General features: G+C 44.3%; 1 protein-coding gene across 4 annotated transcripts; it reads left to right on the top strand.

Moving 5' to 3' along the window:
* The first annotated feature begins 43608 nt into the window (after positions 1-43608).
* Positions 43609-71431, top strand: NAB2 (NGFI-A binding protein 2). Of its 4 annotated transcripts, none has more exons than XM_066584452.1 (7): positions 43609-44101; positions 55547-56357; positions 59496-59629; positions 60633-60684; positions 63034-63148; positions 65919-66119; positions 68486-71431. In XM_066584452.1, exons 1-7 carry the CDS (start codon positions 44049-44051, stop codon positions 68578-68580), a joined length of 1461 nt encoding a protein of 486 aa, XP_066440549.1. In that variant the 5' UTR covers positions 43609-44048; the 3' UTR covers positions 68581-71431. The 4 variants fall into 4 exon arrangements, with proteins under 4 accessions (XP_066440549.1, XP_066440550.1, XP_066440548.1 ...); XM_066584453.1 differs by having other exon boundaries at positions 43609-44105; XM_066584451.1 differs by lacking the exon at positions 43609-44101 and adding an exon at positions 52204-52315 and having other exon boundaries at positions 65922-66119.
* Positions 71432-72089: the final 658 nt, after the last annotated feature.

Here is a 72089-nt window from a genome sequence, read left to right as displayed (position 1 = left end):
GCTCACCATCTGGGTAGACTCCTCAAAGTTTCCAAGGACCTGGCAGATGTCTGCCAACCAGGCCCACTCTTCTGTAAAGAATTGAGGAGGCTGACTCCCACTGCGCCGCCCATGTTGGAGTTGGTATTCCACTATAGCTCTACGCTGCTCATAGAGCCTGGCCAACATGTGGAGCGTAGAGTTCCACCGTGTGGGCACGTCGCACAGCAGTCGGTGCACTGGCAGATGAAACCGATGTTGCAGGGTGCGCAGGGTGGCAGCGTCCATGTGGGACTTGCGGAAATGTGCGCAGAGCTGGCTCACCTTTCCGAGCAGGTCTGACAAGCATGGGTAGCTTTTCAGAAAGCGCTGAACCACCAAATTAAAGACGTGGGCCAGGCATGGCACGTGCGTGAGGCTGCCGAGCTGCAGAGCCGCCACCAGGTTACGGCCGTTGTCACACACGACCATGCCCGGTTGAAGGCTCAGCGGCGCAAGCCAGCGGTCGGTCTGCTCTGTCAGACCCTGCAGCAGTTCGTGGGCCGTGTGCCTCTTCTCTCCTAAGCTGAGTAGTTACAGCACGGCCTGCTGACGCTTGCCCACCGCTGTGCTGCCACGCCGCGCGACACCGACTGCTGGCGACGTGCTGCTGCTGACACATCTTGATTGCGAGACAGAGGTTGCGTAGGAGGAGGAGGGTGGTTTAGTGGAGGAAGCATACACCGCCGCAGATACCACCACCGAGCTGGGGCCCGCAATTCTGGGGGTGGGTAGGACGTGAGCGGTCCCAGGCTCTGACTCTGTCCCAGCCTCCACTAAATTCACCCAATGTGCCGTCAGGGAGATATAGTGGCCCTGCTCGCCTGTGCTTTTCCACGTGTCCGTTGTTAAGTGGACCTTGGCAGTAACCGCGTTGGTGAGGGCGCGTACAATGTTGCGGGAGACGTGGTCGTGCAGGGCTGGGACGGCACATCGGGAAAAGTAGTGTCGACTGGGAACTAAGTAGCGCGGGGCCGCCGCCGCCATCAAACCTTTGAAAGCCTCCATTTCCACAACCCTATACGGCAGCATCTCCAGGCTGATAAATTTGGCTATGTGCACGTTTAACGCTTCAGCGTGCGGGTGCGTGGCGGCGTACTTGCGCTTGCGTTCCAACACTTGCGCTAGCGACGGCTGGACGGTGCACTGAGAGACATTGGTGGATGTGGCCGAGGACAGCGGAGGTGAAGGTGTGGGTGCAGGCCAGGAGACGGTACTGCCTGTGTCCTGAGAGGGGGGTTGGATCTCAGTGGCAGGTTGGGGCACAGGGGGAGAGGCAGCGGTGCAAACCGGAGGCGGTGAACGGTCTTCGTCCCACCTTGTGGGGTGCTTGGCCATCATATGTCTGCGCATGCTGGTGGTGGTGGCTCCCCGGCTGATCTTGGCGCGACAAAGGTTGCACACCACTGTTCGTCGGTCGTCTGCACTCTCAGTGAAAAACTGCCAGACCTTTGAGCACCTCGGCCTCTGCAGGGTGGCATGGCGCGAGGGGGCGCTTTGGGAAACAGTTGGTGGATTATTCAGTCTGGCCCTGCCTCTACCCCTGGCCACCGCACTGCCTCTTCCAAGCTGCCCTGCTGCTGCACTTGCCTCCCCCTCTGAAGACCTGTCCTCAGTAGGCGTAGCAAACCAGGTGGGGTCAGTCACCTCATCGTCCTGCTGCTCTTCCTCCGAATCCTCTGTGCGCTCCTCCCTCGGACTTACTCCAATTACTACTACCTGAGTGATAGACAACTGTGTCTCATCGTCATCGTCCTCCTCACCCACTGAAAGCTCTTGAGACAGTTGCTGGAAGTCCCCAGCCTCATCCCCCGGACCCCGGGAACTTTCCAAAGGTTGGGCATCGGTCACGACAAACTCCTCCAGTGGGAGAGGATTCGGAACCATTGCTGCCCATTCTGGGCAGGGGCCCGAGAACAGTTCCTGGGAGTCTGCCTGCTCCTCAGAATGTGTCATTGTAATGGAGTGAAGAGGCTGGGAGGAAGGAGGAGCAGCAGCCAGAGGATTCAGAGTTGCAGCAGTGGACGGCGCAGAATTCTGGGTGGTCGATAGATTGCTGGATGCACTTTCTGCCATCCACGACAGGACCTGCTCACACTGCTCATTTTCTAATAAAGGTCTACCGCGTGGACCCATTAATTGTGAGATGAATGTGGGGACGCCAGAAACGTGCCTCTCTCCTAATCCCGCAGCAGTCAGCTGCGATACACCTGGATCAGGAGCTCGGCCTGTGCCCACACCCTGACTTGGGCCTCCGCGTCCTCGCCCGCGTCCACGTCCTCTAGGCCTACCCCTACCCCTCAGCATGCTGTATTACCAGTAGTGCAGAAACAGAACGCTGTAATTAAATGTGCCGCTTATTGGCCTGTGGTTGGAGGCTGACTTCGCTTACGGAATGCACAGCAGAGGCAGGAAAGAATTTTGCACAAGCCTGCTGTAACATTTAGCTGGCTGCGTATGAATTAGGACAACTACCCCCAGCAGAGACGCAGTACAGTCAGGACGGTCACAGGCAGCCCAAATAGATTTTTTTTCCCAAATTTTTTTGGAAAAGCCCACTGCCTATATAGACTGGATATGTCTTTCACTGTCCCTGCCTCACCACCACTACTGGCCGTGGACTATGTAAAATTACTGCAGACTGTTTCACTCTGGACAGGATGACAGCGGTGATGTAAGAGGCAACGCAGAGCCAGGAAAGAATTTTGGGCAAGTCTGCTGTAACACTTAGCTGGCTGCGTATGAATTAGGACAACTACCCCCAGCAGAGACGCAGTACAGTCAGGACGGTCACAGGCAGCCCAAATAGATTTTTTTTCCCAAATTTTTTTGGAAAAGCCCACTGCCTATATATACTGGATATGTCTTTCACTGTCCCTGCCTCACCACCACTACTGGCCGTGGACTATGTAAAATTACTGCAGGACGCAATGCTCTGGACGCAATGCTCTGCACGGCCGATATACAAAAAAAAAAAAAAAGCGCAACACTGCAAAAAGCAGCCTCAACAGTACTGCACACGGTCAGATGTGGCCCTAAGAAGGACCGTTGGGGTTCTTGAAGCCTAAAATCACTCCTAACACTCTCCCTATAGCAGCTCCACCATCAGCAGCACTTTCCCTGAGCTATGCCAGAATGCATCTGTGGCGAGCCGCGGGAGGGGCCGATTTAAATACTCGGGTGACTCCTGATCTCGCCAGCCACTCACTGCAGGGGGGTGGTATAGGGCTTGAACGTCGCAGGGGGAAGTTGTAATGCCTTCCCTGTCTTTCTATTGGCCAGAAAAGCGCCCTAACGTCTCAGAGATGAAAGTGAAAGTAACCCGAACATCGCGTGGTACTCGTCACGAGTAACGAGCATCTCGAACACGCTAATACTCGAACGAGTATCAAGCTCGGACGAGTACTTTCGCTCATCTCTATTAAATACCATTCTGTTTGTCGCTGCCTACTGTTCAAGCTTTTCTAGATCTTTTTGAATCCCCACTCTCTCATCCATAGTGTTAGTTTTCCCTTATAGCTTTGTTGTTTTCTGCAAATTTGATCAGTTTCTCCTCAATTCCCTCATCTAGATCATTTATTAAAATGTTGAACCACGTTGGGCCCAGGGCAGAGCCTTGTGATTTCCCCACTCGCCACATTTTTCCAATTGGATGTGCAGCCATTTATGACCATTCTTTGAGTACGATCACATACAGTCAGTTGTGAAACCACCTAACAGTTGCCTTGTCAATCCCATATTTGGTCATCAACTGCCATGCATTATCTCTCTGGGCCCTCTGCACAGAGCTGCCTCATATCAATCTCACAGCGGCCACACCAGTCACAACAATCACTCTTCTGTGCCACACTTCAACTTTTATACCCCTTCAAAAACCCTCCCTGAAGGGTGGGTCAAGCATTCTCCTTTGCTCAACAGATTCTCAGCTCTACCCAGTATGGTGACCGGTTATTTCAACCTTCATCATTATCATGGCACTGGGTCCAAGACCACTCATACCAAGGCTAAAGGAGCCATGCCAGGACCTGTCACTATTAATAGTTTAAACAGTATTAACTACAATGCCTACCCAACCACACCAAATAGGATGCTGTGGTTGAAGAATCAGGCATGTTGAAAACCAATATGGAGTCCGGCTGTTCCTATACAGTGCAGGGCACATGCCTAGGGTGGCTTGTTGCGGGGGAAGATGGCTCAGCCAATGTTAGTAAAAATGTAAAATATATTTTTTAATAAGCCCCACCCCACGTGCTTTCATAGAACTAGTAGTAAAACCAGAATGCGTTGGAGAAAAGGGCCTGCACACATCGGACACATAGCTGAGAGAGAAAGTTACGCTCCTCCCTCTCCAGGGGGTTATCCAGGCACAATTGTTAGTTGTTTTTTTTTAAAACGCTTCAGAGTTGTGACAAGGCAAAAAAAATTGTTCTTCTGAATGAAACCATTGAAATCCAATGCTTCGCATGGCCACCATTTTTTTTACGCAAGTATGCACCTGTGTAAATAGATTTACATCAGCTCCATATTACGGTCCATAAAACACGGACCACATATGGTGCTAAAATACGCTCATCTGAAAGTAGCCTTATAGCAGCTTGGAATAGTGGTAATAGTGGCCGGAGGGAACAGTATATGACACGGGGATTTAAAGGATCCCAAATTTCCTGCACCATGCACACCCCCTCAGACCGAACACTATGCAAAACCCATCAATTTCACCAAAGTAGCTCTCCTGATAGGCTCTATTATGTTAAAAATACAATTAATTTCCCCATAAGCCTCCCCAGCTGTAACTAATCGCTGGTCAGGGTTTAGCGTGAGGCCAGCCAACTTCATTTTTCTAAATTCGTCTGTTTCCAAAACCCCTCCTTGTCCAACTTAGATAAAGAATAAAAATGCAGGTGGTGAAAATATGACTTCATGTCAAGTTCACAACTTGGAGAAGCCTGACAGTTGTCTATCTAAGGGCTCCTGCAGACATGTGTATTTCCGCATGCAAGATGTGCGTGCGCAATACGCAGAGAATAGAGCCCATCAATGTCAATGAGTTCATTTTCATTTCCTTTTTTTTGCTCTATTTTATGCACAAGTCCCTGTAGAAGTCTGTGGGAAGAGCGCAAAATGTGAGCAAAAAATGCGTAAAACACTGTGCAATTCTGTGAAAAAAGAACCCATCTGGACCTGATTAGGCTAAATAGCCATTTAAATCAGGGCAGGAGTGCATTACATGCGCAAAAAGTACAATGCATGCGCAAATCACCCTCGTTCATAGCACAAATGAGTTGCATTTGCGCATACACCAGGGGCATAACTATAGAGGATGCAGGGGATGCGGTTGCACCCGGGCCCAGGAGCCTTGGGGGGCCCATAAGACCTCTCTTCTTCATATAGGGACCCCAGTACTATGAATAAAGCATTATAGTTGGGGGCCCTGTTACAGGTTTTGCATTGGGGCCCAGAAGCTTCAAGTTACGCCTCTGGCATACACCATCTGAAAAAGCCCCAATCCATGTCCATTCTCAGTTCTATAGATTTGGGGTGGGTGCTGCTATTTTATGCTGATCATAAATATTGTAATAAAAGACAATATGACAAACATTTAGCCGCTGCAGCAGAATCATCAAATGAAAAGCTCAATTATCAAATACAAGAAAAATGAATCTTTATTACTATATTAGCTGGAATTTGTGCTCAAGTCAACAATATCTTGGCATCGGCTCATTTCACAATATTAAACACTTATCTCACGAATGCATTTGGAATCATTTTTGGAATGAAAAAGCTATTCCTCATCTATAAAAACCAACAAACAAACAGCCCACAAAAGCCAACAGAAAGAAGACTATAACATGTAATAACTGTTACTACTGGTGTTAGGGTCCTCTTACACGGGATGGCCTGTTGGGTGGAGATGTCCAGACGATCATCATTGCTCAGTAAATGGCGGCAGAGTTCCAGCGACCGCCTCCATTCACAGTCAACGGGCAATTGTTCGTAGATAGGTTCTTTACTGTAAGAGCAGTGAGACTATGGAACTCTCTGCCTGAGGAGGTGGTGATGGGGAACTCTCTGCAGGAGTGCAGGAAATGCCTAGACGCTTTTTTTTAAGTGTTATAATATTACCGGTTATATTACTGATGACTTCAGAAGGGTTGGTGATTCAGGGATTATTCTTATTACCAGATTTGGAGTTGGGAAGCAATGTTTTGCCTAAAATGAGGAAAAATTGACTTCTACTTCATTGGGGTTTTTTGAATCGACATTGGGGGTAATAGGCTTAACTAGATGGACATATGTCTTTTTTAGGCCTTACATACTATGTTACTTTATTCGTCTGATAAACACCAAATAAGATGACAAAAGCCAAGCGGACCCCATTATAGTCCATGGGGTCCATTCGGCCAGGGGATTCCCTATTCTTGCTTTTATAACTGATTATAAAACTGAAATCTCCAACACAGATGTGAACATAGAGTTACACAATGGGCTTCATGTCTAACCGCTTAACAACAAAGCACATACATTTGTGTCCTGTGCGTTCAGGGTTGTATGGAGGGGGATTGGGAGCTGACACCGCTTCATACAATGTGGGTACCAGCTGTTTCTCCCAGCTGACATCCGCTGACAACATCCGCAATCATCATCTAACTCGGATCACGGCTGTTAAGCTTGTAAGTGACACTCGATTGGTTTGACGGAATCACAAGTAGCCCCCCTACGATGAGATTGCGAGGTGTCAGTTGCATGCCAAGGCCCCCAGCACAGTCAAGAGCGGATTGCCTGTGAAACCATGTCTGTAGTGTGGTTTGATAGACTGCCCATCAGATTGTGGTATAATGTAATACTATGGTATTACATTATATTGCTGGAGCGATCAAACAATCACAAGTTCAAGTCCCCAATGGGGACTAAAAAAGTATAATACTGAGTTTTAAAAAGTTTTATTAATTATTAGATTTATAATTGTAATGTTAAAAACGCATCACACAAAAATCGCGAAGCACAAACTTGCGATGCGTTTTTAACATTAAAAAGTCCTTTCCAGCTACTAAGTGGACTTGAATGGGTTAATATATATATACACTCATACACACACACACACACACATAGACACTTTTTTTTTTTTAATCGCTAAATTAATTTAATGCCGAAATTGCTAAAACCGCACAAGAGCAAAAAGCATTCCACGTGTCTGAATCCTCAGTAAGGGTTAACCCCGATTGCAGGCCTTGCTGGCTATAAGTTTGTATAGTTTAAAGATGTGACAATGAAAGAAAATACACATTATTTATAAGCCCACACAGTGTGTTCTAATTGAAGCCTCTCGCTCACGGCTCTCCTCCTCCTATTCTTTTCTGACTTGTGGATGTTTGGGGGTCCCACGGGGAGGGAAGGCCGTGGGTGGGGAGAGAACTTGAGAATTGGCAGTAAGAGCATCTCCTAGGCTGTGGGTGGAAGGAAGTGCGTCAGGCGAGAGTGTGGGCACAGGGACACGTAGATGCAGTCAGATGAAATGCAGTGGTCTCAAAATAGCCTGTGTGTGGTGAAGAGAGGGGCGTGAGATAACAGCAAGACATTGACAAAAATAATGCGTAGGAGTTGTCACAACGTTTCAGGTGCCCTCAAGTGAGGCGGAACTACGAAAGAATCACTTCTGCCTGAGCAGAAGAATTGCTGAACCAGATGAACTAATGCATAGGCACTGCCATACAAGTACAGTATGACTCCGTGCCAACGCAAGGCTTTAATCTGGGCATACAGATTGGATGCATGGTGCTCATAGTAATGGTTGGTAAACTAACTCTTACAAAGCAAACATGTAGCAGACACACATTTGCTATTTTGATACAGCATATTAACCCCTTAGGGACGTCCAATACGCCTTTTTACTGACCTCACTCATGGGTTGTAAACCTGCACATACATCTTGGTGACTCGGCCGGCCGACTACTGACAGCCAGGCTGCTGCTGTAAACCTCAGAGCCTGGCAGTTTAACCCCTTGCATGCCACAATCAATAGCAAATGCAGCAGGTGACAGGAGGAGGGGGCACTTTCTGTTACCCGTCTGCGCGCCTCAATGTGATTGCAAGGTACCAATGGCTTCCTCATTGTTTTACCTTGCTCACCTGCTTCCATACTTCCATTTTCCTCCCTGCTTTTCTATCAGATTTCATTTTAGGATGCATTGTATTTCATGATGAATTTAACTCTGCAGCGGTATAAATGGTTTTTGTTGCTAAGGGGGTATGAAAAGGGAAACATCTGCCGAGCTGTTATTTTGTGAGGCGAGATGCACACCACACTTGGAAGTATATAGCCCCAACACTAAAAACACGTAAAAGGTATAATGCAAGATATAGGATGCAGGTTTATAGTAACTATATGCTCGCTTTGACAGAAAAAAAACGTATACAGTTGGCAAAAATATATTCACTTCCACTAAGAAAAGAATCTGTCAAACTGATGACTTTTTTTCTTCTGCGGGCAGCAATTATATGCAAACATAACCCCTTGTCTATCGTTATATAAGAAGCATTCCTTAAAGGGGTTTTCCGGCTCTAAATTATTGATGACCCATCCTTAGGATGAATTAAACATACATTGGCTGAATGGGCATATCTATCCCGGGTTCATGCTGCCCATAGATCAGGTTCCCTTTTACTTTTAGACTTTCGCATACCTAAGGGCGCCTTCAGACGACCGTATATCGGCCGGATATTCAGGCCGGCCGATATACGGCGTCCCTCTATGCAGGGGGAGGAGGCTGGAAGAGTCGGGAGCAGTGCACTGAGCTCCCGCCCCCTCTCCTCCCCTCGGCACTATTTGCAATGGGAGGTGCGGGACGGGGACTTAGCCCCGCCCTTCCACGCCTCCTCTCATTGCAAATAGTGCCGAGGGGCGGAGAGGAGGCGGAGAGGGGGCGGGAGCTCAGTGCACTGCTCACTGCTCTTCCAGCCTCCTTCCCCTGCAGAGAGGGACGCCGTATATCCACCGGCGTGAATACCCGGCCGATATACAGTTGTCTGAATAAGCCCTAATACTGCATCAGAATTTCAGTAATAGGGCATTTTGCAATGAGTGTATTTTAATTCTGTAATTGGTCGGTGTTTTGCAGACTGTATTATGGAGCTAATGTAAATCTATGTATCCATTCGCATTTCCGTACTTTTCATGGCTGTTTTTTAACCCCTTAAGGGCCAGAATGCTTTTAGAGGGTTTTATCCAAGTGGTAGATTTACTGCCCCTTTTTTTTGTCTTCAGCTGCCAAAATTATTATTGTTGTGTTTTGTTTTTTTCCGTGACATATAGGGCTATTTTATTTTTATATCTTTTTTTCAGTGACTTAATTTTTTTTCTCCTTAACGTTTTATCAGGAGTAGAAAAAAAACAATTTTTAAAAAATTCATAGTTGTGCATTTTTAAAATTAGTATATTTATGCTAAAATAAAGTACGGGAATGGGTTCTTCATTTTGTTTTGGGCGTTTTGATATATATGTATGGTTTCGGATTACAGGTTGCATACGGCGATGGTTTTGGTTGGCATCGGTGGTGGGTCATTTTCTTTTTTATGTATATATTTTTATTTTATTCTGTAAGTTTTTCAACATCTTTGGCTCCCATGACGTCATATAAGACCTCTGGGGGTCATTCACATTGTCTTTTATTTTTTTGATTTTAACATTTTTCCACTGAAGCGGGGGCATCCACAGGAGCCCCAGTTTCAGAGGAAAACATCACCCATTAGTGAGTGACAGTAGTCACTAACAAAGCTGATTTGGGTCTGCTAGGACCCTGCAGCTCTGCTGTAACGGGGGACACCGGGCGGTCGCGTGATCGCCAGGTCAAATAACTGAAACAACACTTCGCTTTTTCTCTTCACTGCATAGTCCTCATTGGCTGTTAAAAAACACTTCTGCCTTCTTCTCCCAGATCCTCAGCCGTGACTATCAGCAGCAGGAGCTATAATTCCACGCCATATTTTTACTATCAGCCAAGATTAAAGCCCAAGACCAAGTACTATAAATTCACTGTGTGGTCCTTAAGGGGTTAATAATGCAACTTGACCGATTTTTTAAAAAATTTTTGCCCCTGTATTGCTAATTTTTTTCTATTGGGCAAATAGGAATCAGTATTTGTTTTGTAAAAAATGAAAAGAATGACAGTAAATTCAGAAGCAAAACTGATGAAATGCTGAAACACATACAGTTGTAATGTCATCTGTAACACGTCCGTACTACGGATCCGTATTACAGACTGGTTACAATATGTTCATCTGAAACCAGGCATAGAGTTTTCCTAGTTTTGATGGATTACCATCATAGCCACCTGCAGGGTTGTCACCCTCGCCCACCCACTTTTCTTTATCAGTCTTCTTGGCGCTTTGCCTCCTTCACACTATATTCTGAACGTCCCTAGCGGCTTAGTAGATTTTGTTTTTCAGCATCTTTTGTGATCTGTGGAGACAAAAGTTAGAGATGAAGCCCACAAAATGAGTTCTATACAATAATCTCACATACACTCTTGACACTGCCTAAAAACACTTATATAAGCACTTGTAGTCAAGGAATAGATGATGTAGCAAATGGAACAATTGTGCCAATGTAGCAAACATTAACTTGACACTTAATACTTTATGATAACTTTTTCATTCATTATGTAGCTATCACTCCAGTATATATAAGTGAGTTAGTGTTACCTTGGTTAGTTATTACCTTCTATCAGAAACTCCTGGCCTTTGTTCTCATATGGTTATGTGATCTGACTTGTGACCAGCTAAAATATACTTGGGCTTATGTTGTCTGATACTAGTCAATTTCTCAGTCTGTGTTATGCATTTTCACCGGGGTGGCCCTTTAAGTACAGTGTACTGCAACAATGTAAACGATGCACCAGTCATGTTAACGATTGCTGAAGCCGTAAGATTATGTTTGCATTTGCATCATGGATTCTGTTTATGATGGAAACCATAAAACGGTATGAGGTGTGTTGCACAACAGATACCTGCAGGGCTGAAGTGACCCTAATGACTTATAATAGCGTCTGTTGATAAATTCAGCACTGTTCCTCCTGTTAAATCTGAAGGGGCTGTTGACAGAAGCTCTAAACTGATCTGATGGCGGTGTGAACAGAGCGTAAACTATTTCACAAGCCTAATCCTCCACTGACGCACTCTTCTGAGGTTGTGCAATAAACTGCAAACATACCATATTCTGCTACCCCCCTCATTGTAGCATTGCTGTTGCATATAGTTTAAGTAATCTGCCGTTAGCAAGTACATTGAGCATTGAGAGTAAACAGGAATAAACAATGATGATGTATTGCAAAAATGCTTGATTTTTTACATTTGCTGAATATATATCCAATATTAATCAAAGGTGGAACTTCAGATTAAAATATTCATATGATGGTATATACTTGCAAAAGTATTGAATTACATTTTATGCAGTAATGTCGGGTACATAACATTTGTGCTGTGTGCATAGCAAGAAGTACGTGTACAATACACATATTGTAGTTTTACTACCAGGGTCTTAGATGCTAAGCATGCAGCTTTGTCATAATTAACCTTTGTAATGTCTTACTAATGGTCAATTTACACGGGACGATTATCGCTCAAAATTCATTTAAACCAACGAATTTGAGCGATAATCGTGCAGTGTAAATGCACAAAAATTGCTCACGATTTGTTCACAGGTTCTTTTCGCTGACTTTCAGCCAACTCATAAACCATCGCAGAATCACAGGCTTGTCATTCCCTGTAAACACTCCCTGCTCAGCGCTTCATATGGAAGGTGAACTTCTGAGCAATAAGTCAGTGATTCAGCGGTGAAGTCTGTCAGTGTAAATGTTCTGCGTGAGTCCTAACGACTAGAGATGAGCGAGCACCAAAATGCTTGGGTGCTCGGTACTCGAGTCGAACTTTTTGTAATACTCGAGAGCTCGTTTCGAGTAACAAAACCCATTGAAGTCAATGGGCGACTCGAGTATTTTTCAGGCTGACCGATGCTCCACATAGGGAATGATTTGTGAAACACCGGAAAACCTCGGAAAGTCATTGAAACACCACAGAAACGGATAGGAAATGGCAGGGGCAGCATGCATGGAAGCATCTGAGGCTCCCAGGTTGCACTATTATGCCAAATAGGGGGCAAGAACCTGGTATTTACCCCCCTAACAATTTACTTGGGACAGACCACCATTAGCAAGGCACACGCGCTGGCACATCTTAGCGAAGCACCACACTAGCTGCAACCAAGGCCAATCATTGCCTGCGGGTGACACCGCTGCCTCTTCAGCTGGGTTACATGCTGCCATTGCTGTCCAACCCTCCGCACGAGCCTGCGTCCACAGGACAAAGCTCTACCATGTAATCCAATAGTTTTTCTTTAGTTAGTGCTAGTGTTGGGCCAGTGTCACATGGCTCCATTTAGGGAGCCCAGTACTATGAGTAAAGCATTATAGTTGGGGCCCTGTTACAGGTATTGCATTAGAGCCCAGAAGTTTCAAGTTACACCTCTGTGTTAAGGGGTTAAGAGAAGTTAGGAGCCCCAAGATAAACTTTTGCCCATGAGGTTTTAGCTACGCCTTTAGCGCCAACATCTATTGCAACATAAAACATAGCAATACACTGGTGGTCAGTGATACTCGTACTGAAAATAACCAATATGTGTTGCTCACCTTGCTGATTCCAGCGCTGCAGCTTCTTCTCCTTTTTCCCAGGCTTCCTCCTTCAGCCATGGTCTGTCCATTTCGTTGGCTTATTGCATCCGGTCTGCTTTCCTAGTGATGACCTTTGGCTCCATTCCTGACCACATCATCCAACAACACAGCCCATATTCCGTGACTATTCTGGGACTTCATCCTGGTAATCCTCCTACAACAAAGTCCACACCTCTTTGGCAGGGGTTAAGGATCAACACCGGAGGATTCCCTAAACTGTACATCCCATTGCAGCCTGCATCCAACCAATTGTGGCTTTAGAGATACCACCTTGGGTAGATGAACGTAGCATTAAGGATGTAGCAGTTGTTAGCATTCCTGGCGCATCCTGATAACTCGATTTACAGCAATATAGTACATTGTATTTGAGTTGTTGTAATGCATGAAATGTCAAGTTAATGTTTTCTACATCTGCATGTATGCTGGCTGGAAGCCTCGGAAGCGTAATTAATAATACTGCCCCGCAGCTTCACTATATGTCAAGTTTATTTGCAGGTGCTGACGCCTCCGTTTTAACTGGCTGTAGCCCACTCATTTTCCGCCAAAGACGCTGGGTCAAACAAAATTAGTGTTACTTTGTTCACTACTTGACGTGCTGAATTTACTAGGACAGATTTCACGATCACATAATAGTAGCTGAAAAGTCTCACGCCTAAAAGCCTGGAAATTGTTCTTTTCAAGGCGACAAGTTATGCATCGAGCCTTTTTCCGGGAAATCTCTTGCTTAGCCTTTTCGAGATTCTTTCATTGTGTCTTTCTCGTATTATCAAGTAACCACTTGAAGAACATTGTGATGTAAATCCTTACAGATATTTGGACAGTTAGGAATCTCACACATGACGGAGTCATTCAGATGCCATCTCTATACATACAGCATCCGATGGACATGTCACCATTTTTTTTTCTGTAATATTGTACAGAGACCAAATGAAAAAAAAAACCCTGCATATACCTCCATATGAAATCAGAGGCCTATAGAGGTACATTTGAGGGCTCTGTACAAAACAGTGCTGTAATATGGCCGTGTGAATATGGCCAAAGAAGCGGCTTACATCATGTTGATGCATCCTGTTGAGACATTCCTATATTACTCCTTTTCAAAGCAAAATATATTTAAAAATGGGGCACCATCTGCATCCCGTTGCCTATCCAGCTGCATCCCGTTGCCTATCCAGCTGCATCTTGATGTCTATCCAGCTGCATCCCGTTGCCTATCCAGCTGCATCCCGTTGCCTATCCAGCTGCCTCCCGTTGCCTATCCAGCTGCCTCCCATTGCCTATCCAGCTGCCTCCCATTGCCTATCCAGCTGCATCTTGATGTCTATCCAGCTGTATCCCATTGCCTACCGAGCTGCGTAGTACTGCCTATTTAGCTGCATTTTGTTGCCTATCCATTTGCATCCCGTTGCCTATCCATCTACATCCCGTTGCCTATCCATCTACATCCCGTTGCCAATCCATGTGCATTCTGTTGCCAATCCAACTCCATCTTATTGCCTATTCAACTGCATTTTGTTGCCTAATCAACTGCATCCTGTTGTTTATCCAGTTGCATCCCATTGCCTATTTATTTGCGTCTTATTGCCTATCCATTTATATCTTGTTTCTTCTTATCCATCTGTAACCCATTGCCTATTCAGCTGCATCCTGTTGCCTATTCAACTGTATCTTGTTGCCTATTCAGCTGTATCTTGTTGTCCATCAAGCTGCATCCCATTGCCTACTCAGCTGCGTCTTGCTGCCTATTCAGTTGCATCTTGTTGCCTGTCCATTTGCATCTGCCGTAGTTATAAATTCATTCTGAATCACCTATTATTACATCCATTGATTTTTTTAAAATTTCCTTTGTTTAAAATGTGTCGTAAAATAGTCGTAACATAGCTTCTAGCGGCAGCATGCAAGGAAACCATAGAAAACACATTATCAACCTTGAGATGATACTTACTGCCTTATTTTCTTTCGCACATGAACATTAAAGGGGTTGTGCCAAGATGTAAAGTTATCTTCTATGCAGAGCATAGTGGATACGTTTATGACTGGTTAAGGTCCAACCCCTGGAACTCAGACTGCTTCTATGAACAGGGGTCCGAAAGTTCTCCAATGAATGCAGCGGAGGTCATACATGCGTGCTGCTGCTCCATACATTTTAATGGGAGTTTCGGAAATTGCAGAGTACTTGTACTTGGCAATGTTGGGGAATAACTTAAAGGGGTTGTCCCGCGCCGAAACGGGTTTTTTTTTTTCAATAGCCCCCCCGTTCGGCGCGAGACAAACCCGATGCAGGGGTTTAAAAAAAAAAACGGATAGTACTTACCCGAATCCCCGCGCTCCGGTGACTTCTTACTTACCTTGCGAAGATGGCCGCCGGGATCTTCACCCTCGGTGGATTGCAGGTCTTCTGTGCGGTCCATTGCCGATTCCAGCCTCTTGATTGGCTGGAATCGGCACACGTGATGGGGCGGAGCTACGAGGAGCAGCTCTCCAGTACGAGCGGCCCCATTCAGAAGGGAGAAGACTGGACTGCGCAAGCGCGTCTAATCGGGCGATTAGACGCTGAAAATTAGACGGCTCCATGGAGACGGGGACGCCAGCAGCGGAGCAGGTAAGTAAATAACTTCTGTATGGCTCATAATTAATGCACGATGTATATTACAAAGTGCATTAATATGGCCATACAGAAGTGTATACCCCAACTTTGTTTCGCGGGACAACCCCTTTAATATCTTGACTAGAGATGAGCGAACGTACTCGGTAAGGCCGATTTCGCAATCGAGCACCGCGATTTTCGAGTACTTCACTACTCGGGTGAAGAGATTCGGAGGTCGCCGGGGGGTGGGGCGTGGCGGAGCGGGGGGTAGCAGCGTGGAACAGGGGGGAGCTCTGTCTCTCTCCCTCTCCCCACTCCCCTCTGCAACCCCCCGCTCACCCACGGCGCCCCCCGAATCCTTTCACCCGAGTAGTGACGTACTCGAAAATCGCGGTGCTCGATTGCGAAATCGGCCTTACCGAGTATGTTCGCTCATCTCTAATCTTGACACAACCCCTTTAAGCCCTTAAAGGACAGTTAAAAAGTCTTTCGACCCTAAAGGACCAGATACTTTTTAGGGATTTTACCCATGTGGTGGTTTTATAGTTCTATGTTTTTTCTCCTGGCCTGCCAAAATTATTTTTGATGCACTTTTTGTTACATACAGGACTATATTTATAATGCATTTTTCACAGAAATTTTCTTCTGTTTTTTAATTTGTTCTTTTTTAGGAGTAATATGTAAAAAAAGCGACGGTTTATTTTGGCATCGGCAGTGGGTCATTTTCTTTTTGTTTATATATACTTTATTTTATTCTGTTATATTTATTTTTAGTTATTTTGTAACTTTTTTTTAGCATCTATGTCCCCCTTGACGTCATATAAAACCTCTGTGGGTTATTCATATAGTTTTTTTTATTTCACACTTTTCCATTGTAACTGGAACATCCATAGGAGCCCCAGTTACGAGAGAAAATATCCCCCTAGTGTGACAGTCATTACTGTCAGAACTGGTCAGGGGTCTGCTAAGACCCTGCAGCTCTAACATGCCAGTGGTTGTCGGCGATCACGTGATCACCTGGTCCCATGCAGGAAATAGCACTGTCACTTCCGGCATTCTCTATATAGCGCTCATTAAGCGCTATGTAACCTGTAAAACGGAAGGCAGAAGCGGTTAAAAAAAACCCTCTACTGTCTTCTCCTCTGGTTCCTCAGTTACGTCTGGCAGCAGAGGACCTGACCTGGTCTTGCTAGATTGCAGGAACAGGAGCTTTAATCCATATTTTTACTATCGGCCAGGATTATAGCCCAGGACCAAGTGCCATATATTTATGGCGCTTTATCCTTAATGGGTTAATTCCTATAGTTCTCTCTAGTTAGGGTAGTAGACCTGTGCGTTAACATTTTTCCACCAGCTTGAAAACTATGGGTGTTGAAAACCTCAAAATCAAAGGCATCCGCTGAACAGCGCAGGAAAAATTGGAGGAGAATATGTCTGATTGCTGCTACTAATATTAGAGAGAAGAAACTGTACTGGATTTCGATAATTTATTGTATTGCTGTAGGATTAGAGTCCTGTAGAGGAAGACTAATACTTAAAGGGGATATCCAGGGAGAAAAGAAATGTCAAAGCAGCTCAGAGTGGTGGAAAAAAAAATGACATCCCTCACAAAAATTCCCCACCTCTCCCATTCCACTGGTTATAGCTGTCCTTCATGTCCAGCTGCAGCAGCAATGACATCCCAACAACTGGACATGTGACCACTGCAGCTGGTTGAAGTGAGACGGTGATTGGCTGCAATGGTCATATGTACCTTGAGTCAGTGATGTCATCACTGGCTCCGTTCAGTCTGAAGCAAAGACCTGCATGGACCAGGTATCGGCAGACCAGGAGCGGTGGAGGATCAAGTAAGGTGAGCAAGGTGTTTTTTCAGTTCTTCCACCCTTCTGAGCTAGCCTAAAAAAATGTCATCTTCCTGGATAACCCCTTTAAGTCGCTCACAGCAACTCTTAATTTAAAGTAGTTAATAAGATTAATTATGTGAAATGACATTTTTGCTAATTGTGGTAGAGAGCCAACCTACTGTTGTAAATACGCTACACTCTTAGGCTAGCCATATATATATATATATTACATAAGCCTTCTGAAAATGACAGATATCAGAAAAGGTTGGAGGACATATTGGATTCAACATGCCTGATCCTTTGTTCTCATGGAAGATATGTCACTGTGAAATAGCTGATGGCCAACACTGCATGTGTATCTGCAGCCCAGCTTTAGTTTAATATTTATTTAAAAGGATTGTCCAGTTATCAACTATTTATAGTCATTCCTTAGGATAGGCCTTCATTAGTACAGTAAATCAGCAGGGGTCTGCCACCTCGGACCCCTGATGATCAGCTGTTTGCCGGGCTGGTCCCCAGCCTAGGACTCTCATTGATCAGCTGTTACATGGGCTGCTGTGTTCATGCTCTGAGCTGATTTCTGCAGGAAGTAGATAGCTCAATTTTTACTGCAGTGGCCAGGCTTGGTATTACAGGCAAAGTTCCCATTGATCTGGATAGGAACGTTGCATGTAACATCAAGCTTGGCCACTGCAGTGAGAACGGAGCTGTCTGCCTCCTTCAGAAATCAGCTCAGTGCATGAACACAGCGGCCCATGTAACAACTGATAAAACGTGGGTCCAAGGCTAGGGAGCCGCGCCAATCTGCTATTCATGCCTATCTGCTAATCTGCCTATTTTAAGGATAAGCCATCAGTGATTTATGAGAGGGTAACCCTTTAAACTATTTGCTGACAATAGCAGGATTTTGGTATATAACTTTTACTGAGAAAATGCTCATTTCAATTATTTTATATTCTAATCGCAGTACGAAGTGACCTATTACCACGTAGAACAATAATGAAAATGTCAAATTGGCGCTGGCTATACTGAGTCATGTAAATCCATCAGATATGCAGTACATATAACATATGGCATTGCACCACAATGTTCCTCCTTGTTTATCTCAAAATACAGTATAAAGAGGAATGTATCATGTAATCTTATTGTAAAATCCTACTATTTACTGACATACGGTCAACAAATTAGCAAAATTGCAATTTTCATTCTCAATATGCTGGGCAGTATTTGCTTTCTACATCGCTCTGTCAGATTGCAGCTGCATACTGTATGTGAGGTACACATGTAGCCAACTTTAACTTGACTTGGCTTGCTATGAAAACTTTCTGTCACAGTTTATTTGCCCTTTCAATGGCCTTCGTTGCATCGAGATAAGAGAACAATAGCTTTTCAACAGCTTGCAATAGGATAATTTGTTGCAGAAAGTTCTCGCGGTCGATTTAAACTTTGCTACATCAGTGCATGTGTAGAAGGGTATGGGCAAGTCAGATGGAATGGTAATGTGGACAGCAGGTTGCGGGGCAGGGGACCAAAGTCACTTGGTCTATTCGCCAATTCTGTCCCCAAGAACCATCCAAATAGGGAATGTGCATTGATGTAGTTTGTGGTCATAATGGTGGGGTTCACATGATGGGCAGTAAAGATTCCTTGCTCAACAATGTTTTACTAAAAGCAACAGGGCGAGGGAAGAGACCCCGGTAACAAGGCAACAACCATAGTCTAATGGGCAAGCTACACTTCACTTGCAAAAAAAACACGCAACTTTGCTCCCATTTATTGAAATGGGCAATTAAGTCAATTAGTTCGATATGTGCTCAATCCCTGTGCAAATGTGCAGGTAAATAGAGTATATTGTGAATTCTTTTGGCGCAAATGAAAAGCACACGCAAAATACTCTTATATGAGCAACCCCATTACATTAAATACGTTTGTGTGACGCAGGCCTTAGGGTGCGTTCACACGAGCGTAGGCGTATTTACGTTCGCACGTGCGCAGCGTATAATCTCCGGAAAGAACGTTTTTCGCCGATCACGCCCAGAGCTAGAAAGCGTATTTTCGTTTGTATTTGTGTATTGTGCAATTTGTATACATTCTAAAATAAACAAAAGTTAAGTAGTAATATTCATCTAAGGGTTAACAGGCGCAGGGTTATTTTCCATTTGAAGTGTTTTTCGAGGGCGAGCAGCCCACCCCGCGCTTTCGCTACGCATCAGGCTGATGTCGGCTCCCACACTCTGCTCTGCCGGCCTACTACATATCTGTTGATTTGACGTCTTCCTAGCATTTCCCACTCCATCCTCCTACGCTAGGCCAGAGGACAGGACAACCTCATTACTTCCTTTGACATTACCTCATTACGTGTCTCCGTATCTCAATAATTAGGGTTTCTTCTCATTTGTTAATACAGATTTATACACAGGCTGTCAACACAGTTAAATGCAATATTAAGTGCTCCGGCTTTCGGTAATGGTTTTTCTGTGCCTGAGACTGACTGGAGATGAAAGTATGTTAGATATGTTTTGCAGGGGTGGGGGATTTACACAGCCTCACTCCTTCCCACACAGCAGTACATGTGTGGGTGTCCCATTCCTGACTCTTTGTTATTTGCTCAGAGCAACTGGATCCTGTGCTTAATATTAGTCAGGGCCATTGCAATAAGACTTTGAAGCCCAAGTTAATCTAAAATCTAATAATTAACATGTGACTGAGTTTAACTCTAATATCCCACTCCCCCAACCACATCCATTCGTGTGCAGGGATATGTAGGACGCCGGTGGAAATAGGGGACTTTTGTAATCTAAGAAATTAGCATAACTACCAACCTCTATCTTTTTCCATTTACTCAGGGTCAACTCTCAGAAACTTTATAGATCAGCCCTCTCCACTCGTTCCGTTTTCTACGGGTCATTTGCATCTTGTTATTGGCTTTGGTAGTATCAATCCAGAACGTTCTTTGGAGGCTATGTCTTCTTTCGTCATTGACTACTCCAAGCATTATCGATGTTGCTAATGGATTAGCTCTAGAGATGAGCGAGCACCAAAATGCTCGGGTGCTCGTTACTCGGGACGAACTTTTCGCGATGCTCGAGGGTTCGTTTCGAGTAACGAACCCCATTGAAGTCAATGGGCGACCCGAGCATTTTTGTATTTCGCCGATGCTCGCTAAGGTTTCCTTGTGTGAAAATCTGGGCAATTCAAGAAAGTGATGGGAACGACACAGCAACGGATAGGGCAGGCGAGGGGCTACATGTTGGGCTGCATCTCAAGTTCACAGGTCCCACTATTAAGCCACAATAGCGGCAAGAGTGGCCCCCCCCCTCCCAAAAACTTTTACTTCTGAAAAGCCCTCATTAGCATGGCATACCTTAGCTAAGCACCACACTACCTACAACAAAGCACAATCACTGCCTGCATGACACTCCACTGCCACTTCTCCTGGGTTACATGCTGCCCAACCGCCCCCCCTCCCCCCACAGCGCACACCAAAGTGTCCCTGTGCAGCCTTCAGCTGCCCTCATGCCACACCACCCTCATGTCTATTTATAAGTGCGTCTGCCATGACGAGGAACCGCAGGCACACACTGCAGAGGGTTGGCACGGCTAGGCAGCGACCCTCTTTAAAAGGGGCGGGGCGATAGCCCACAATGCTGTACAGAAGCAATGAGAAATATAATCCTGTGCCACCGCCATCAGGAGCTGCACACGTGGGCATAGCAATTGGGAACCTATGTGTCACACACTATTCATTCTGTCAAGGTGTCTCTGCATGCCCCAGTAAGACTGGGCTTTTTAATTCATAGACACAGGCAGGTACAACTCCCTATTGTGAAGTCCCTGTCGACCGACAGCATGGGTGGCTCCCTGGAACCCACCGGCGATACACAAAAATATCCCATTGCATTGCCCAACACAGCTGAGGTAGTAATGTCGTGCTTAATGCAGGTGGGCTTCGGCCCACACTGCATGCCCCAGTCAGACTGGGGTTCTTTACAAGTGGAAACAGATGCATTTATAATTCCCTGTGGACCCACAGCATGGGTGGGTGCCAGGAAGCCACCGGCGGTACATAGAAATATCCCATTGCATTGCCCAACACAGCTGAGGTAGTAATGTCGTGCTTAATGCAGGTGGGCTTCGGCCCACACTGCATGCCCCAGTCTGACTGGGGTTCTTTAGATGTGGAAACAGATGCATTTATAATTCTCTGTGGACCCACAGCATGGGTGGGTGCCAGGAAGCCACCGGCGGTACATAAATATATCCCATTGCATTGCCCAACACAGCGGATGTAACGTCAGCTGTAATGCAGGTGGGCTAAAAATTCATTTGATTACACTGTAGGCGAGGGCCCACAAAAATTGCTGTATCAACTGTACTAATGTACATCAGAAAAATTGGCCCTGGCCAACCAAGAGGGCAGGTGAAACCCATTAATCGCTTTGGTTAATGTGGCTTAAGTGGTAACTAGGCCTGGAGGCAGCCCAGTTTAACGAAAAATTGGTTCAAGTTAAAGTTTCAACGCTTTTAATAGCATTGAAACATATAAAAATTGTTTAGAAAAATTAGATGAGTGAGCCTTGTGGCCCTAAGAAAAATTGCCCGTTCAGCGTGATTACGTGAGGTTTCAGGAGGAGGAGGAGGAATATTAGACACAGATTGATGAAGCAGAAATGTCCCCGTTTTGGATGGTGAGAGAGAACGTAGCTTCCATCCGCGGGTGCAGCCTACGTATTGCTTACGTATCGCTGCCGTCCGCTGGTGGAGAAGAGAAGTCTGGGGAAATCCAGGCTTTGTTCATCTTGATGAGTGTTAGCCTGTCGGCACTGTCGGTTGACAGGCGGGTACGCTTATCTGTGATGATTCCCCCAGCCGCACTAAACACCCTCTCTGACAAGACGCTAGCCGCAGGACAAGCAAGCACCTCCAGGGCATACAGCGCTAGTTCAGGCCACGTGTCCAGCTTCGACACCCAGTAGTTGTAGGTGGCAGAGGCGTCACGGAGGACGGTCGTGCGATCGGCTACGTACTCCCTCACCATCCTTTTACAGTGCTCCCGTCGACTCAGCCTTGACTGGGGAGCGGTGACACAGTCTTGGTGGGGAGCCATAAAGCTGTCCAGGCCCTTAAAGACTGTTGCACTGTCTGGGCTGTACATGCTGCTCGGTCTCCACACCTCCCCTGCTACCTGGCCCTCGGAACTGCGCCTTCTGCCACTAGCGCTGTCGGATGGGAATTTTACCATCAGCTTGTCCGCCAGGGTCCTGTGGTATAGCAACACTCTCGAACCCCTTTCCTCTTCGGGAATGAGAGTGGGAAGGTTCTCCTTATAGCGTGGGTCGAACAGTGTGTACACCCAGTAATCCGTAGTGGCCAGAATGCGTGTAACGCGAGGGTCACGAGAAAGGCATCCTAACATGAAGTCAGCCATGTGTGCCAGGGTACCTGTACGCAACACATGGCTGTCCGCACTAGGAAGATCACTTTCAGGATCCTCCTCCTCCTCCTCCTCCTCCTCCTCCTCCGGCCATACACGCTGAAATGATGGCAGGCAAGCAGCATGGGTACCGTCAGCAGTGGCCCAAGCTGTCTCTTCCCCGTCCTCCTCATCCTCCTCATGCTCCTCCTCCTCCTCAATGCGCTGAGATATAGACAGGAGGGTGCTCTGACTATCCAGCGACATACTGTCTTCCCCCGGCTCTGTTTCCGAGTGCAAAGCGGCTGCCTTTATGGTTTGCAGGGAACTTCTCAAGATGCATAGCAGAGGAATGGTGACGCTAATGATTGCAGCATCGCCGCTCACCACCTGGGTAGACTGCTCAAAGTTTCGAAGGACCTGGCAGATGTCTGCCAACCAGGCCCACTCTTCTGAAAAGAATTGAGGAGGCTGACTCCCACTGCGCCGCCCATGTTGGAGTTGGTATTCCACTATAGCTCTACGCTGCTCATAGAGCCTAGCCAACATGTGGAGCGTAGAGTTCCACCGTGTGGGCACGTCGCACAGCAGTCGGTGCACTGGCAGATTAAAGCGATGTTGCGGGGTGCGCAGGGTGGCAGCGTCCGTGTGGGACTTGCGGAAATGTGCACAGAGCCGGCGCACCTTTCCGAGCAGGTCTGACAAGCGTGGGTAGCTTTTCAGAAAGCGCTGAACCACCAAATTAAAGACGTGGGCCAGGCATGGCACGTGCGTGAGGCTGCCGAGCTGCAGAGCCGCCACCAGGTTACGGCCGTTGTCACACACGACCATGCCCGGTTGGAGGCTCAGCGGAGCAAGCCAACGGTCGGTCTGCTCTGTCAGACCCTGCAGCAGTTCGTGGGCCGTGTGCCTCCTATCTCCTAAGCTGAGTAGTTTCAGCACGGCCTGCTGACCTTTGCCCACCGCTGTGCTGCCACGCCGCGCGACACCGACTGCTGGGACGTCCTGCTGCTGCTTACACATCTAGATTGCGAGACAGAGGTTGAGGAGGAGGAGGAGGAGGAAGAGGGTGCTTTAGTGGACGAAGCATACACCGCCGAACATACCACCACCGAGCTGGGGCCCGCAATTCTGGGGGTGGGTAGGACGTGAGCGGTCCCGGGCTCTGACTCTGTCCCAGCCTCCACTAAATTCACCCAATGTGCCGTCAGGGAGATGTAGTGGCCCTGCCCGCCTGTGCTTGTCCACGTGTCCGTAGTTAAGTGGACCTTACCACTAACCGCATTGGTGAGGGCGCGTACAATGTTGCGGGAGACGTGGTCGTGCAGGGCTGGGACGGCACATCGGGAAAAGTAGTGGCGACTGGGAACTGAGTAGCGCGGGGCCGCCGCCGCCATCATAGCTTTGAAAGCCTCCGTTTCCACAACCCTATACGGCAGCATCTCAAGGCTGATAAATTTGGCGATGTGGACGGTTAACGATTGAGCGTGCGGGTGCGTGGCGGCGTACTTGCGCTTGCGCTCCAACACTTGCGCTAGCGACGGCTGGAGTGTGCGGTGCGAGACATTGGTGGATGGGGCCGAGGACAGCGGAGGTGAGGGTGTGGGTGCAGGCCAGGAGACGGTAGTGCCTGTGTCCTGAGAGGGGGGTTGGATCTCAGTGGCAGGTTGGGGCACAGGGGGAGAGGCAGTGGTGCAAACCGGAGGCGGTGAACGGCCTTCGTCCCACCTTGTGGGGTGCTTGGCCATCATATGTCTGCGCATGCTGGTGGTGGTGAGGCTGTTGGTGGTGGCTCCCCGGCTGATCTTGGCGCGACAAAGGTTGCACACCACTGTTCGTCGGTCCTCAGGCGTCTCTGTGAAAAACTGCCAGACCTTTGAGCACCTCGGCCTCTGCAGGGTGGCATGGCGCGAGGGGGTGCTTTGGGAAACAGTTGGTGGATTATTCAGTCTGGCCCTGCCTCTACCCCTGGACACCGCACTTCCTCTTGCAACCTGCCCTGCTGCTGCCTGCCCCTCTGAAGACCTGTCCTGAGTAGGCATTGCACACCAGGTGGGGTCAGTCACCTCATCGTCCAGCTGCTCTTCCTCCGAATCCTCTGTGCGCTCCTCCCTCGTACTTACTGCCCTTACTACTACCTCACTGCAAGACAACTGTGTCTCATCGTCATCGTCCTCCTCACCCACTGAAAGGTCTTGAGACAGTTGGCAGAAGTCCCCAGCCTCATCCCCCGGACCCCGGGAACTTTCCAATGGTTGGGCATCAGTGACGATAAACTCCTCTGGTGGGAGAGGAACCACTGCTGCCCAATCTGAGCAGGGGCCCGAGAACAGTTCCTGGGAGTCTTCCCGCTCCTGAGCATGTGTCATTGTAGTGGAGTGCGGAGGCTGGGAGGAAGGAGGAGCAGCAGACAGAGGATTCGGATTTGCAGCACTGGACGGCGCAGAACTCTGGGTGGATGATAGCTTGCTGGAAGCACTTTCTGCCATCCAGGACAGGACCTGCTCACACTGCTCATTTTCTAATAAAGGTCTCCCGCGTGGACCCATTAATTGTGCGATGAATGTGGGGACGCCAGAAACGTGCCTCTCTCCTAATCGCGCAGCAGTCGGCTGCGACACACCTGGATCAGGAGCTCGGCCTGTGCCCACACCCTCACTTGGGCCTACGCGTCCTCGGCCGCGTCCACGTCCTCTAGCCCTACCCCTACCCCTCAGCATGCTGTATTACCAGTGATTTCACAGCCAGGAAATAAATTGGCGCAAGCCTGCAGGCCAAATAGAATTTTTTCCCTGCTTTTTACAAGGAACACCCACACTGCGTGTATTCAATGAATACTAAGTTTAATAACTGTGTTGTGGCCCTGCCAATTTGTCCCAGAACTGCAGTGATGCAAAGTAATTCGCTACCTACAGCAGATCAGGGATTTCCCATGCAGGAAAAAAATTGCCGCACGCCTGCGGTAAAACGTAGCTGACTGCGTCTGATTTTTTCTGAACGTTCAGCGCACAGCACACACGTACACAGAGCCCTGAGTACTGTCAGAGGCAGGCCAAATAGAATTTTTTCCCTGCTTTTTACAAGGAACACCCACACTGCGTGTATTCAATGAATAATGTATGTCTTCTGGCCCTGCCTACACAATTCTATCCCTGTAGTATTAATGCCGGGTGCAATGCTCTGCACAGCCGGTTTTGAGAAAAAAAAATAAAAATGCAACACTGCTAACAGCAGCCTGGACAGTACTGCACACGGATAGATGTGGCCCTAGAAAGGACCGTTGGGGTTCTTGAAGCCTACACTAACTCCTAACACTCTCTCTGCCTAACCCCCACTTCTGTCCCTATTGCAGGGCGCAATGCTCTGCAGATCCAATTTTGGAAAAAATAAAAAATACTGTGCTAACACAGTACTGCACACTAGTAGATGTGGCCCTAAGAAGGGCCGTTGGGGTTCTTGAAGCCTACACTAACTCCTAACGCTCTCCCTACAGCAGCTCCAGCACGATAGTACTTTCCCTCAGCTAAGTCACAAGGCATGTGTGGCGAGCCGCGGGAGGGGCCGATTTTTATACTCGGGTGACATCTGATCTTTCCAGCCACTCACAGCAGGGGGGTGGTATAGGGCTTGAACGTCACAGGGGGAAGTTGTAATGCCTTCCCTGTCTTTCTATTGGCCAGAAAAGCGCGCTAACGTCTCAGAGAGGAAACTGAAAGTAACCGGAACACCGCGTGGTACTCGTTACGAGTAACAAGCATCCCGAACACCCTAATATTCGCACGAATATCAAGCTCGGACGAGTACGTTCGCTCATCTCTAATTAGCTCGCATTATGTGGCCAAAGTATGAGAGTCTCTGCTTCGTAAGTTTGGCCTCCAATGAAAACTTTGGTTTGATGTGGTCTAGGACTGTTTTGTTGGTGATCTTGGCGATACAAGGAATTCAAAGGAGTTTCTTCCAGCACCAAAGTTTGAAGGCATCAATTATTTTCTGGTCTGTTTTTTTCAGTGACCAACCTCTATTAGCACATCTGAAAAGGAGGAGACACAGATTAGATATTGGAAAAAAACTTCCTGACAGTGAGGGGAACAGGTTGCCACAAGAGGTGGTGAGTTTTTCTTGCATGGAAGTCTTCAAACAGAGGCTGGACAGACATCTGTCTGGGATGATTTAGTGAATCCAGCACTGAGCAGGGGGACCCGATGACCCTGGAGGTCCCTTCCAACATTACTATTCTATGATATGTAGGTTCTTGTCTACTTTTATCCTATGTATTGTGGATGGTGTTAAAGTGAGTGTGTCTCCAGGATGAAACCCTTTTAATCTCTAAAAGGTGCTTGCATGGAGATCTAATGACCGTGTCAGGATTCAATATTATGGATGCTCGAACAGGAAACTTTTATTGCAGTCAGTGATGTAGGCACAGCTCGAACTTCTGGCTGTGGGAGGGATGAGGTCAGGCACCAGATGTAGTGGCCACTTCAGTCGAGATAGCCACGGATTAGATGGTTCTACTTCTTGGCAGCAGGGAGTTCTTGCTACGTGCGCTTCTTGTAGCGCGCCCCTCTGAAGTCCATAGGGTGTTTGGAAACTGTCTTAAGATCAGAGACCACAGGAACACAACCTTACTCCACTCACTGTAACACTGTTATGCATAATCATCCCCCCACACTATAGGGAGGATACACAATGTGTGACCAGTCTGCTGAATCACCTGACCTCTCCCCTCCAATCACCTGGAGCAACCTTAAACTCAAATATGTAGAGGGGCTTCTCCTCTACAATGTCGTAGAAAAATAAACTTCTAGTGACTTCTTGTACAGGAATATGGGTGAAGATGCTCATTGAGTGTAGGAGAACCTCTATACAGTGGTGTGCTGCCAATAGAAACAGACCACTTGACTGCTATGGGGCCCGGGACCGAATGGCTCTTCCCCATTTGTGGAACCTTTATCCCCCAAACCATCGTCCGAAAGTAAAAATGCGAATACATACTCAAGCTGTCATGCTGACGCTTGCTAGCGGTCAGTGCACCATCGGACTCCCTCCTTACCTGCTGTCAGTGTACAATGTGCAAGAGACTAGGGGAGGAATTGGATGGTGCTGGTGCACTAAGTGTTGATGCGACAGTGTGAGCATGTAATCACATTTTTACTGTTGGTTGGTGGTCTGGGGAATAAAGGTTAAGCATGAAGGGGATAGGTGGACTAATACTGAGCGGGAGCCAAGGGGAGCCCATTCCAAGTTTTGCTATGAGGCCTCATGAGGTCTGTGTATGACCCTGCCTATAGGGCAACATTTAGACACCCTAAGTTAAAGGGCTTTTGTCACTTTTTTACTATTGATGACCTACCTTTAGGATAAGTAATCAATAGCAGATTGGTGGGGATCCGTGGCTTGGAATCCCCGCTGATTAGCTGATCATTTCGCCCACTGTCAATGCAGTGGGCCAGGCATCCACATTGATGGTAAAGGCTGAAAGTGTAATTCGTAGCTTCACTCCATTGAAATCAATGGGCATAAAGTAATCTATTGCACTTCCGGCGTTGAGCAGCGGAGCTGAACGTCCACATCCGTTGTCAGGATCAGAGATGTAATAGTTTCACTCCTCTTTGGCCCTGACCACAGGCAACCGACCCTGCTGCACTGCCAGCAGACCGACCGATCAGCTGATAGGCAGGGATCCTGGGCAACAGATCCCCATCTATCTGCTATAAGTGACCTATTCTGAGGATAGGTCAATAGTAAAAAGTGACAAACCCCCTTAAAAAATATTTATACCCAACTTAGGCTCTGTTCACATCTGCATTGTTTAATGTCCATCGGCTGCTGATGGACCCCGGTGATTAAAGGTACCTTTACACGTGGCAATTATCGGCCAAATTCTTGCTGTAAACAACTAATTTCGGCGATAATTGACGGGGCGCAGAGAGTGAGAAATTGTTCGACTGTTGGAGTCACTTGGTTTTTAGTGCAACTAAAATCCAACAACTATCGGTCTGTGTTTGAGCAACTCCTGCTTCCGATGAATGGAGGAGGGTAGCCGGAAAGACCCCAACCTGCTTTGCTTCCAGTCATTTGACAGTCGTTCCATGTTAAACCAGCTCTAGATCTTTTTCACATCTGCATTTTTTCACTTCCATTGTTCCTCCCTGAAAGTGATATCTGTCCTGCATCCGTTATATGCCGGATACCAATGGTGTCCAACGCATCCCATTGACTGTAATGGGGTCCATCAGGCTTTGGTCGTGATGCGTGGCATTTTGCAAAGAGAAACAGCATTGTATGCTATTTTTTTACATTTTTCTTTGACAATTTAGCAGAACCTGCAATGGAGACCATGAATGCAGATGTGAACAAGGACTTACATGCATATGGTGCTATTCATACCAACAAAACTGGTGGATCTGGAACGTTTCCTTCTGGCTAGCAGGTTTGTCATCAAGTGTTTGTTCACAAGTGGAGCTTTACATTTAGGCCAAATTCACGCGGACGTATTTGCATGCAATATACAGAGACTAGAACCCAATGATTTCAATAGGTTGTTCACATTTCTGTATTTTGCTTGCACAAAATAAAATGCAGCGTACTCTACTGTTATGTGCATTTGTGCACCAAAGATCCCCGCAGAAGTCGATGGGGTGGGGTGCGTAATATGCAAGGAGATACGCAATAGGCTGCATAATTCTGCTGGAAAAAAAACACATCTGGAACTCATTAAACAAATTAGCCATCTCAAGGAGTCCTTCTTGGTTTGCCTCACACAAATAAATATGTCTTTCAGATGCAAAAAAGCCTAGTTCAGTGTGCAAAAAAGCTGCGCTGAGGTGCTCGCAAAGCTGCATACGCTCATGTGAAGGGGTCCTGAAGCGTGCGTTCTTCAGCCGCCTTGGGCCTCAATCATATGAGTGTTAATTCACTGTGTATTATGCATCACAGATTTTTTTGCCCATAATACGTAATACTAATATCCCATATACTGTGATTGTGCTACTCACACAATGCACACGTGGAAACCCACCCTCCATGCCATGTCTATCTTGGAGCGTATTGCACGTGCATATATGCCAAGATAGGCTATGGGTATTGAATGTATGCAGCAAGTACATTCTTACTTCCGCATGAAAACAACACACGTAATACGCACTAACACACACTTAGGCTTCATTCCCACGAGCATATTTTGGGCGGCATTTTCACGGCCGGGGGCAGGGTGGGGCGGGGATGGAGCTAAGCGCCGGCCCGTCTCGCCTCCTCCCATTGATGGCTATGGACAAGTAGTAGGGAGAGGGTGGGAGCTTAGCTGTGTGAACTGGTGCACAAACGTTAGGACAGCAGAGGGAGGGAGTTTAGCAGCGACCTGCTAAACTCTCTTCCACCTGCGGCCGCTGCAATGGGCTCCCATAAGAGCCCATGCAGCGGCCGACGTATTCCGGCCCAAAAGATAGTTCCAAGACTATCTTTTGGGCCCAGCATAAAAACGCCCGGCGCTATTTTGGCCGGCCGGGCGCTTTTACGTCTCAGGAATACGGCCATGTGATCTGATGCATTGGAATCCAATGCATCAGATCACAGAGTATATTGGCTGGCCATGAAAACTGCGGGCCGATATACGCTCGTGGGAAAGAGCCCTTATGTGTATGTCCCACATTATTTTGAAATGACCGTGGCTAACCATTGCAATCAATAGCCACAAATTCAACCTTAAGCCAAGAACTGTTCACTTTGATCTTTTACTGATGACTCCGATCTTAGGAAGGCTAAACACACAGCGTACACAGAGCATTCTGTTGTAAGCACATTATCACTTGTGTTTCTTGTAGCAGAATGTGATAGTATACAGTCATAATTGTATCTACGTGCCCATTAATGTAATCATTGCTTGGCCTTTAGTTAGGGCTGTTTTTGCCAAGGCACACAGTAGCCCTATTATCATTATTCTGCTGTAGATTTATCACACTGGCAACTGGTAGTCGCAAGAACACGTGAACTCTTTGGAATGACCTGATTTACTGTATTGATTACTAATAAAATAGGGTATGATAGTTATATAAGTCACCATTATAGGAAAAGTGTCATGTAGATGGGTGTGATCTGCTTTGCCACACACTGATTTGACTTAGGGATATCAATGGAGGTAGAATTTGGGGAACCCTGGTTTTCACCCTTGACCCCTCCAAGAGGAATTTGGTCTTTGCTGCAGGGTCCCCAAGGTGTTACTCACAGAAACAGTCTCAGTAGTGTGGCTGCTGCTGCTACACAAGGCCGAGGCATCGTGCCTGATAATGTGAACAGAGACGTACATAGACATTAGACTTGCAAAGGTCAGGGCTGGTAGCAAAATTTAACAACGATTTACAGGCCAAGGGTCAGGACAGGAGTCAGAGGATTGATGGGGGAACAATTAGTGGAACGTGGGCCCTTTAAGTCCGTGTGCGCCCTCTGGATCAAAGTCAAAGACAGGGCAAAGGGAAAGACATGGCATGCAGTGCATGTATGGGAGCAGTGATCAGCCGCAGCCCCAACAGCAGTTGAGAAGGATGCCGTGACACAAAAACAATCTAACTAAACTCATAAAATACAAAGAGTTCTACCATTCACATCTTTTATTGAGTACACTAAACATCCGGTGCGAATAGAAAAAGTCATTGAATCCTGGTAATTAATAACCTGTAGATGCCACTTAAGCAACAATCCCCTCCCCCAGTTTTTCCTGTAACTGCAAATAAAATTTGCACACTTTGAGGAGGAATTTTGGAGCATTCCGCCCTGCAAATGTGGTTCAGTTCATCATTATTTCTGGGATGCCTTGCTTGTACAGCCCTTTTCAGGTCACAATGTAACATCTTGATGGAGTTAAAGCGGTTGTCCATCTTACTCTATTTTTATCTAAACAGGCTGCCCATATGAAAATTGTATACACACTGACTAGCAGATCTGAGAGCAATATGAGTGTTAAGAAGATGTCCAAGCATCCTGGTTGCTACAGAAGCTGATTGCTTAACAACAGGCAGTGGATTACAGGGGCGGGGGCTGCAATTCAAACGTGATTTACAGTGGTTAAAAAAAAAATTCATTTAAATTACATAAAACTGATGAGATACACACAGGTTATTAGATAAGCATAAGTTGTCTGAAAAGCTAGTGTCTCTCTAGCCCTAAACATAGCGTTCTACATTTCTATAAAAAAAGGTTCCACTTTTATCTCATCTGTCTGTAGAACATTTTCCAATTCAATCTGGAAAAAAAGGATGTGCTGTCATTTTCCTTTCAGTATGGAGGCCGACCCCACCTATCCTGCTTGCTAACATGATCATTTTTTCATTTTTTTTTTCAACAACGTATCCAGAAATCACAGAGAGCCAAACTAAAAAGCCAAAATAACCCATAGAAATATACTTGATATATATATTGTATGTCAAGAGCTCAGAATGCTGATGTGAACACATTTCCTGCATTTACTGGAAATGATGATAATTCCAATCACTACAATCTGTACAAGCTGCTGCATCAAAAAAGAAAATCAGGAAAGCTCATGTTTTTCTATGGGCCCTGGAAAAAGCGTCCTATTGTTATGGACGGATTCAAAATTTACAGACAGTTGGGAACTCTGATTCTCACCTTTGCCTAACTGTATATACATGTAATGGAGCTTCATATACGAACAGTGACCTAGGTTGGGCTCCAATGACCGTAGCATAAAACGCTGCGTATATAATGTAACATTTTACCGCGGTCTGGACCGGCATATCGCCACGTATGACAGCAGTTTTTTGGCTGCACATGATAGCCTGCCTATTTTTTCTTTAATTTTCCTCGCTTATAAATGTACAAACGTAATTCCGCATGTGCAGCATTTTCATATGCACCCATAGAGAACCATAGGGCTCTCTCACGCGTAACATGCGGTAAAAAACAGCATGCTGCGTTCTTTTTTACGTAAGTATTAAATGCAATTAAAAATGTTAGTGGGGGTGTAACAGCGCAAAACAATGTATTTGAATTGCCTTGATGGGCCGCGTATTATACACGCATATTCGCGCATGTGATATATGATTCAAAGACGTTCGTGTGAGCCCGGCATTACTTCATAGGTTTGCAGTTGAAAGCCAGATTCACATGGGCGAGCGCAATATCGGGCCGAGAAACTTGGCTCAATATCGCACTTGCTAACGGTCATTTTTAATGCTGATGCTAGGCATTTTTCATCCAAAAACGCCTCGCGTCACTTCTGTGAAATTGCGATTCTCAGGTGTGTCTTTCACGCGCAGCAGAGAATTGCAGGTGTTTTCCATTGATTTCAATGGAAACATCACATCGCACACGCCATTGCGAGTCTTTAAAGGTCCCATTTAAAACAATAGGCGAGGCATTCCGAGGGAACGCCAAAAGATAGAACATGCTGCGAGGGAAAAAATTAAAAAAAAAAAAAATCACTCGTGAATAAGTCCATTCAAAAGAATGGCGTACATATTCACTCGCGTTTTGCGCGTCTCGCAACACAAAAGTTGAGTGAGATTCTCACCCGTGTGAATGTAGATTCACATACATATATATAATCCACATTAATACACATCATACCCATGCATTTAATAAATAAAACATCCACTCATAGTCACACTGATAGATAGTAGCCGGTCATAGTTCTTTATAAGTTTCAGTGTGGAGTTCCCCTGAACAATTCTTCAACTTCCTGTTCCTCAATCCAATGCCCACTCACGCTGGTTTTCACCCACCTTTCCACCTCCACTATGTTAGGTTTCTCTACAGTAATTAAACTGCACTGTCTGGCACACATCATCTATTCTACTCCTATATTTATTTATTACACTTCAGAACTTCTGACAATCTCATTGTTATATCAGCATTACTGATGGCTTCCACAGATTTAGAATATTCCCCATGCTATAGTCCAGCTGTATTCAGATATATAAGGCAATGTTCTGCAGGACCATTGGAAACAATGCATGGCTTAGAGGTACTGTAGATAGCTGTATGGATACTGCATTTACAGTAGGACAACGGTCACTCGTCTGGCTAAGAGTGACAAGTGAATTTTTGAAACATTCATGTGAGCAAATAGGCACCGGGCCCACACAAACGTGACCCAAAGACACGGGTTAGGAATAAAAACACAGGGACCGAAAATGAACAAAGAAAATGCAAACTGCGGACTGGACTCATGGACAGCTATAACCTAGCACAAACGGCCAACACTCACCAAACATCCCAGCACGCTAAAGCAGATGGAATAGCTGAAATATAAATAAAAGGGATTAGTTTGTGAATTGGCCAAGTCACTTAAGCTGCGAACCCAGCGTTCAAGGTTCCTCATGTCTCGCGGTCCCTACTCTAACGAGACACATGATCCACCAGCACCTGCAAGCTGCAACACCCAGGCAACCAGACACAAATCACACAGCAAGTTGCACACAAGCCACACAGAAGGAAACAAGACTGCTCACCCTGGACAGCAAACAGACACTGAAAGAGGCCTGTATTTATATACGAGCTCAGACCCTGGGGATTAGCTAGCAGGAGAGCAAACCACACCCAGACAGCTAAACTATCGCTCACCTGTGAAGGTGTGCCCCTGGAACCCTGTAGAACAACAGACTCCAGCAGCACAAACCTGGCAGTTTAGTTTGGATTAGTCCAAATTAGTTTTAAAAGTTCACCGAAACCCCTAAAACTTGTGTATAACACTGCCCGAGAGCCCAGAATAACACTTTGGGAGCAGAGGCATAACTTAAAGCTTTTGGGCCCCAATGCGAAACCTGTAACAGGACCCGGAACTATAATGCTTTATTCATAGTACTGGGCTCCATATATGCAGAAGAGAGGCCTTATGGGCCCTCTAAGGCTCCTGGGTCCGGGTGCAACCGCATCCCCTGCATCCCCTATAGTTACACCAGTGTTTGGGAGTTTTATACAGGGCTTTTATAGCTCTTAGGCCGCCTGCAGATGGGCGGAAATTCCGCCCTTGGAAGCTGCCATAGGATTGCGTTAGCAAACGCAATCCTAGGCGGATGTCTGCAGTTTGTCCGCGTGAAATTTCACGCGGCAAACAAACCGCAGCATGTTCTATTTCTCTGCGGAGCTCACAGAGCCCCGTGCAGAAATGTCACTGCCCGGCCGCCGGCTCCGGTCTGCGCATGCGCCGGCTGCCCGGCAAACCAGCACATCAAACAGCCGGAGCCGCATGTGAGTACGCGCTGCTCTCTGCAGGCGCTCGGGTCGGGTCCCGCGGCGAGAATCCTCGCAGCCGGATCCGACCTGCCTGTATGCACGCGGCCTTACACAGTGTTATACACCAGTGTTGAGGACTAGTGTTGAGCAAACTGAACCAATAGAACCATTTTTCTGGTCGAACTTTGCTGCAAGCTCAGTTTGGTTTTGTGCCAAACTAAACTGTTATCTAAGTTTGACCAGAAAAAAGGGTTCTGCTGGTTCAGTTCACTCTACATTACTTGCTAATGATAGCCTAGGGGCACAGTATACATATATGTAATGAGTTTAATTTCATTCCGACTTCATATTCTGACTGTTGATAAATCCTCTACTGGCTTAAAACCATATGAGAATTGATCTTAAATTAGAAGACTAATATTTTCAGTATTCTGCATTATTTTTACTGAACATGCATCAACACTAGAGATGAGCGAACGTGTTCTTCCGAGCTTGATATTCGTGCGAATATTAGGGTGTTCGGTATGTTCGTTATCCGTAACGAACACCATGCGGTGTCCGGGTTACTTTAACTTTCTTCCCTGAGACGTTAGCGCTTTTTTTTGGCCAATATAAAGACAGGGAAGGCATTACAACTTCCCCCTGCAACGTTTAAGCCCTATACCACCCCCCTGCTGTGAGTGGCTGGGGAGATAAGGTGTCCGCCTGATATAAAAGTCTGCCCCTCCCGCGGTTCGCTATGGATGCATTCTATATGCGCTCAATGGGGCCAGCGGCAGCAGCGCTGACCCCATTGAGAACATATAGAAGACAAATCCTTCTTCTCTGGCACAGCTGTAACAGCTGTAGCAGAGAAGAACGATGTTTGCCCATTGAATTCAATGGAGCGGCAATACAGCATGTTCCACTGAATGCAATGGGCTGCCGGCGATCGCAGGATGAATGGTCGGAAAGGGGTTAAATATATAACCCCTTTCCTGCAATTCATCCAGAAATGTGTTACACTAAAAATATATACCGGCGTATAAGGCGACGGGGCGTATAAGACGACCCCCCAACTGTCACCTTATACGCCGGTAATACAGTGGAGCAAAGAATAAAAATCATTACTTACGTTTTTAGATGATCTGCGGCGCTCCTGCAGGCTGTCACTCCCTCCTGGTCCACGGCAGACAAGCTTTCTCTATGAAAGGCTTGAAATCCCCGCCTCCAGAAACACAGCCAATCACAGCCATTCAATGACATCATTGTCATTGGCTGTGATTGGCTGAAGGCACGTGTCTTTCTGGAGGCAGGGATTTAAAGCCTTTCATAGAGAAAGCTTGTCTGCCGTGGATTAGGAGGGAGTGACAGCCTGCAGGAGCGCCGCAGATCATCTAAAAACGTAAGTAATGCTTTTTATTCTTTGCTCCACTGTATTACCGGCGTATAAGGTGACAGTTGGGGGGTCGTCTTATACGCCCGGTCGCCTTATACGCCGGTATATATTTTTAGTGTAACACATTTCTGGATGAATTGCAGGAAAGGGGTTATATATTTAACCCCTTTCCGACCATTCATCCTGCGATCGCCGGCAGCCCATTGCATTCAGTGGAACCTGCTGTATTGCCGCTCCATTGAATTCAATGGGCAAACATCGTTCTTCTCTGCTACAGCTGTTACAGCTGTGGCAGAGGAGAACGATCTTTATGCTGACAGTGGGGGGGGGGGGGGCACTCTTGCCGCTATTGTGGCTTAATAGTGGGACCTGTGAACTTGAGATGCAGCCCACCATGTAGCCCCTCGCCTGCCCTATCCGTCACTGTGTCATTCCCATCACTTTCTTGAATTGCCCAGATTTTCACACATGAAAACCTTAGTGAGCATCGGCGAAATACAAAAATGTTCTGGTCGCCCATTGACTTCAATGGGGTTCGTTGTTCGAAACGAACCCTCGAGCATCGCGGGAAGTTCGTTCCGAATAACGAACACCCGAACATTTTGGTGTTCGCTCATCTCTAATCAACACTAATATATTAACCCCTTCCCGCTCCAGGACGTACATTTACGTCCTGGAGCGTCGGGGTATGTATGAAGAGAGGTCGCTGGGTGACCTCTCTTCATACAGCACAGGCGTCAGCTGTTTATTACAGCTGACACCCGTGGGCAATAGGCGCGATCGGCCAACGGCTATTAACCCTTTAAATGCCCTGAACGATGTTCGGAGGTCCCACATGGCCTCCCCAGTGGTGAGATCAGGGAAGCCGTGCAGGTGTCATGGCAGCCGGGGCCTTCTGAAAGGACCCAGGGCTGCCTTGAGAGACTGCCTATCAAGCCATCCCCGTGGGGTGGCTTGATAGGCTGCCTGTCAAATGCAGTATGACGTAATGCTGTAGCATTACGTCATACTGCAGGAGCAATCAAAGCATCGCTGGTTGTAGTCCCCCAGGGGGACTTGAATGTAAAGTAAAATAAAAAAATCAATAACGTTTTTTTAGCTGTAAAAAAAAAAAAAGCAATAAAGGTTTAAATCACCCCCTTTTGCCATATCTATAATTAAAAAAATCTAAATAATAAAATAAAAATACATATTTGGTATCGCCTTATCAGCTGTTCTGCCGAACAATGGATTTCATGAAATCCATTATTTGGCAGAAAAGTGAAAGATGGGCACATTTACACGCAACAATTTTCACTCAAAAGATGGCTTTTGAGCAAATGTTGAGTGATAATCGTTGTGTCTAAATGGGCCTTAAGAGACTCTTGTAGACTATTGTGTGTTTTTAACACCCCATCTGTTGTTAGAAGATTCACAGACTGAGAAAAGAAATAATTTAGGACCTACAATTACCACTTAGTTTCCTTCCATAAAACAATAGGACTTACCTTGTCTAGCATTATATTTAAGTCTGTTTGCAGTGTGAGGCTGTGATATGGAGACAGCAACTTGAGCTTGAATATAGTAGCTATTCTCATGGACTTTGTGTGCCCTGATAGACTTAAAGGGGTTGTCCCGCGCCGAAACGGGTTGTTTTTTTTTTCAACCCCCCCCCCCCGTTCGGCGCGAGACAACCCCGATGCAGGGACGTACAGAAAGCTTACCGGAGCGCTTACCTTAATCCCCGCGCTCCGGTGACTTCTATACTTACCTGTGAAGATGGCCGCCGGAATCCTCTTCTTCCGTGGACCGCAGCTCTTCTGTGCGGTCCATTGCCGATTCCAGCCTCCTGATTGCCTGGAATCGGCACGTGACGGGGCGGAGCTACACGGAGCCGGCATCCTGCACGAAAGGCTCCATAGAAGAAAGCAGAAGACCCGGACTGCGCAAGCGCGGCTAATTTGGCCATCGGAGGGCGAAAATTAGTCGGCACCATGGAGACGAGGACGCCAGCAACGGAGCAGGTAACTATAAAACTTTTTATAACTTCTGTATGGCTCATAATTAATGCACAATGTATATTACAAAGTGCATTATTATGGCCATACAGAAGTATATAGACCCACTTGCTGCCGCGGGACAACCCCTTTAATGATAAAATAAGGAGAAATCTTTTTTTTTTCCTGGTGAATCTGCATTCTGTTCTTTTTTGTGCTCAAAGAAAAGATCTTCATTGGGTCATAAGAAATAGATCCTATGCTCCAGGTTGGATAACTAGTTTTGTTTGTAACCATAGAGGATTGCACATAAATAATGTGTACAACAGATTAAAGGACTTCAGGGAAGTTCCTATTAGTAGCTGTTCACCGAATGACATTTCAGCAGGGATTTTGGACTTCAGGTAGGTTTCCTTTAGCAGGGGATTCTGAATTGGCGAATTAAAAGACTTTGGGGAAGTTTCTGTTAATGGTCATTCAAGGAATGACTCTGCAGCTCATCTGGGATGGGCCATCAAAGTAAATGTCCAGTTGATAAAGAGATGACCGCAGTGTAGGTCATGCGCAAACATTATGACAAATAGGCACTCTGGGAGAGCCAAAAACAATTTAGAAAAGCAGGAATGCAAAAGACATAATGTTTGGATGTGGATAGATAGAGAAATTTTGCAAGAGATCAAAAAGTATGGATAAATGATCATGGATTCAGAAAGAAGGGATTTGTATAGAAGTCTCTGCTTGGAAATATGTGACATTTTGGCAAGAAGAAATGAGAATAAAAACTGTGAAATTTGTTATACAATTCTATTACTTGTCTAGAGAGAGTTAACTTTTCAATGTTTTTAAAAGATAAGGTACATTCCTGTAGGAGGAGTGTGCTCTCATATATACCATTAAACTGGGAGATTGAAAGTCAGAAAAATGGTAGAGAGCGCCACAGGTAAATCCAATCCACACTTGCTGGAATATGCGGATACGATCACAGTGTGTCTTTTCCTCAGTACTCCAATCCTTTCAATCAAAGGAGAGCTGCAGATACAAGCTGGGGGTTCTGAGGCCAGAGCTCCCCCAGATAAAACAGAAAATGAGAAGTCAGAAAAAAGATCTGCGCTCAAAGATGGAGTGAACTGAGGACAGGTTCACATGAAAGTAATGGTGAGGTGTAACACTTACTTGGAAGGAGGGGGGTATGATGTGCAGAAGCCCCCTCCTCAGAGTGTCCTCAACACAGTGTAAAGCTATGCTCATAGGTGCATAGTAATGGTCCAGAAGTTGAAGTCAAACGAAACTTTTAATGAGGCAACGCGTTTCGGTGCAAAACAAGGCACCTTTCTCAAGCCATGATATGGCTTGAGAAAGGTGCCTTGTTTTGCACCGAAACGCATCTGCACATCATACCCCCCTCCTTTCAAGTAAGTGTTACACCTCACCATTACTTTCATGTGAACCTGTCCTCAGTTCACTCTATCTTTGAGCGCAGATCTTTTTTCTGACTTCTCATTAAACTGGGAGAGACACGCCCAAACAGTTGGCCAGACCACAACAAGTGGAGCTAAGTGATGTAATGGGATGAAAGAGAAGGCATAGGTAGATAGGTAGAATTTATATGGCATGAAAGCTTTTTTTGCTGCTCTTTAATACAGACATCATTTAGCAACCTAGCAGAGAAGAAGTGTGTCTCCATTTGAGTGGAATATATATTCTTGATGCATACGCAACACAGGTACCTGGTATATTCCATATATTGGCTTTTACTTATTTGAATACTATTGAATTATGATGTTAACCCTTTCCAATCCAATTAGTATCCTGGTTTTCCTAGGGAGCTTACTCTTTTTCTACCATTATACAACAGTGCTATATGCTGGCTAAAGCCAGTACTGCATGAGGTAACAAGTTGGATAGGCTCCGACAGCAGAGAGGCTGGCAATATACAGTAAGAGAACCCCGACGGATGTCTTCTAACATCGGAGCTGTACAGCCTTAAATCATAATGTCTTCAGAGGTCAGACAGTGGATTGGAATGGGTTAAAACAGTAATGAGACAATTGTGTACTTGACAAGCCTGAAAAGTACATTGCAAACAGAATAAAATTAGCAACAAGGGTTTACTGAAAGTTTATTACATTTTCAACCGGAGTAACAAAAATGAGTGTTTAAAACGTGCCAATAAGGTTATTCATATGTACTGCACATCACATTAGGTGTAACGAACACTGATTGATTGGATTGAATGTCTGATAATAAAGACCTATTTCATACTTTGCAAGTATGATGTGTACACTCAATTGCCAAAGTAATATGTTCTATCTGTAATATATATCTTTATTTTGAAGGTGTCATCTCTCCAGCCATAGATAGGTTGTCTATTGCTGGCTGTTCTCTTGTATTGGTGCCGTAATTGCTGCCGTGTCTCTCACAGATGAAGCCACAGACATAATCCTGGAAAATAATTTAATTCTCCTTGTCCATAATGGAGTTCAGGAAGTTCTTCATCAGACACAAACTAAGTACCTTTCTACTGCCAGGCTCACTAAATACAAGGATAACCTCATTCAATCTCACCATTAGATGTGTTGAACCCACCTATATGGGTCCAAAGGGAGGAAGGGAAGATGAGTGTAAGCAGAAAGGCTGGAAAGACCACAACTGCCTTTAACTCATGAACTCAGGAAATGAAAACAAGTCAAGGAGAATTCCATGGCTAAAGTCATTTTTATGATTTTTTTTTGTAGATGGCTTCAGATATTAGAAAGACTGGCCATGCAATAAAGGATATGCACTGGCCATGTGACGTGAAATACTACTACGACAGCTGCTCCCATCTAGGATGTCAGCCTAAGAGGTGGAGCTGAAGGCACTCACTGAGACATGTAAGATGGCTGGAACTAAGTCTGTAAGCTGTGCACAAGGTCCATGTGCTCTTTGAGTATTGCTTGCAATCATGGACCCATTGGCATAGTAGCAGCTTTGTGGGGTCCTTGGATGGAGTTGCTAAGGCTACAGCTGTATGGACAGTGTGCGGTGAAGGAAAGGAAAGCAAAAGGAGCTGGACAGGGAGATGATGATATCTGGCTCATAGGTAAACTGAGTTGCCTCCCATGGTGATGCATACAACCCATGGGCTGACACATCAGTCAAAGTAGGTAATGTGTTGCATAGTGTCTTCTGCTTGGATTGCCCCAAGGTTCAACAGTGTTGCAATAAGCTTTGTACAGGCTGGTATTGTCTGTACCTGTCATAGCCCAGGTAAAATGGTGAAGTTATCTACTCATCACACTGTATGACCATGTCACCTGTTTCAGAGACTGCTAGTGGGCCTCATCTAACTGCCAGAGATAAGCCAAAATGCCTGTGTCCTTGTCCGTTTTGATCTTTTTTTAGGTTGTTGCTACAGAAAAGAATATAGAAATATAGGTAAAAGGGGACATTTCAAATAAAGAAAAACACAGCAGGCAACCATACTTACTGATAAAATGGTATATAGATATATTCAAAGGAGGTCAAAAGACTACTCCCCAGCAGCATGCAGACCAGCCAAAATATATATGGAGGAGCTTGATCAAGTACAAAATACGGATGAACCGCCACTTATGCCTACCACACATCAGGGAGGCTGCTTAGTACTATATTTGCACATAAATATGGCATATTAAGGGTGTCAATCACACAGATACATGTAGTGCACCATGCAGGCTTACAGCCTATTAGTAATGCTACTATTCACTCTCGCAGGCTGCCCTACACTTTCCTAAAGGACAACTATAGTGGAGACACCGTGGGCTCCTCCAGTATTTATAAGCCAGATCACTTACTGCATAGGGGGGCAAAAATACGAGGTACTAGTTGATATTTTGGCCAAAATGCGCAAGCTCACAAGCCCACATTACGGGTCATCATCGTCTTGCAAATCCCTACACTAACATTACTCCTCCATCACTATTAGAATCAAAATTCATGTAAAAAGGGACATTTCAATTAGAAAAAAAAAACACAGCAGGCGACCATGCTTACTAATATGATGACATATACAAGGAATATACATTTAATTGAAATGCCTTTCTTGAGTGCACAATGCGGAATACACAAGGAGGTGTGTGAAACACTGAGTAAGACTAATTAGCCATTTCAATCCGTGCATCATTGTTGGCTGTGCACAAATGAACATGCATGCCCTGTAGATGCAAAAGGTACACTAAAATATGCCAATATGCACACAAAACAGCATCATTCATTCTGCAAAAAGGCTTTCACTCATGTGAATATGGCCTAAGGGCCCATTTACGCAAAATGATTATCCTTTCATAATAAATGATGTCAGAGTTCACTCGTTCGCTCATGCCGCCTGTTTATACAGCCAGATACATGATCAATTCATTAAAACGAGAAATTGTTCAATCTTTCAGATTCACTGTAAAAGTGACCGGAGCGACTGAATGAGCGCTGTTAAAACTGAACGATAAGTGAACGAGCCAACGATGATTTTTATGCCAGCCTAAAATGAACGACGAGTGAAAAGTGAACAATTATCTTTTGTCGTTCACTTGTTGGGTGTGTTTAGACTGAAAAACTATCGTTCACTTTTGCTCATTTGAACGATTTTTCGGACGATAATCATTGCGCATAAAAGGGCCTTAATTAAGCATTGTATATTTCTTGTATTCTGTGGTCTGCATCATATTCCTGTAACCTGTGTCGCATCCACCACCGGCGACAGTTTGTAGTTATACTATCCTGTTTCCCTGAAAATAAGACCTACCACGAAAATAAGCCCTAGCATGATTTTTAAATAGTGTTCAGGTAGTAGAGATGAGCGAGTATACTCGCTAAGGCACATTACTCGAGCGAGTAGTGCCTTAGCCGAGTATCTCCCCGCTCGTCTCTAAAGATTCGGGGGCCGGCGTGGGGCGGGGAGCGGCAAGGGAGAGCAGAGAGGAACGGAAGGGAGATCTCTCTCTCCCCCTAACCCCCCCCCCCTGCTCCCCCCCTGCTCCCCGCCGCAACTCACCTGTCACCGGCGCTGGCCCCTAAATCTTTAGAGACGAGCAGGGAGATACTCGGCTAAGGCACTACTCGCTCAAGTAATGCGCCTTAGCGAGTATACTCGCTCATCTCTACCAGGTAGCTATACATGTAAAAATTAAATATTTTGGAGCAAAAATTAATATAAGACACTGTCTTATTTTCGGGGAAACACCGTATATATTCATTACCTGTCATTTCCTATCAGAACAACCTATCCTAAAGTATCCACAATTCACTTATAGAAAGCTCCAAATTTACATTGTGACTCCTGTGCAGCCCCTGTGCCTCCACTAGGTGAAAGTTACAATGTAGCAAAATGCTTAGTCACAGTGTAACAACAAACTGTCACAGCAATCCATCAAAACAAAACTCAGCTTTGGACACATTTTGTTTATTAACAGTAAACTAACAGAAACAAGAAATCCAGTAAATCATGAACATTTGTCGGAGAGCGGGCTAGATGTGCATGTATGACAGCCAGACATGCTCTAGTATTGCACTGCTATTATAGAAGCTTCAGATTCAGCCCTTCCCCCAGTCCTCCTACACAAACCCTGACATACAGAGAAGAGGCTTATTGCAATGTGTATGTGGGTGGAAAACAGCAGAGAGAGCTTGCAGACCTTAGGCAAGGGGAGCCCAGAGAGAAGCAGCTAGAGAGGCAGAGGGATATGAGAGAGGCAGACAGATACTAGACACTGGATGCTGCTAGGGAGACGCCGCAGGAAGAACAAGGGGCATAGAGGATGGCAAAGGATGTAATGAAGAAACATTTGTAGACCAAAGAAAGCGCCGGATACAATTATACCCCACTCTTATTTTATTTTTATTTCGGCTAAAAGTTTTTTGCTCCACGGTTTTGGGGTCATTGTGCTCAGAATATATAAAACTCCTAAATGGCGGAGAGGGCTGGCAGATCAGATGACCTGAAGCGGGCGTCCAAAGCAAGGCAAGTAAGTTAGCAAAGTGAGCAGATGTGTATTATTGTCTGTTAGACATGAGCTTGAACAGCTGTAACATGAAGCTTACTGGTTATTATGTATATTGTGTATTATATAGTGTTACATATATATTCTGCACTTAGTGATGCCATGCACTTGTTATCTACATTGTTGCAGAAAGTAGAATTACCATCTGGCTGGAAAAGTGAGGCTCAGTGCCAATGTTATTCTTATGATCATAGGAAAGTGCTTCTTTTTAACCCTAAAAGGGTCCATCTGCCAGAAATGGATGATTGATTTTCTTTAAAACTCCATAATTTGCTACTTAACTTTTCATCATTAGGTAGACTGAGTATGGCGGGCTACTATGTCTACTATGACTCGGTTTTAGGACTTGGATGAACATGATTATTGCACTTTCCAAGTACAAAGCACGTTTGCTGTGAATATTACATGCTGAGCTGCATCTTCCATTGCCAATGAAACATTGTTTCAGACTGTTGCTGTTGTTAGTCTGCATTTTAGAAAATGTTGCATGGTAATAACACTTAAATTACCATTTCTGGAACTATGCCAAGTTTATTAAGCTAGTGACAATGAGGGTGCCTATCCACGAGCCAACATGCCAACTGAAGTGTTCCATAGCCTTGCTATGGAAAGGGCCATCCCCCTGTCCACCAGCGGAGAATCATTGCGATTCTCCGCTCGCGGCCATCAATTCGTAGCATGCTGTGAATTGCCCCGCTTCTCTCTGGTCAGCCTATCTATCAGATTGGGCTGACCTGCAGAAAACCGTCTGCGGCTCCTGCTCCCGGGTGGCGGCTCCCGCGGCGGGGTTCCGCCGCAGGATACCGCAACGCCTGTGGACAGGGGGCCTATAAATGAAAATGTTAAAGTTGTTGGAAGGTGGTTCAAATAGTGGTTTAATTACTATGGCTGATTAATGTTATGCATGTTATGAGAGCCAATGTCGGTGTACTTCTGCCATTTTATGGAGTCTGACACATTAATACATGTGTGTTTGTAGGACTTGTATGTATTACATATGACTAATGCGGTGTTTAGAAGTAACAATTATCAGTCAAAAGGTCATTCAAATGAGTGGAAGTGAATGATAATTGTTCAGTGTAAACGTGAGCCAACAATGAATGGGAATCGTTCACTTTTTGTCCTTTAGTTCAGTTTCAGCCAGCATAAAAATCACCGTTGGCTCATTCACTTATCGTGGCGTTTAAACACTTCTCGTTCAGTGATTCCCATTGGAATGTGAAACACTGAATAAGAAGTGAATAATTCTCAATGATGACCTGCCTGAACAAGTACGAATAAGTTAGCATGATGTCGCTCACTTGTTTGCTCGCTTAAACGAGAACCTGCTCGTCTGAAAGGGCATATCACTTCAATCAAACAGAGTTTGTGACCTCTGTATTGTGTGGATATGTTTCCACAATTGTGATTATATAACACCTTAATTAAAAATGTTCATAAGTTCATATGTGACCTAAGTCATGTTCAGAAGAACTGGCACAGGTAGGTACAGGGCAGGCACAATATAGGCGCTTCAGTGTGCCCATGAGAATTGTATTCTAATCACCTCTACAATCCGGTCACATTGCCTGATCTACTAATTGTGACATGGTTTTAGATTATTGGTTAGGTTTCATTATGGTTTTTCTTGTGCAGTGTAATACAAATCTATCATGGTGTTCTTCATGGTACACTGCCTTGCGTAATGAAAGGTCCCCCACTGCAACCAGCCTGCAGTTGCTCCCTAAGCCCCCTGAGCCAGCAGGTAAGCAATGGAGCAAGTTCTCCATCTTGCATCAACCCTAGTTCAGCTGCAGTAAGCCCACTAGGGTGGCTGATGCCAGCCCTGCCTGACTGGGCCAGCCCATGACCTAAGTGGACTACCGTGAGTTCTTCCTGTAGATCCTATGTCCAATCTGGCTCTACAGCCCAGTAAATCCAGCATTATAGAGTGGTGTGCATGGTGTGTAGGTCAGGTTATTCTATATGTCCTGTCCTTAGTCACTGTAGTAGAAGACATGGTTTGAGATTAAAGATTGCTAGTTTCATGAACCCATTTGTAATCTACTGCTTCTTCTGAGGTGATGAAGACTCATATTTGAGATCACGGATTGCTAAAATCTCTCTTGTAAAAGCATTGTATTACCAGCTGCTGGGGTGAAGTGATCTCTAGAAAGATGCAAAGTGTCCTGGGACATAGTTTTCAAATGTTGGCAAGTTTATATGTCGTAGACACGGCAGACATATTTTGCTTTACTTTAAAATGCATGCCAGTACAAGACCAGCTGTACCACATACCTTTCCAAGCACTAGATTACACCTAGAGGTGTAACTTGAAGCTTCTGGGCCCCAATACAAAACCTGTAAGAAGGTCCTCAACTATAATGCTTTATTCATTGTACTGGGCTCCCGATATGGAGAAGAGAGATCTTATGGGTCCCCAAGGCTCCTGGGCCCGGGTGCAACCGCATCCTCTGCATCCCCTATTGTTAGGCCCTTGATTACACCAGAACAAGACCAATTCTGTGCATTTATCGGCTAAACTCATAGGTGGTGGATATCTCAGTTTCTACACTTAGTGACATTGTACAATGGGAATTTCTTGACTTGCACAGTGTAAAGATGACATACTGGAGAACTAATGAGGTGTTGTTGAAAACGAGTCTGGAGATGGGCTGGACAGGCAAGGGCAATCATGGGGACATCAACCCAGAGACGAGGCCAATGGTTTTCCACATAGGGCACATGCAGGGAGGCTGTTACTGGTCAAACAAGACCACATTGCTTCCAAAAGTCTTCGTCAGAAGCACAATAACAGAAATTTGTTAGCTGAGTGTTGGAGTATATTCACACAGTGGAATTTGCTGCAGAACTTTCCATGGCAAATTCTGCCTTTTAAAAATTGCGTCAAAATCCACGTTTTTTTTGCCGTGTTTTTTGGCACAGATCCACATGCAGGATTGACCCTGTCAACAGTCACCTCTTGATGCTGAAACACGCAGAAATGCAATTTTCCGCATCAAAATTCCACACGCAGATTTTGCCCATTGACGAGGCAAATTCCACGTGCAAATCTGTGCCAAAAACCATGGCAGAAAGCCATGGATTTTGACACAATTTTTTTATACTGAAATCTATGTGATCATACCCTTCATGTCACAGGCCAGCATTTTAGGCAAAAGAGCTTTGGAAACTAAGAGTGTGAGTCCCTCAGAGACCATCCAGTATGGAATAGAATCCCAGGCAGACCATATTCAAGCATAGAACCCAGTCTTCACTAGAACAAAAATGTGTCTCAGCTATCTTACAATACAACTGGTTCTCCTCCCACCCCACCACAAACTCACCTGAGGCTCTCCTCACTTCTGGAACCAGAGAGACCTCCCCCGGCCCCACACACATTCCTCTTAAAGCTACAGCATATATCTAGTATATAATATAAGGCATATTTAGCCTGACTGACTGGCTGGAACATGTCTGTATGAAAGACACAGAAATGCAGTTGTAATAAGAGAGTTTTCAACCAAACAAAAAAACATGGCTATAAAATGAGAAGAGCAGTAGTCAAAGTTTGCTAATTGTGGTTTTTTTACATACAAGATTTTGTCATTTATCTGAATTGGTATAGGGGGCCATTATTTCCAAGGGAAGACCGCTATATTGCTTGTTACTTTTGAATTAACTTCTTAGAAAGTAATGGCAAAACTCGCTTTAATATTAATTGAATATTCTGGCAAAAAGAGAACTAATATAAACTAAAAGATAACAAAAGTGATAACCAATGCTCAAATGTATGTGGTATTACAGATGTTCTCCCCTAAGGTATTGGGCACCATAAGACTGCACACTGAGTGTATAGACCCTTAATGGGGTTCTCCACGTTATCTCCCATCCACAAGCACTTAGCTATCTCCAGCGGTCCCACTGAAATGAATAGAGTGGCGGTGTTCATATGCAATCACTGCTGTCCTAACTTCAGGACATGCCAAAGTCCCATTCTCAGGCTTGGTGAGGTCAAACTCCTTGGACCCCCCTCAGATCTGAAAGTTATCCCCTATCCTGTGGATAGGGAACAACTTTTATCATGGCCCTTTATAACAAAAATTAGCTATGCACCCTGAAATTTCACATAGTTAGCAAGTTATTTTAAGTGAGCCTTTGGTTTGGGGCAAAATTCCGTTCCGGGACAGAAGGGATAGCAGGGTATATTATCTGCAGTTATTCTTCTTTGCTGCCCCTTGAATTCACCAGTTTTGGGCCCCCTTTTCTGCCTTCCAAGATACCTGCAGCAACTTTTGTCTGCCCGATGCAGCTCTTTGATTGGCCAGTGCTGATCACGTGAACAGCTCTGGCCAATCAGAGAGCAAGAATAGTTTATTAGTAGTCTAACACTACCAATGCAATTTGTAGATTAGGTAGTCTAAAGATTGCATTGGACATTTTCAAAGGACTTGAAAGCGGCAGGTCAGAGGGACGTTGAAGAAGAACAACTGTAGGTAATATACCCCCTCTGCCCCAGGACAGAATGTTGCCCCAAAATAGTTACTTATTAATGTGTTTGTAAAACTAAATTTGAAAGATCAATGTAGAATTTCACTATTTCTAAACTTTTATCACCTGGTGGAATATAACTTTCCCATGACTTTAAAACTTTCTGTGGCAGATCAAACAATTACTGTGGGTTTTCGTTTCAACAACACCCTGTCTATCCCACTCCGCCTCTGTAATTCCATGAATAAACATGTGGGTGGATTCCGACGCTCAGCAGTCTGTGCCCTCATTTCATCAGATGAACAATGGGTTATTCACGCAGCTTTAGACCAGTTTTATTCTCTGGCATTATGTATCATTTCTTTATGTTAACCAGAAGACTTGTGGTGTAGGTTTTACCACTGTGCAACCTGTATAACCAAGAGATGCATATATATGGGATCATTATGCTGGACTTTTTTTCTTTTTCTAGGATGTGTCGTTAAACTGAAATCTAATTACTTGTTCCATTATTCTAAATAGAATTTAACCCCTTAGGGAGCAATCTGTTTTGGGCCTTTAGCACTAAAGCACTTAGTTTTGTTTCTTCGTTACAGCATACCAAAACTTAAAATTTTTTTTTTAACGTGCCTATAACCTCGGCTGCCATGGTTACCCATTGGTATCTCGCAATTGCACATTAGGGAATACAGATGGGCAGACAAGGGGTGCCCCCTCCCTCTATCGAGCTTTTTATATGCAGTAGTTTCTATAGATACTGGCATCTTAAAGGGGTTGTCTCGCGGGAGCAAGTGGGGTTATACACTTCTGTATGGCCATATTAATGCACTTTGTAATATACATCGTGCATTAAATATGAGCCATACAGAAGTTATACACTTACCTGCTCCGTTGCTGGCGTCCTCGTCTCCATGGTGCCATCTAACGCTGTCTTCTTCTACCATTTAGACGCGCTTGCGCTGTGCGGTCTTCTGCTGTGTTCAATGGAGCTGCTCCGGCGCGCTCGTGCCGGAGAGCTGGTCTGCGCATGCGCTAACTGGTAACTACTGCTTTGCTTGTTGTTTTGTGCCATTTTCTGCACTTTTTCTTGTCTCAGAAACCTCTTTAAGGACACTGTAAAGTTTAAGAGGGTTATGGCAGCAAGAAGTAATGACAGTAGAAGTAAGGGTCACATATCAGAGCATTTTCATTTGATAGAGCCTCTGTTACTTCCAAGCAGGCTTATCCTACGTGGCCTACCTGGTCGTAAATATATTGTCCTAACTGGACGGATATATACACAGAGTATTAATAAGGATAACACAATATATGTATAATAAAAACCATAGTGGGAAAAAAGGGAATACTTACCCTAATCTCTTGTGAAAGAGAGCCCTGTTGTTATCAGGTGTTTGTGGGTCCACTGCGTCGTTCTACGAAGTGAAACCAACCGGCGGGATAGACAGCTGACACCGAGGCGAAGACTGTGCACCAGCTGGAACTTGGTTCAAAGGACAAGAACAGACCTGACCCTGAACTCCGATGGGCTGAAATATCCCTTACCTGGAGATACCCCTTAAGGTGGAGAGATCCAGGCCGCCTTTCCTATCCCTGACTTCTAGCCTTTCTTACCTACCTGGTGAGGATAGGAATCCAGAGTCAGATGAACCTAGCCAAGGAGTGAGGATTGGACATACAGAGAGAACAGACACAGGGAATAGACAGCAAACAAGAAACCAGAGGCAAAACACACAGAAAGCTGGGTTTACCCAAAGACACAGTATAATCTAGCTAAGCATACCAAGGGAACTAGATACAGACAGAATAGCAGCAGCTGCTGCTGCTGCTGCTGCTGCTGCTGCTGCTGCTGCTGCTGCTGCTGCTGCTGCTGCTGCTGCTGCCACCACTGCTGCTGCCCCTTGCATGCAGTCATACAAGGAAGCATTCTGGGAAAGGTCTGGAGAGGTTAAATAGGAGGGTGATTACAAATCTCCACCAGGTGGGTGTAGGAGTCAGGAGGCAGGAAGACAACGCCGTCTGCTGGACCTAACACTTGTGTATAATTGGGGATAAGTATGCCCCCATGTCAAGATCCTGGGGTGACTGTGGCTTACCCTAGTAGATAAAAGGGAATGTGGCAAAGGTTAAGGTGCTTTACGTAGAACGATTATTGTTCAAAAAATCGCTGGATCATTCAAAGGTGAACGATAATCATTTAGTGTAAGCACAACCAGCGATCGAACGACGGTTCATTTCATGCAAGCATAACAATCATCGTTGGCTCATGCGCTAATCGTTCAGTTTAAACACTGATTTTTCAGTCGTTCTTGTTGATTAGTACAGTGAACTGAACGACTGAACAACCCTGTTAAAAAAAAAAGTCAGCAATTTATTTTTTGGTTTAAACTGACTGCTTGTTCGCTCGGGAGGATGATTACCGCTACGTGTAAAAGTACCCTTAGATGGACTATAAAGGTAAACTACAAGGATAAGATCAATCACACCCCATATAAAGTGATTACCAGACAGACTTCAGCCCGATTTAGACAAAATGATTATCGTTCAGAAAATCACTCAAACAAGAGAAATGGAACCCAATTCGTTCAGTTTAAACTTGAGCCAACGACTGAACTATGAACGAGAATCATGAGGTTCTCGCTTGTCGTTCAGTTTCATAAAACCAGCACTTCTTATGCAGTTTAAACACTAAGGCCTAAGGCCTCCTTCCCACGAGCGTGACGGGCTCCGACGCGTAATATTACGCTGTGAAGCCCGTCACGGCGCCCCCCAGAGCCCCTATACTTACCTGCGGGAGATAGCGTGAAATCGCTTCCCCGCCCACCGCCGCCGCGTCACCGCCCGTCACCGCCCACCGCCGCCGCGTCACCGAGCGTGTCACGTGACGCGGCCGGCCGCGTCATATGGCGTCATATGACGCGCGGCGGTGGGCGGGAAAGCGTTTTTTCACGCTATCTCCCGCTGGTTACAGCGGGAGATAGCGTGAACGGACGGCTTCCATTGACTGCAATGGAAGCCGTCAGTGCGTACAGCCCGTCCTCACCCGCAGAAAATAGAGCATGCTGCGGGTGAGGACGGGAGAAATCGCGGTGCGTAATTCCGCGGTGGAATTACGCATCGTGAGCATTGTGCTATTAGGTTCAATAGAACCTAATAGCTGCGGGCAACGCAGCGGATTTTCGCCGCGAATTACGCGGCGGAAATCCGTTCGTGGGAAGGAGGCCTAATTGTTCAGAGTTTCACATAGGAATTTGAAACACTCAATGACTAGTGCAGAAGAACTGTACGATTCTCCTTCAAACTGGCTGGACGAACGTTGGATGAGCTGGATTTCAGTGGGGTTTAAAAAAAACGGAAAGCAAGTGGAAAGGCTTCAGTTTGCCTCCGTCCTGTTAGGTTTCCATTTTGTTGGACAGAAAAATAGCGCAATCTGAAGTGTTATTTTTACAGGCCCAAAAAAGGGAAGCCTTTCCATTTGATTTCTGTTTTTTTTTAATTTTTTTTTTTTGAAATCCTTATTGAAGCAGATCTGTTTTTTCTTTTCATTCCTCTCCTCCAAAAACAGAGCAGAGAGACAGAAACCGTGAACTAAGCCCTAATGTAGATGGGAACAAAAATCTTATCTTGATTAACATGCAGGTCAGGATGAGGAAATGCCAACAAGATCAGATACCACGTCTGAAAGAAGGTCGACAGACAGGTGCCAGGTGAGAGTGAAACAGGATTCAGACAGGTGTCAATGGAAAGCTCAGACAACAAGTCCCTCCAGATCAACTGAAGCAAGAGTATAACTGGCACCCTATGGGAGGAGGGGCCAGAATGAATATACATAGACTAATGTCGAATGGCTGGCTGGGCTGTCCCACCTTAGTCACTTTTATTTCCTGATTTTGTTTAGTTATATAATTGTCTATTTCAAATGATCCTTTCTTCACTATTACCAGGGTACTGTATTAGACATAGAAGGGGTTTCTTTACCGACGTAGAAGGGGGTTCTTTACTGTAAGAGCAGTGAGACTATAGAACTCTCTGCCTGAGGATGTGGTGATGGCAAAATCAATAAAAGAGTTCAAGAGGGGCATGGACGCCTTTCTTGAGTGATACACTAATATATGTTCTAATCATTAATAAATTCTAAAGGGTTGTTGATCCAGGGATTATTCTGATTGCCAGATTGGAGTCTGGAAGAATTTCTTTCCCCATTTTTAAATGAGAAAAATTGGCTTCTACCTCATTGGGGTCTTTTTCCTTCCTCTGGATCAACATTGTGGGGGTAATAGGCTGAACTGGATGGCTATCGCATGGCACTCGCACGCCGTGTGATGTGCATGCAGGTGCAATGCGATGTTTCCCAAGTCAATTGGAAACACTTGCGATTCTATGTCACACACAATTCTATTTCACGTGCGTGAGGATCGCAATCGCACAGAAGCAATGCAATACGATTTTTAATTAAAAACACTTTGCAGCACCGTGAAAATTGCACATTGGCAAGTGCGATATTGAGCCAAGTTTCTCAGCCCGATTTCGTGCTCACCTGGGTGAATGTAGACGAATGCAGGCATTTCTGGATACATATGTTCCCGTAATGTTAATTTTCTGAGACTATTAGCAGGTCAGAACTATTTTCTATCTGAATGATTATTCACATAAAATGTTAATTAAAACAGTGATTACAGAGGTATAAAACATACATTCAACCCCAGCATGTGGGAGGTAATAGCTTTATTAATATTCACACTTGTCTTCTCAAGTGCGTGTACACAACAACAATATAACGACACCTTAGACAAAACTGCAGATTCTCAAAAGAAATACATTCTTCAAGAAAACATAAGTTTTATCTAGACCTCTTCCAATGAGTTGGATACAAGTACGTAGCAGATAGCTATGAAATGCAATAATATAGTAACATAGTAATGTAATTTAGGCAGAAAAAAGACATTTGTCCATCCATTTCAGCCTATTACCCTCCAATGTGGATCCAGAGGAAGGCAAAAAAAACCCCCAAAAAACAATGGGATAGAAGCCAATTTTCCCCATTTAAGGGAAATTCCTTCCTAACTCCAAGAAATACTGTACTACATAGGTGCCACGGTCTCTAAATCCACCAGGATTCAGCTGGTACCGAGTGATTGGGTCAATAGGCCTTTTGGCTGCCTATCGGTAGCTATATTGGGCTTGGTTCTCTTTGGTGTCATGGCTTCCATTTAGAGCGGAGCCATGATAGCAATGGTGGATCCTGTTGTGAACAGATACCTGCAGTTTCTGAAGGACCCTCATTGACTCTAATTAGGTTGGTGGCTGTTCCAGTATGTTTCACAGAAATAATTAAGCTGTATAACGCACTACTTTTACCATCATAAATAACTGAAATCCCAACAGAAATAAAGAGGGATCCAATTTAAAGGGTTATCTGGGAGTGGAAAATGTGCTTAGGATAAAAAGGTCAGCAATATCAGATTAAGTGTCTACCTCGTGGCACACCTACTGATCAACTGATTGAAAGGGCTACGGGGTCCCATTCATTGTTGCCATGCACAACTCTGTACTTAAAGGTAACCATAAAGGAAACCTGCCACATCCAGTCTGTCATCCAAAATACACTATCTGCCATGTAAAGTAAATGATAGATTGTTCATCAAAAGAGGTCTAGGGGCACATGATGAGAACATTGTTCTCCCTCTTTACAAGTCACTGGTCAGCCCACACATGGGATATTGTGGACAGTTTTTGGCACTAGTTCTCAAGAAGGATATGTCAGAGCTTGAGCGTATACAAAGGTGGGCAACTAAAGTAATAAACAGAATGAGCGGTCTACAATACCCAGAGAGGTGATCAAAATCGTGGTTATTTACTTTGGAAAAAAAGACGACTGACAGGCGACCTAATAATTATGTCTAAATATATCAGAGATCTCTCCCATGATCTATTTATACCCAGGACTGTGACTGTTACAAGGAGAAATCCTCTACATTTAGAGGAAAGAAGGTTACTACACCGACACAGAAGGGGGCTCTATACTGTAAAAGCAGTGACACTGTGGAACTCTCTTGCTGAAGACATGGTGATGGTGAACTCAATAAAAGAGTACAAGAAGGGCCTGGACTCGCTTCCTGAGTGATACAATGTTATATGTTATAGTCACTGATTACTTCAGAAGGGTCAGTGATCCCGGAATTATTCCGATTGCCAGATTCGAGTCGGGAAGGAATTTTTCCCCTAAATGGGGAAAATTGGCTTCTACCTCATTGGGTTTTTTTTCCTTCCTTCGTGCATTTGGTTATTTTTCAGGTCATTTATACTTTTTTTAGTACTAAAAAGCTGCTTGCTGATGGTTTGCAAGTAATTGGGTTTATAAGATCTCATCTCTTATTAAATGGGTTATCTGAGTTATCTCTTCATATACTTTTAGGCTCCGCCCATGCGCGAAACTATAGAAAATCAATATACTCACAACGCTGCTTGGGTGCCATGGCATCTGATAGGAGACATCACTAGGTCATCTGGTCTGGTGACGTCTCTGTTGTGCCTCGTATTTTTTGCAGTAGTCGCGTGGGCAAAAAACCCCATATGACTGCTGCAGACCGAGCAAACAAAGCAGCAGAGGATTGGAGCAGCGCAAAAGCAGAGAGGTATTGGTGGGTTTTTTTTGCTATGTGACTCAACCTCCAACTGCCACCAATATTTCTTAACTAGGAAAACCTCTTTAAGGGCTAATGCCCATGGACAGAATTCCGCGACGCCCGTGGGCATGAGCCTTAAGTCAATGACAAAAATTGTTACTGCGATATTATATTCATATTTACATATGTGAAAAACAATAACTATACGAAATTAATGGCATTACTTTATTTTTAGAACAATTTTTGAATTTTTTGGCTTTCTGTCATTATTTCCTGTTTATACATATTCTTTAATTTTGTTTTGCCCTGTAGGATCATTGCCGAAACAACTTCACTCCCACGCACCCTGGGTGAGCTGCAGCTGTATCGTGTTCTACAGAGAGCCAACCTACTAGGTTACTATGATACGTTCATCCAGCAGGGAGGTGATGACGTCCAGCAATTATGCGAGGCCGGAGAAGATGAATTCTTGGAAATCATGTCCTTAGTTGGCATGGCTACGAAGCCATTGCATGTCAGACGACTGCAGAAGGCCTTACGAGATTGGGCTACTAATCCGGGACTGTTTAACCAACCACCACTGAACAGTGTCCCTCTTAGTGCAAGTATACCATTGTTTAAGATATCAGAAACAATGGGAAGAGTAGCCCGTCCATGTAATGGTCATATTGGTAACATCGAAACTTTGAGCAAAGGAATTGGCGGCTTCATTCTTCCTGAACAACAAGAACAACTTGGCAAAAGATCTCCATCACAACTAGAAAACAGGTCTTGGACAGTGCAAGTGTCTCCAGAACTTAATGAAGGAGATGATGAAGATGTCGAGGAAGATGAAGATGGGAGAGGAACACAATATGCAACAGCAAGTGAAAGATTGGACACTGAGCTGGTACGGGTGATATCTGACAGTGTTGAGAGGCTAATGAAAGGCTTGCCTCGGGGGGATGTAGCTGAGGCACGATCCATGCTGAAAATCAACAAGAAACTGGGACGATCGCTAGGCCATATCTTTCAGATGCCAGATGGAGGGCCAAGGAAAGAACGGGAGATTCGAAGACATAGTGCCATCTATGGAAGAAGTGACTCAAAGAGACGTGAAGGGAAAAGACTCACTCTGCATGAGGTTAGCGGTTTTATTTGTTTCTGCTTCTAATTGTTATGGACAAAAAGTTGATGTACTACAAATGCATGTACTGATACAAAATTGAGGTTACTGCGAATGTCTGAGTGGACCTTAGGTTCTTACATCTGGGAAACATACACACTGCCTACGCCAGTAAAACAGTGAAGTAATGTTCTTTTGATCAATAATGAACTTTTTGATCAATTCATACCTTTAAAAGGAGGGTGCAGTATAAACATTTCCGGCCTCACATGCTAATTCCCAATGAGCAGTACGGTGGGTGCATTGGACCATCTCTGGTGGGCTAGATGGACTATCTCACTTTGGCAGAAAACTATTCTCCCCTAATTCTACCCCTCTCCTGCATTGTGCCATGAGATCCCGAACCAGTGCATGCATGGTTAATCTGGCCTTTTGGTGGTCAAATTCTCTAGACTGAACTGTGCATGTGTCACTAATCCCTCATGCTGATCAGTGGCGCTGATTTTGAGCGATGTGTGATTGACGTCTCCTACATCATCCACGGCAAAATGCCGTTAGGAGATGTAGTGTGGCCAGGAATGATAATCCAGCCAATCCACCAGTGATGGTTTGGTCCGCCTATTGAAACATTTGCTGGGAATGACCTTGTGGAACGTGAAAAGTTTATGTCTTATTTTTTAAAGGTATGAATTGATTGAAAAGTTTATTAAAGTTTTTGTAATAGTTAGTATAACATCATCTGCAAATAGGTTAATCTACTGTTATTCCATTTATGTTTGGATTATTTCTTATGTTTTTGGCCAGGGGTTCCATTATCAGTGAAAAGAAAGTTTGAAAAGTAGACTACTTCATTGTTTTACTGATGTAGGCGGTTTGCTGGAAAGCAAAGGTGATGATGACAGATTCCCTTTAAGGTCTAAAATGAGGGAAACCTATGAGCTAAGCAATGAGAAAAAAACAGGAATCTGATGATCCACTACGGATATTTTTTGCCGCCTGCTTTATGAATATGCTTCTTCCCTAAAGGACTCTCTTCCCAAACAATCTATCTATCTATCTATCTATCTATCTATCTATCTATCTATCTATCTATCTATCTCATATCTATCTATCTATCTATCTATCTATCTATCTATCTATCTATCTATCTATCTATCTATCTCATATCTATCTATCTATCTCATATCTATTTATCTATCTATCTATCTCATATCTATCTATCTATCTATCTTATATCTATCTATCTATCTCATATCTATCTATCTATCTATCTATCTGATATGAAATTAACAGGATTATGTTATTCCATTCTACATCTCAGCAAAAAAAGTTGGATTAGCTTAGTGTGGGGCCATTGCCAATGCCTTTCTGTGAAATCATAGTGTAATAGATGATTGCTATTCTTGATTCACTTCCAGTACAGTAACCCTATTAATACTGTCAGCGATACTCCATCCTCTCATCATCAGTTCTCTCTATTGCTTTACAATGCACTGAATGTATAATATCAGTCTCATATGTAAACTGAATTATATTGTCATTGGGTAGAACAATGCTTAAATATACTATGATTACACACTATTTACATAAAACTGGAAATTCCTTTTAAATACCATATGTTTACATGAGTTGTCACTTTCCTTCTAACTTACAGTATATTACAGTGGTTTTGTCCTTACAATAAAACCCTGTTCAACCACTGGGCCTGGCCTAAAATAAAAAAAGAGGGCATACTCACTTCTCCTAGTGCCCCGGGACACAGTTGAGAGCTGCCATGGTAATCGGCGGCAATTTCTGGGTAGACAGCCCGGTGGAAGTCAGCTGACTGCTGCGGCCAATCAGAGGCCACAGTGCCACCAACCCAAACTCCTGGCATCATGGCACCCAGGATGTGAGTGCTGTGCAAGGTGTATCAACGGTGACTCTGGGAGACTCTGTTTGGTGGCAGTAGGCGCCTGACATACTCCAGGCCGTCTACCTGAAGCTCCCATCTATACTGATTGCTGTTCTCAGCTACGTCCCGGGGCTCCAGGAGAGGTGAGTATGCCCTCTTTTTCTAATTTTAAGCCAGACCTAGCGGGTGGATGGGTTCTGTTGTAATGACAAAACCCCTTTAAGGGGAAGGGAAAATGTTAGACTAGGCAGGAGTTCATACTTTATATAAATCACTGATAACTAAATGTGTTTTTTTTGTAGAGTGTGGGATTTATAGTATGTAATATTTGTTATAGTAATAGGACACCTATGAATAAAATGTGTCCTGAAATACACATTATGTATACACAAGTCCAATAATGCCAATGGAAACCCCTGCAAAGCAGCGTAACAAATGCTTTGGAGTTACTTATCATGTTCGTCTCACAGCTTCTCTTCAAGCTAATGGGCTATGTGGGGGTGGAAGGAACACAGCAGCTCATCTCAGATGCTTTAAAATGAGCAATTGTCATATAAAGCACACTAAAGGTTTAAAAGGTTTACAATATGACTACTTTCTAGCATTTTATATATTTTCTTGAAATAAAAACATTAGAACACATTCATCTGAGTTTCCATTTACACATTGCGGGGTTGTCTTCTGTGGGTTTTGAGATGTTTACAACGTTTTGTCTGACCCACAAAAGTCAGCATCTAATACTAACTAAAGCAATCCAATGTGACAAAGAATGTGTTATTGGTGTGAACTTTGCATAATTTGGTCAATAGTTTGTGAGGAGGTACACTGTTGCCAGGTTGACCATAAATTTGCCTTAAACGACATATGCCCGCATTCTCCACCAATGTATATAGGTGTTTCTACATAATATTGCATAGAAAAGAAACATATAAATATCTTCTACAAACAGAATTACATTTATCATAAAATTAGCTCTATATTACATAATTTAAGATTTAATCTTAACTTTCTAACTTTACACTGGTGTTCAATCCCCCATAAGTATCCATAACCCACCCAGTATTTATTTATGGTCAACATATTGATGGTTACTGTACATTCAATAATAATTATTCTTATTGGGTATCTTGCTCTCTTTTGCCCTATAATTAAGTTTAGACTCTGTAGAGCCACAGTTAATAAATTAGCCATATCTGTTTTTACTGTTTTCATACTTTTCTTATTAAATATATTCCTTCTCCTTTATATTCTGTTTCCATTAGCTAACAATAAATGAAGCGGCAGCTCAGTGTTGTATGAGGGACAATACCCTGCTCCTTAGGAGGGTAGAGCTGTTCTCATTAGCAAGACAAGCAGCCCGTGAGAGTTCCTATTTGGCATCTCTGAAGTGTTCCAGGTGAGTTACCATTCAATGCATGAACAGTCCTTTTTGGATAGTGCATATTACATTAATTCAGTGCCATCTTTTCAATTCTGTAGACCCACCATAATTCATTTTTTGCAGAGTAGACAGGTTAGACCAGCGTAGTTTGTTCCACCAGGTTAAATACATTTCAAACCCATGCCCCACATTCATAACCAATGTATTTGCACTTTTAATTGCATTACAAATAGATTCCATATTGTCCATTTTTGCAATAACTTAGGTCATATTTTGTATCACAGTAACTATTTTTGTAAAACAACTTTGAATCTAATGTGTTTGCTTACTAGGTTTATGTATTCCTATCCACCAGCCTATACTGGGCCATCAAGAGGTATTTCCATCTCATTCAGTCATGGCTGAGACAGAAATATTTATCTGTATGCTGCGTCCAGGGGTGGCCAGTATTGGTGCTGTTTGCTATATGCTGTTTCCATTAACTCCTATAGAAGTGAATGAAAGTTACAGGAACAGCATAGTAGCGAGACTGCACTTAGAGTCTCTACCCACTTTCCTAGCAGGTGTATAAGTGGCCCTTCTTCTTTGTCCATTTCTATATAGTGCATACATATTCCACAGTGCTGTACACAGACTGTCATCACTTACATTGGGCCCTGTTCCCTTTGGGGGATTATAATCTAAATGCTCATAATTAGTAGTATTAGTAGTATTTTTTGAGTGTAGAAGGCAACTAGAGTACCTGGAGGAAACCCACGCAAATACAGGGAGAACATAGAAACTCTATGGACACTGAGTCACCATGCTGGCCTTTTTCTTTCTGCATCACTGTTCTTCATATATTGGGTATTGATGTTCTCTGTCATGAGGCTCCAGATACAGTTTTATTTGACATTTTAGAAGTAGAGACATATCCATTCTTACTGAAAAAAGAGGTTACATAGTTATGGAGTGTACTTTTGTTATATTACCTGAATAGAGTTTATTAACACGTTAACCTCTACTGTATTTCCTTTAGGCTAAATCCTGAAGAGACTGGTGCACCACAGACAAAAATACCAAAGCAGGAGGTAATTACATACAATGGCAGCAATTCCCATGTATCCTAATAGAATAGATGCTCAATTATTTTTTGTTGCAAAGTTCTTATGGCTATAACTCTTTTGCCTACATCATTACTTGTGGATATATACAAGCTTGTGATATCTTCTCATTAGAAAGTGGCACTTCCAGCAGAGTGGAGTACTCCATATGTTGCCTATGGGCTCTTTGTAAATGTCCATAAACCCCCTAAAATCCTTCTAGAGTAGTACAGTAATTAAGAAATTCTTAGAATTAAGAATCATAGAATGGTAGAGTTGGAAGGGACCTCCAGGGTCATCGGGTCCAACCCCCTGCTCAGTGCAGGATTCACTAAATCATCCCAGACAGATATCTGTCCAGCCTTTGTTTGGACACTTCCACTTGTTATAGCAGCACATCATGGTATCCTCATTTCAAAAGGTATCAGCTTTCAAAGACTAATTTGTGGGAAAGAGAGCTCAGACCACTTTGTCTCAGGCTACGTTCACCCCAAGCAGAGCAAGAAAGCTGAGTCCCATCTCTCCTAGCTAAATCTTTCCCTTAAAGGGGTGGTCTCGCGGCAGCAAGTGGGGTTATACACTTCTGTATGGCCATATTAATGCACTTTGTAATATACATCGTGCATTAAATATGAGCCATACAGAAGTTATTCACTTACCTGCTCCGTTGCTAGCGTCCCCGTCGCCATGGTTCCGTCTAATTTCGGTGTCTTCTTGCCTTTTTAGACGCGCTTGCGCAGATCCGTCTTCTCCCTTCTTCTCCCTTCGGCTCCGCTCGGCAGCATCGGCATTTTGGCTCCGCCCCCTTGTACGCATCATCGCGTAGCTCCGCCCCCGTCACGTGCCGATTCCAGCCAATCAGGAGGCTGGAACCGGCACACATCATGGGGCGGAGCTACGCGATGATGCGTACAAGGGGGCGGAGCCAAAATGCCGATGCTGCCGAGCGGAGCCGAAGGGAGAAGAAGGGAGAAGACGGATCTGCGCAAGCGCATCTAAAAAGGCAAGAAGACACCGAAATTAGACGGAACCATGGTGACGGGGACGCTAGCAACGGAGCAGGTAAGTGAATAACTTCTGTATGGCTCATATTTAATGCACGATGTATATTACAAAGTGTATTAATATGGCCATACAGAAGTGTATAACCCCACTTGATTTCGCGAGACCACCCCTTTAATGGGTATTCCAAGCTTGGCTCATCATGGCCAAGGTATGAATTTCACTCTGTGCTCCACAGTCACAGTGGCCATGAGTACAGAAACAGTGGAGCGGGCTGCACTATGCTGTTTCCGTAACTTGCATAGAAGTAAATGGGAGTTGGGGAAACAGTGTAACACAGCAAGCTATGCTACTTGCGTAAATTGGCAGGTGCTGGAATAGCATATAGCTTGCTACTGTGTTTACGTAGCTACCGATCATTTCTATGGAAGGTAAAGACACAGCGTAAAACAGTCCACTCAACCGTTTCCTAACTCCTGCCCACCACAAACAGCTCGCCAAAGAGTGTTCAGGCCCCATTTTCAAGGCAAGTGCAGACCCATTTGAATATGCCAATAGAGTCCCAGATGGGAATACTCCAAGATTAGAGATGAGCGAGTATACTCGGTAAGGCACATTACTCGAGCGAGTAGTGCCTTATCCGAGTATCTCCCCGCTCGTCCCTAAAGATTCGGGGGCTGGCGGGGGGCGGGGAGCAGCGGGGGAGAGCGGGGAGGAACGGAGGGGAGATCTCTCTCTCCCTCTCTCCCCCCCGCAACTCACCTGTCACCCGCACCGGCCCCCGAATCTTTAGAGACGAGCGGGGAGATACTCGGATAAGGCACTACTCGCTCGAGTAATGTGCCTTAGAGAGTATACTTGCTCATCTCTATCCAAGATATTACATATTAAAATAGGAACTTGTAGAAAGTTTTGAGACTGATAAATAGATAAATATTTGATAGTTTTTCGCCTATTTGGTTTATTTGAAGAATAATCGGTGCTAGAATAGATTTGTATTTGACTTACCATATCTGGTCTATTGTCTTTCACATATGTTTACTACAGAAGCGTAGAATTCCATACATATAAACAGACACAACATTTTATTAAAGTCTTCTTTAGTGACAAATTAAAACTACTATGGGCCCCCTAAACCAGTCATTGGCCAAACTCTAAATGTATTGTACACATCTAAAGGTCTTAGAGAAATGATTGCACTGCGTGTATTAAAGACTAGACTGATCCAAACTTCAACATGAATTGCTGATAGTTACAAGGGAAACAACAGAGTGAAAACATAGGATTTTTATGGATATGGTTGATGTAAAACAATTGATTACACTTTGTGATCAGGCTGTGGAAGTCCCATCGCATGGCGAAGCAGAAAGTGTAACTACATCAGCAAGGCATAGCTTGGAAGAAGACAGTGGCAGTGTTTCTGGAGAAAGCATGGATGGTCATTTGCAAGGTGAGATCTGCAGTTATTATTCATATATTGATATATTGTATGTCTTGTGTGTATGCATATGTTTGCATATTATAGATGAGCGAGTATACTCGCTAAAGGCAATTGCTCGAGCGAGCATTGCCTTTAGCGAGTATCTCCAGACTGCAGGTTCGGGTGCCGGCAGCGGGCACGGAGCTGCGGGGGAGAGCGGGGCGGAACGGAGGGGAGATCTCTCTCTCCCTCTCTCCCCCCCCCCCGCTCCCTCCTGCTGACAGCCGCTACTCACCGCTCCCCAGCATCGGCACCCGAACCTGCAGTCTTGAGCGGGGGAGATACTTGCTAAAGGCAATGCTCGCTCGAGCAATTGCCTTTAGCGAGTATACTCGCTCATCTCTATTGCATATGTATATTGTATAGCAGGCTTGGTTGCCATGGCATGCAAAGAAGAGAGGACTGAAAAATTGTCCGATAACAGTTTGTCCAGTATTAGAAAAACATGGCTGCTTTTGGTAATGTGAAAAACTAAGTGATATTCTTGCTGTCCCATCAGTTGTATAGCCAAAAGTAGCACGTAAAGGATTGTTAGGATGCAGAGATATACAGGAGGTTACCTGTAGAAGCAGACCGCAGCTTCCAAAACAAGTAAGGGGTCTTGTACAACCATCATATCGGAGTCAGTGACGTTAGTGACTGTTGGCAGAAGTCAGTGGTTGTACGCTAGCATCTCAAACTTCCCATAATCTACGTTATACAGGTGCTTCAGCTACTACTTTGGCTATACAACTGATGGGACAGCCACTATACCACTCAATTTTCCCATTACCATTCATATAAGAGTTAATGAACTATATACTATATACAGAACAGAAGCATTTGGACTCATTATGCCAATCACAAGTTAAAGTCACCCTTTGGTTCTGCCCTGGGACCAGAGGGTGGAAGAGGTATATTACTGTATTACTGTACGTGAGCTTCTCAGCCGTTCCTCTTTCCCATGGGTTTTGAGCTGTTTTCAGGCAGCCAAGATGGCCACTGCCATTTTTTATCACATGATCAACGCTGGCCAATCATACAGCAAGTATAGAGCACTAGTAAGCCTAACACTACCAGTGCACTGTAAGTGATTGGGTAGTCTATAGATGGTGACAGAAGCGAAAACTGGAACTGGTGAACAGGAAGGTCAGGTGAGAAAATCAAGTACAGGTAATATACCCTTATCCACCCTCTGGTCCCATTGTGGAATTTCATCCTGAAACTAGAGGGTCGCTCTTAGCTTTCTTTACCTGTGCATCCCATTTGTAGGAGTGCATATGTGTGGATACTTATGAGTGTGGAGTCTCCACTGTGTTATATGTAGATGGATTGTGTAATTTGTATCCTGGTATCACAGTCTAAGGCCCCTTTCACACAAGCGTTGCGATTTTCGCCAGCCCACATCATAGCCAAAAATCGTATGAATGAGAAAAAGCAGCGACCAAGTCGTAGCTAAATCTTGCGTTTTCTTACTCAATCACATGACCAGGTACGGTGTATATATGCCGCAGCCCGGAATTCCTTTGTCCAGCATAAGTACTCTAACTGGCTCAATAGAGCCAGCTGAAATACTTTAGCAGCGCTAGCCACTGCTAAATTCCCTCCCCCCTACTTTGCCAGTAGCTCCCATAGGCTTCTATAGGGCAAGGTCTTTATTTTCTAGCCGCATCAAAACAGCCAGCGTACCTTGCCGCCGATGTCCTATCTTCACCGGTTGGGTGTTTTTCGCGGCTAATATCGGACATGTGAATGAATGCATTGGAATCTAATTCTTCAATGGTCACAATCTTTTATCGCAGCTAAATTAGCCACATAAAAATGTTCGTGTGAATGAGGCCCTAAAACTTCTTGTTTTTTGATAGTTTAATCCCTAATTTTAATTTTCCCCACTATTAACTAATATATACTTTTCCTAACAACATACAATAAATGTTTCACACTGTAGGAGTATGCTCTAGTAGTGTTTTATACATTATTTAACTTCAGGGTTATAATAGTTCATAACTGACTCATAAAAGCTGTCAAAAACAGAAATTACCAGTTCATTTTGGGAGAATTTAGCAAAAGTATAAAAAAGTGTTCATGTAAGCTTGAGATAATGTAACTGCCAGCTTTAGCAATAGTATATGTTCACATGTAAGCTTGAGATAATGTAACTGCCATGTCAATTGTAACTTTTAGAATAATTTGATGATTATTGCTGAGTTGGGGCAACCTAACCCCATTGTCATAAGATGATTGCATGGCAGCCGGACGATGTTCGCTCATGATCAGCTTGTGCTACAGTGTGCTTTTCTATATACCTTTTACTCAATTAAGATCTTCAGAAGAGGAAGCAAATCTTGAAACACCACTTGGCTGTTTCACAGATGCATCATATATACAATTTGGTGTACCTGATTGATAAGGCTACGATACCCTTTGAGTATCACCTAAATTAAGTGATTACTCCAAGAACACCATACAGTAATATTCATAGAAAACACTAAATTTGGGATGACTGAATAAATGAACACCTCTGATTTGAATAGTGAAGGCTGAACTCCGATAGCTTGACACCAATGGCTACAATGTGAGGTCTTGGCATCAATGGCTTCCATAAATTATTATATATTATGGTAAATATGGTATATCTCAGCTTTCTTTTCCTCTTCTGTATTCTCTCTTCATGAGTAGATTTCAGGTGTTATCTCACAGTATTTTTGTATTCACAACAATTCCATGTTAGAGAATAACTTGCTATGTCTATGTTTTTAAGCAGCTGTAACAGTAAGAATACCCACCTCACCTGGAGCTCCCCCTACAGACCTATCACTTGCTCTACCACATCCAGCTCCATGGAGCAGGCAGCTGTTGCAACAAACACTGATGGATGAAGGTTTACGACTTGCCAGGCTGGTCTCACGGGACAGATTGGGCCGTCTCAGTCTGTGTGTGCCCGGAACGCCTCACATTGCAGGTAGGGATTTACTCTCTCTAATTAAAATGTGACTAATGTAGACTATGTGCAAGTGCATATTAATTGTTATAGACCTGCTTGTAACTTGGGTCGAAACGTTGCTACTGTTTATGGGTTGCGTGCAACAGAGGCTCTCAGCTCTCATCACCTATTTGATGCTGCCTGGAATCTTCTTTCTATATTTGCAACATCTCCTGTTAAGTATTGGACTGATTGGCCATCATGGAGGTGTATCCTTTAGCCAGCCAATCAGCCTTAATTAAGGTGTATTTATTCCGGGCCCGCCTCTACATAGGTGCCAGTTATCATCCTGCCTGAGGCTATTAATTCTGAATGGGGCTTATTCACTTCTATTTTATACTGTGTTATATACATTGCTCTTTCCATATACATTATACATTTTCCCTATCGCCCATCTATGGACAGACGAGGTTCCTGATGTGGGGCCGCCCCTATCAGGGTGATCACCCTGAATAGAAGCATAGAATCTACTACACAAAAAAATTGTGTTACAATTATTTGCCCTATTTTGTGTTTCCTGCATTTTGGTAATATAATATATGTCTATATTGGTCCATAGCAGACATTGATTATGTCTTGGTCTGATGTGATGGTGACATGCGTGAGGGGCGCCATACTTGCGTCTCTCACAAATGTAACATTACCATTCCCCTTGTCAATTAGGTCCATACATACATTACCATTCCCCTTGTCCATACACACACTGACACCACCCACTGCTGACAATGTTAGGCGGCCCATGTGTACAGCCCATTGACAAGGGCAATGGTAATGCCCAGAGTGGTGACCAAATAATTATGTATAAATATATCAGGGGACAATACAGAAATCTCTCCCATGATTTATTTATACTCAAGACTGTGGTTGTCACATGGGACGTCCTCTACGTCTAGCGCACATATGTGAAATTCAAAGTCATGGGGCCAAATTCGGGCTGCTAACCTATTTAGCTAAGGTTCTGCTAACTCCCATGATTTTTCCTTTTCTCTGACTGACAGTTTAGAGTCAAGTAGGTACCCATCTTTCCCAGGTTAAGATTAGACCACCTGATATTAGTGTTAGAACCCATCTAAAAGCTTGGTCACCTTGACGTCGGTAGTTGGGACAATATGATTTGATCAATTTGTATACCAAGATCCTTGCATTACTTAATGTGGTTAGTGTGTATACGGTCATTTGGTATATTTCTGGTAACAAATGTATTTTGAATGCTGTTGCCACTTTTTTGGTTTCACTTTAGAGTCAAGTGTCTGTATTGGGGGACTTGTGCCTCACTTTTTCTGGACTAGAACCTTGCTGTGATCCATCTATTCCCCCGACGCCTTTTAATATATCCTTTGAAATACAGTCTTACTATTACAAATAGACCTTTGAAGGCAACCATAAAGCTTATGTAGCCCTGAGGGAAAATGAGTTCGGCACCCCTGATCTAGAGTAAAGTAGATTTTTACATTAGCATAGAAGGGGGTTCTTTACTGTGAGAGCAGTGAGACTATGGAACTCTCTGACTGAGGATGTGGTGATGGTGAACTCACTAAAAGAGTTTAAAAGGGGCCTGGATGTCTTTCTTGAGTGTAACAATATTACATTTTATAGTCACTAATTACTCAGAAGGGTCAATGATCCAGGGATTATTCTGATTGCCAGATTTGGAGGAAGTTTTTTCCCTTAGATGAGAAAAATTGACTTCTACCTCATGGGGTTTTTGTCTTCCTTTGGATCAATATTGCATAGTTAATAAGCTGATCTGGACATAGGTTTTTTTCAGGTTTACAAATTATGTTACTAACTAGTACCCTGTTTATTGTACTAATGAACTGTGCTCATATCTCTTGTATTGTGATAAAATCCTGATAAAAGAGAATTTAAAAGAGAGAGAACACAAGTATCTACCTAAACACACATATTAGAAGTGTTGATGCGTCTCTGTAAGTATAAGTAGTAATATTGGACAACAGGGAGGATTTCCTTTCCCATTCATGTTAGGAAGTTTAACCCATTTTGGAGGAGAAGGCAGGAGGTGTTTTTAACCCCTTTTACCTTTTTCTTCCCTGGGTACAAAGCGCTCAATGAGTCACACTGGCTTAGTCACACGGACGTTTTTAGGCGCGTATATACGCGCCTAAAAACGTTCGCACTACACGCGTCAAAAAAAAAAAACGCGTGACCATGTCCATTGCCACCCATATGTTCCATCTTTTGTAGGCGTGATTTTTTTTTACGCGTAAAAACGCCCGTGTGACTGAGCCCTTACTTGGTTTCTCTTACTGAGAACAATCCCATATAATCTATACATTCACTTATTGTCTGTTAATTCAATAATTTACTTTTCTTTCTCCATGCAGAATGTGATGACGGTGGTTCAGAAAGTTGTTCAAGTTTGCCAGTTTCACCACAAATCACGGACCTCAGATCTGGCAGTTGCAAAGAACAGGAATAAAGCAAATCAGAAGGCAAGGCAGAGTCGATTTAAGGATAAGAAGTAACAACTACAGAAATCATTTGCTCCCTACCTTAAAGCCATCCAGGACACTGAGCCATCTTTCAATAATGAATTATTACCAATCTCAATTGCCTCTGTATTGAATCTATCCAGCTCAATTATATAGACTGGACAGCACATAATGGCATCAAGTGTCTGATAAACCACTTAGATTTTGGGATTAGCAGAAGTTAAAACTAAAGTACTCCGTTATGGGCCATCATGTGATATTGTATTGAAGTATGGCATTAGTATAAGTTAGAATATTTTGCAATATCGTATCATGTATATCACTTACACACATATTCGTTAGTTAGAGCATCACATGGCTTTTGAACATTAGTTGCCAGATTTTTCTATCATAGATGTCTAATTCTGGATTATACGAATAGGGAGTAAATAAAATACAAAGCTCCCGAGTAAAAAATGGACTAGATCCTCATGATTAAACAAGGAAATATTGATATTTTCCATGAGCCCTATAAGACAAAAGCAGAAATTGATTGGGTGCAATCTGCCATTAAATGTGGCTATTTGACATTATAATGAGGCTGAGCTGCAATACCAAACCCAACCAGATGACATAATTGGCGCTGTTTCTGGAAGCAGCTTGTATAAGAAGTCTATAGATTTCTCTCAAGGCTCTAAGAAGTGGAGATATAAGAGACATAGTGGTGATCATGGGAGCAGAGATTTTTGACACTTCCTATCAGTAATCCCATTGAAGAACACTACATTCAGGCTCAAATGGCAGAGAAGACAAGGCAAGAATATATTGGATTCCGCTACAAAGCAAATGTAAGGACAACTTGAGGATTAGTGTCCTTATGATGATGTTGGTAAGAAAGTATGTTGTTTAGCAAATGACTGAAGCGTGCCAAATAATGAGACAGTTTATTCAGCATGAGTGCTATACAGTATCGGTCTTTTGATCACCTCCTTCTGTCTTTTAATTCAGGGTTGCAGCTAAGGACTCAATACACTTCATTGGTATTTGGGAAAAAATTGACTTAATGAAAAATGGGGAGGGCTTGAAAAGTTTGAAGCTTATTCTTACACTTGAACTTATAATCTTGCATCCAGTCATACCCTACAATGGGTTGAGCCATTGACGATCAGGGATTGCCATAAGCAGCATGTGGATCTTGATTTGGGGTCCAGTACCAGACTTTCACCCCTGACGTCTTGAATGATTTAACATACTGTAAATCCTACCTTTGCTTAATTGACTTGAACTATGTGGCCCGGTATACCAAAAGTGTCCTTACTTGGTCACTATGCTATCTTGTGGCAAAAATGTTGGAAATCTACAAGTACTAATAACTTTGGGAAATTGTCTCATATACTATATATTTCTTAGGCTGCTCGTACACACTGCATATTACATGTGGACCACTAATTATCAAGGAGCAGCTGGACTTACTATTTAAGTCCAAGTGTTGGCGGGTAATTAGTACTGATTGGCATTAGAATGGATCAGCCAGTGTGTGCAAGCACCCTTGGGCCACTTTCACGCATGATTAATTTGCTGCGGGTCCGCATGGCCAAATCCACCTGGGAATTTGGACACTTTATAAAGGGGTTATCCAGGCAGCGCAAGTTGGGGTCCCATTAAAATCAGGAAATCAGTGGGACCCCAGCCTGCAATTATAAGTGCAGCTCCCATTGATTTCAATAAGAGCTGTGCCTGCAATTACAAGCGCCGGCCACTACACAGGGGTTGGAGCAGTGCTTACACTCCAACTCAGGTATATTCCAGCAGGGGAAGGGAAGGTTGCCTGGCGGGGGGCGTAACTATAGAGGATGCAGGGGATGCGGCTGCACCCGGGCACAGGAGCCTTGGGGTGCCCATAAGGCCTCTCTTCTCCATATAGGAAGCCCAGTACTATAAATAAAGCATTATAGTTGGGGGCCCCGTTCCAGGTTTTTCATTGGGGCCCGAGAGCATCAAGTTACGCCTCTGTTGCCTGGATAACCCCTTTAATTTTGGATCTGCTGCAGGATTTAACCCTTGCATTTCAATGGTTGAAGTCTTCAATATAGATCCGCAGCATATCTAGACATGCAGTGAATTTAGAATCCACGGCATTTTTCAAAAATACTGCAGATTCATTGTGGAGATTTTCCGCACCATGTGAAGGAGATTTTGGAAATCTCTTCCACTTGCCTTGTACTACAAATGCTGAAAAATTTCCACAGTGATTCCGGCAGTGGTAATTTTGCAGCATTTCTGCCGCGAGTGAAGGGTGCCTTTACACAGTCAGAATTTGGCTGCAACATGCAGAAAATTCTGCGCCCAAATCCACATGCAGATTTTGATGCAGAATTGAAAATGGCCCTACTCAGCTGTCAATTCTGCATCAAAATCTGCATTTAGACTATAGATTTTGGGCGTAATTCTGCAATGGCAGATGCAGGTGCATATTGCGGCCAAATCCCAGCATATGTAAAGGCACCCTTTTTAGATTTATGTCCCACATATAGAAGAAATTTGGCCATTTTCTTGGCTAAAACTAAGACATCCCAGAGCTGGTTTTACATGAAACCCCCTATAAGAGTTACCAGTCTACTACTTGACTGGTGCATCCCGAACTGACCCCCAGATCCGTATGTCGTATATTAAGTCCAGAGCTGCATTTATCTTTTATATACATATAGGATATTTAATCATCAGGGAGTATTTTCTTTTTTTTTCCTGGAGTTCAGTCTGATTCCACATTTTGTGAGCCCCTTAGACTGACGTCCTTTTGTTTCAAAGCAATAATCAGCTTATGTATTCTGTCCGCAATAAACTATTGAGATAATCCAACTCGGCACCGTTGTCACTTCTCCATGGACTTCTATGAGATGGGAATCACTTTGTCAGATACAATAAAGCCGGCTTGTAAAAATGTGTTTTTTTTTAAATAGTTAGTGAAAGTGTGTAACCGAGCGTATTTACTCTTCGCCTGGGAAATGGCGGTACACGATAAGCTTTTGTTCTACTTGCAGTAGAATCAGCGACCTTACATTCCAGTAGGAACATTGGAAATCCATGTTATGTTATTTATGATCGTTAACTCTAAAATGTTCCTCAGTTGCCTTTTCTGATTAACTTATTGTGTTCTGCTCTGACACAGTGTCACTGCGTGCTAGTGAATCTTATAATCAATGTTCTAGTCTTAACGCCACTTGAGTAATAGGTCCTATTGCTGTATGTATAACGATGTCCATTATTGTCTGTAGTCTTGTATAATCTGATATATATGATATCTGTAGAATGTTGTCTTGTTCTTCTCCGAATGTCGGAAGTGTTTTGTCCTCAATGAGAAATAATTCACTGCATGATGTCAAATTACTGTGGGTGTTCCATATATAAAAATATCACCCTATCAATAAATGCACTGCTGACTTCACAGCCATGTACACTTACAGACTTGTATAGAGATCTTTGTACCTATCGAGCATAATACATAGACAATCAGATC

The sequence above is a fragment of the Eleutherodactylus coqui genome, chromosome 1, assembly GCF_035609145.1.
Source record: "Eleutherodactylus coqui strain aEleCoq1 chromosome 1, aEleCoq1.hap1, whole genome shotgun sequence".
In the NCBI taxonomy this organism is placed as follows: domain Eukaryota; kingdom Metazoa; phylum Chordata; class Amphibia; order Anura; family Eleutherodactylidae; genus Eleutherodactylus; species Eleutherodactylus coqui.
The sequence above is the reverse complement of the archived record's forward strand: the minus strand, read 5'-3'. Positions and strand labels throughout refer to the sequence as shown.

What these genes read in the sequence shown, in the direction of transcription:
- NAB2 (XM_066584450.1), top strand. Translation starts at nt 52,242, where the DNA reads ATGCAGGTCAGGATGAGGAAATGCCAACAAGATCAGATACCACGTCTG. An exon ending in CAAAAATACCAAAGCAGGAG is followed by an intron (nt 60,685 to 63,033) that starts GTAATTACATAC and finishes CTTTGTGATCAG; the next exon opens with GCTGTGGAAGTCCCATCGCA. An exon ending in CATGGATGGTCATTTGCAAG is followed by an intron (nt 63,149 to 65,918) that starts GTGAGATCTGCA and finishes TATGTTTTTAAG; the next exon opens with CAGCTGTAACAGTAAGAATA.